The 72,089-nt window shown below is 34.1% G+C and overlaps 1 protein-coding gene across 1 annotated transcript; it reads right to left on the minus strand.

Moving 5' to 3' along the window:
• Nucleotides 1-30,498: 30,498 nt before the first annotated feature.
• LOC149569353 (serpin-ZXA-like) lies at nt 30,499-32,526 on the minus strand. Its single transcript, XM_089817733.1, has 3 exons — nt 32,130-32,526; nt 30,995-31,536; nt 30,499-30,736 (listed from the first exon to the last, which is right to left on the minus strand). The coding sequence occupies exons 1-3, from the start codon at nt 32,514-32,516 to the stop codon at nt 30,499-30,501; spliced, it is 1,167 nt and encodes a 388-aa protein (XP_089673859.1). The 5' UTR covers nt 32,517-32,526.
• Between the last annotated feature and the right edge of the window lie 39,563 nt (nt 32,527-72,089).

Consider the following 72,089-nt stretch of genomic DNA (forward strand, 5'->3'; position numbering starts at 1 on the left):
ACAAACCCTCAGGCTGGCAAGATCATGGCTCTGATACCAATGAAATGTCCCTTTTCTAATTTTATATGATATTCCCAACCTCTAATCAGATTTTCAAGACAACTAATATCACAAAGATCCACCAAATTTCTTAAGAAACTCCAAATCGGGTATGCTGAAAATAGTGCTAAAAGCTTCACAACTTCACAAATTATTAATAAATCTGAAAATAGAAATTTTTACAGAACTTTCAGCAGCATAACAGCCTACGAATTGACATTTCCAGATCCGTATAGCCTTTACACAACAGCTCAAAAATGTAGGACCAAAACTATGCTCATCGAGCTCCCGAAATAGCACAAAATATGCTCGAAAACACCACAAAAACACTAATAATCTATCTCAGAATTTTAATCATGTCCCAATATATATATTCAGCTCTATTTTAACATTTAAAAGTCTGATATACAGTAGCAAACCAAACTGATATGAAATACTCAACTGTAAACACCAAACTCATACAAAAAACACACCCGAAAACCCACAAATCTGCACTGTTCAGCACAAAGACAAACTCTGTATGAGCATGCACATGGAATGGCTTCAAACTCCCATCCTTAGCCTTCCTAGAAACCTACAAACTCCCGTTCTTGGGTCTCCCTGGAAACCTGCAAACTCCCGTTCTTGGGTCTCCTTCTCCACAGGTTTGGCAGCCTCTGAAGAATAACAAAGAATGAGCAAAAATCAAGTTCTGGAATGAGCCCAAAATGCCTCCAAACCCCTTAAAAGAGGGTATAACTGTAACTCACGTCCAAGAGAGGTTAATGAAACTTATTTTAATAATAATTTTCATTTATTAGTCCAACGGTTTCCAAAGATTAACCCCCTTTTTCCGAAACTTCACATTCTTGGGCCTGCCTGCCTTAGCAAAGGTTTTCTTTTTTAATTATTTGAAAAGGGGACATGACAGCAACCAACTTCTGGATTCTTCCACTCATCATTTAATCCTTATCATCAAGTTAGTTATGATATAAGAAATATTTGCAAATAAACATCCATCAAACTAAATTCAAGCATAAGAACGCACATTTGGATATTTATATGAAATACTGCATATTAGATATAATTTAGGCAAAGGATGGCATAGTTTTTCTACCCCATAAATCATCAAAGTTTTATCAAACATAGGCTTATAAGTGTTAAAACAAGGATAAACGGAGTATCATAAAGTATCTTAAACATAACAAAATAAAGGCATTTTTTTAGACTCATCACATACCATAACTAAACCTTTTCTCTAGGTTCTTTTGTTATCTCATTTGATCAAATCCTCCTCATCAATCAAAGAAATGATAGTACTCGAATCAACTAAGTAATTGTCTTACCAGCAAGTAGTAGGTTTGACATTAGTGCAAAATAATGATTGAAACACATTCGCATACTTTTATCAATTTATTTTCATTAGTTTACTCTAATTGTACCTTGTAGGAGTGAATTCATACTAGTCCTTACTTATTGTGTTTCCTCTTAAGTGTAAGTTGAAGATGAGCTTTGGCACTAAAGATTATGTATGGAGTTTGGAGATAAGAAGTAATCATCATAATTTACAAGCTACGATACTTATGATCTTTTATATCAGTTTATTCACCATTTACTTAGATATCTTCTTGATTATTTCGTGATCTCAACCATCTGTGCCTAAATTATTATTTTTACCACCACTATGCAATGCTAGCTAGTTGAAAACATTACTAGTTGGACAATATATATGTGATTCAAAACCCACCCGTATACTTCATTGAAGCATGTTTACCAATGGATAATATATCTATCACTCAAAACCCACTAATATATGTCATTGAAGCACCATGGGAGAAAATTTGGTTGGTATGTCCCTATGCTATGTGGTTCGCATTTGGAAATAGTATCGCACCAGGACCTAAATGTTTCCACTACCATTTTATCATTAGTTTGACTTCACATGATGATTCTATTTTGTAATCTTATTCCTTTTAGAATTTATTGACATAAAACTTCCCCATGTTGTGTTAAATTAGCATTCTCTTTTATACTCAATGATAGTTGTGAAGTAGTCAACCTTTGTTCAAACAATGAACATCCACATTATGACTTAATTCCTTCATGTATGCCACATTTATGTTTCTAAGCATTCTATAGAAGAATTATTATGCTTCCATCACAAATAATTCTTGAATGTATGAACCAATATTACTTTCATTGTTTTAGTGTATTCTGATTTTAATAAAAATATTATAAGTTTGTCTTTGTTGTGTCCTTTACCCCAATGAATCTTGATTATGAAAATTAAATTTGCAAACTCACCTTTAGAACCCATAGTGTGATAACTTGGAAAGTTTATTGTAGATTGCCAAGACAAAAGGGTAATTGAATGAAGCTAGTGTAATCTTGTAGTAGCATTGTATCTATCTAGAATAGTTACTCCTTTTACCAGTGGCATGGACATAATTGTCATGTGAGGTGATAGTGTTGGAAGAAGTTGCAATTCTGATTATGGTGGGGAGGGAGGGGGGGTGTGAATCATAATTGTGTCTTTAATAAGTTTAAGCTCTTCTTACATATAAAATGGACAAGTAATATTTCATTCATATCATCTTTTAAGAAAAAGGAACTTTGCAAGATATCAGAATAGAAAAGATGCAACTCACAAAAAATAGAGATATGAGATTTGTGCCGAGTGGAAAATCCTCAAAAATCCTTTCTACCACTCCATTTGAATCAGCTATTTTAGTGAGTTACAACTACTTTTATAGTCATAGCTACAACTACTTTAGGGCTACAACCCTTCTTTCCCTTACGAAAAATATGGTTCCAATATTACATACATATATAATTGTATGCTTTCAATTTCATACACCTATACATGTAGATAATCTTATAGATGGACTTTTAGATTCATCTCAAAAGTTCTAACTTCTTTATAAAAAATAAAGTATTCAACATGTTTGAACACACATCAATATTCTCTTAAATAGGGAAACATTTGTAGTTAAAAATAACTCTCATAATTTGTTAAACAATCGTAACTATTTAAATATGCAAAAAAAATCTTTGTATAGTGAACCACTTTGCTGAATCAACAAGGAATTTGGCATATCAAATTCTTAAAAGGAAATTGAAAGTAACTATCACCAATATTTGAAGAACTATCAATGATGAAAGAGAAAGTTCTATATCAAACACACTATAACTTTTACGCTTGACTAGAGATGAAAAAAAATCTTTGCTGAGAAATGCAAGCATCAATCATCCTCTATTTTGATTGAGTCACATAAGACTGAACACATAGCCAATACCATATATGAAGAATGAGACATTATTTACAACCAAGAAAGAAACCTAGAATATCTAATCTCTTTTCAAACTAAAATAGTGAAGAAGAGAGAAACCCAAAATCATAATTTCTTTTAGGTAGTTTTAAGAACCATTTCAATTCTCAAACATTATGAAAATGTTATTTTTACCAGTCTTTCATTGATAATAAAATCTAAGGTTTTCCTAAAAACTTATTTTGGTATGTGCAAGATCATGTTGTGCCAAAAAGTGGCAATGTGAAAAAAATAGAGTTTGAAAATGTCTAAAAGCATCTCAAAATCCACTCTAACTTTTTTCCACCCATCCTTATACCAAAGCTAAAAAGTTAGGATGAATTATTTTTGCAAAACTGATTTCATATTAGATACCCAGAACCTATAACATTGATTTTAAAAAAAAAATCCCAAGAGCTCTTTTCACATTGTGTTGTTTCTTGTTTGAGTGTTGACCTCTATTCGGGTATCAGATTTCAGAACAGGTATACAATAAGGGTAAGCTTTTATTTTTAATTTTTTAATTTTTTGAATGAATATTATTAGAAATTAGTTATTTTTAATTGAATTGGTTAAAATCTAGGTTTTTTTAATAAAAATTGTTGAAATTTAGGTTTATTTTTAATAGAAATTATGTTTTGAAAATTAATAGGTATGGCTGACCCAAATGATGATACCGGGGCAAGAAACAATGTTCCTTGTAGCCCTCCACCAAATGATCATGTGAACCCTTGTAATCGTACACCAAACGATCCCTTACCCCCTCAAAACACTCCTCGAATTAAAGATTTGATATTTAAAAATCTCATCGAATTGAGGGTTTTCCGAACCACATATAATACTATACCCACATTGTCTCGCATGTTATTCATGTTAAACACCATTATGGATAATATTGAAATAGTTACCAATGAACAAAATGTTTCTCTTTGCTGGCATCATCAAATGCATGCTACGTTTGACGATGGGTTAGACTATGATGAGGTTGCAGCCCTAAATATAACTAAAGATGATATGGTTAGCCTTTTTGTGGACCCAAAAACTAGTAAACAAGTAGAACACACAAAGCCCAAACTATCAATTAAATGGTGCATAAACGAGGCTATGCATGCAAACTTTTGGGATCATTGGTGGACGGTTTTTGACATCCCTCCACATAGCAATTTAGAGGTGCCATTTTATTTCATTAGAAAATTGTATGCTAAATTTGTGTTGGGCCTCAAGGTGAACTATTGGAGCATGAAGCCCAACATGGGTGTAGAAGGAGGAGCTCCTCAGGATAGAACATTTTCCCAGTAGAAGAAAGCTAGCACTTTTGTCCCCCCTACGATAGTCTCCCCCCTCCTTGAGTATAACATCCTAATATCATTGTAGAGGCTAGCTCTCAAACTATTAGAGTCATCCATAGATTGAGTAGCCTATTGATATCTTAGGCTAGGTTAGTGTTGCCTCCCCATGTTGATGATACTGGCACAAATTCATCATCAGTGAGCTCATCACATGTTTGTGTGCCCCATACTTACATAATGTATAATAACATTTGTTTGGGTCCCATAGGTGATTTTTCTAAGTATCAATTTGTATTTGAGGAGGATACACCAGATGCGTGTATAGAGGCTACACACCATAATGTGAGAGAGGAGGGGCATGTAGAGACATGGAGTCCTTCTGTGTCAGTATGTGTGTATACATTTTCTTGTTACAACATATGTGATTTAAAGTTAATCTTTATAATAGAGTAATTTTAATTTTAAACCCATATTGACTTATACATGTATGCGATCTTCATTCATGTTTAGTTGATGACAGAGGAGGAGCTCAAAGAGTTTGATAATGTCATGCTCTTGGATATTTCATTTCATCTTGAGACATCTACGGTACATTATGTTGTGTTCTCATTATTGTTTTCTATTTGATATTGGGGCATATATGGTTTCTAATGTTTCTTTTCTCTTGCAGGTATCACCTATTAGTGGGGGGCAAAGTGCAAGGGATGAGGCACAACCCATTGAAAAGGGAAAGGTAATTAGGTGCTTTTGAAGTGATTAAATATAGATGCATTCTTGTAAAATAATTGTGGTAATGAAATTTAATTACATTCTTTATTGTATAGGGCATGGCTATTAGTGATGAGTCTAGGTAGAATCCACGCAAAAGACATTTAGGCATTTCCATTCATAGTGAGAGCTCCATCATATGTATAAGTATCATTTATTTTTAATTTTTCTTATTTTCATAAATAAATTAAAAACTAATTTTTGTGATATTAATAACTAGTATTTTGTATCTCATAGGAAACACCTAGAGCACAGTAGGTTGGATGCCAAAGTTTTGTATCTTTGCTGATGCAGCCATTATATCCAGAGGAGGAGTTGACATAGGTAAGCTATGGTTTTAATTCTTGATTATATGTTACAAATTTAGTATGCTATAAATTATAATGTTATAGTTTAAGTTGTAGATTCATTTGAAAAACATACTTGAACATACACAAGCCATAATCAATGAGGTTCAAACATTGCCAAGGACATATGTGAGGACTCTTGACCAGTGTAGGAATTCAACAAGACATGTATTTATCATGAAAGTATAATACTATAAATCTTCATTTAAAAAAATATCATTATGCATTTAAGTAATTCAATGTTAGATACATAGAATCATATAAATTTAATTGTCTAACTTTGGGTTTTCCTTTTTTGTTTATGTAGAAGACATCCAATCCACTTAGTGCGGTGAAGAGGCAACATTTCGATCATCCAACAGCAGCCTAGGATAGTATAGTTGTCATAGAATGTGTTATGAGACATTTTGAGATGGCATATGCCACATTGTATACAAAAACATTGATATGATACACCTTCTTATGGCATGATCAGCCACATTTTGTATACGGATCTATGTATTTTGATATATATTTTTGTTATTTATGTGCACAATGATATACATATTAATTTAGTATAGTATTGTTCAATTTATCATGGATCATGTCTATTGTTCATGTTTATGGAAGATCATTCATTTTGATCATGTTTTCTATATTTGATTCAAATGCAATAATTTGTGAATAATATTTTAACAACTTTTATTATCAAATTTTGATGCAATATTTAATTTGAAATGCTATCATATATGTTTAATTTGAAATAATCTCTACAATCTATTAAGATGTCACTATGGTTCACCTGCCCAAACATACTTAGAGAACCTTGGAAATGAGATAGATTATTGTAGGCCTTGGCATGAACATCCTATAGCATTTGATGTTTCATTGATAGCCCCCATGAGCTCTGAGTTAAAACCCTTGGAAGATTGACCTTGAGACATACTTAAAGCACCTTAGAGACTCTTCGATATAGGGTGGCCGCAAATGATGGAGGCTCTCCATGGCTAGAAAAATGGTGTTGCTAGGGTTCACTTTCCCATCAAGAGCTAATGGCACTAACGATTTGATACCAAGATCGATGGTTTCAAATTTATGTAATGAAAGATTATAATCATAGCTTTTTAATAGGTAGCTCCAACATTTTTTAAAAATGGCATAATGTCCAAAAAATGGTTGTTCATGCACATGTCAAGGAATTCTTTCTTGGTCTTCAAATGCTATTTTAATCTAATTATATCCCAAGAAACTATCCATGAGAGTGAATTTCATAACTCATAGTCATATCCACTATCATGTGTATGTTTGGAAGTTGAAAGTCATCATTTGGGAAAGCTTTGTGAAGGTTTAAAAAATATGTGTGGATACAAATGGATTTTTAATTTTTAGATACTCAGGCAATGTTTGAGATCTATTCAACATAGTTTATAGGTCATATAAATTCAACACTCAAGATTTTCTCTATTTTAGCTTTGACCAAGAGAGCTATGTAGATGCATCTTTCTTAATTTCTATCTGACTAGATTAACACTTGGAGCTATAGATAAATGATGCATGATTGTACTAATGTCAATCCCTGCCATGTCTGCATAGGTCCAAAAAAATTGATTTCCTTAAAGTAACTAGGTAGGCTACCAAGTACCTCATCCTTAGGTGCCTTAAAGAGGTTTTCAAACTTGGATATATATATCTCTTGTTTTTACATTTTTAGGTTGTCACATTGCCACAAAGTGGTTTTTCCCATCATTTCACCTATTCTTTTTCATTTTATTTATATTTTGTGACTAAGGTACTTGATATCTATCTTAGTCATGTTTGTTTCTAGTTCACTAGTGGAAGAAGCTACATGCTTGATAGAATTGAGGTAGTAGCCTATTTCATATAGTCATTTTAGAAGGAGAGTAATTTAGGCTTTTGATTCCATTGTGAGCAATCAATGAGGTTAGGGTATTTGAGAGAGAGGGAAGTGGAAGGTTATAGATTGTTAATACATGAGAATTTATCTCCAATAACAAGATATTCAGTGTATAAGGTTCCTATCAAATGTATCTAAATCCATCTAAATCCTAGCATGGTCAAATTTATTAATAAAAGGAACATGAAAGTTTGAATCATCATATCCTATAGGTGACTCATCTACCAATTTGATTTGGATTCCTTAAGTATGGAAAATATTTACCACCACTTATGTTGATTCTATTGAGAGAGAATCCTAGTTATATTTACATGAGTCAATATTTTCTTCTCTTTGTAGAAAATGTGCCATAATTTTGTGAATATGTTCTCTGTAAGGATTTTTTATATTTGACACTTCACTTTGTTTAGATGTAGAAGATCCATCATCCTACTCTAGTGGCAACCCTTCTGCATTCCAAAGGATGGTAGTAGACGAAATAAAGTTTTCTTCATCTTTCAAAAAAGTGTTGGTAGGTACAATCTTTTCTTCATATTCACTAGACATATCAAGAGATCAATTAAAAATAGGTTTTGCATCAACATTAGAGTATTTTAATTCATTATTATCCTTATATTTTCCTCCATTCATGTGATTGAAGGGTTTAGCAAGAAATATTTTCTTGTTACTCAAAGGAAAATGACCTAGATATCCTATTTTGGCTAAAAATTCACATCCTTTTCCATATCATTAAGAAGAAACTGCAATAGTAAGTGTATCTTCCTCAGGTTCTTCTTCCCTATAGATCCACTCCCTAATGGATTGTTATTATTTTTCATTTTCTAGAGACATTGAGGATTGGACAAGGGTCCCATAAACTATCATAGCTTTTGCAGGTTTACCATAGGAACAGAAAGAAATAGGGAGTGTAGCAATAGAGGCTAGCACATGTTTTGACTCATCTTTCTCTAGACACCTAAGAAGTGTCTCATGTAGATCCCTCCTAAACATATCACCCGAGATGAGGATATAGTAGGAAGTGTTAAAAATGGGTTGATATTTCTCCTTGTAGGTTAGACCATCAAGGATGATTTGTGTTGACAATATAACCAATCAATCAAACAAGGTGGGATATGTGGTTATCATTTATGACAACATTTGTTTTACAGTTTAGTCATGTTAATTTGTGAAAGAAAATTGTCTAAGTATTAGACAGTGTTATAGAAAAATGACAAGATTTGTTGAAAGCAGAATATTCCCTTGGAATATTTTCTTGCATAGTTAACTAGAGATGCATGATGTCATCTTGATGATGCATATGAATGTGCATGTCTATACAATCAATCAAGTTCAAGCTATGGAAGAAATAGTGCTGCAAATAGCTCATAGTACAAAACATAGCATGTTAGCAAATTGACTTGTACGACTTGCAAAATTGTTTTGACTATTAAATCTTGTTGAGCTGACTCTAAGGATGATATGTGAGCCAAAAAAGGAAGAAATTATTAATGTGCTTGGTATATGTAAAGAAATTTAATTGCAAAATTATTATGCAATATGTATGACAAAAAATGATATGTGAAGTAATGTTATGTGAAGTGAGATATGAATCAATTTGATATATTCACAATTACCTCTGGTATGAAGAACTGACAATTAGAAGAACTGTGAAGTACAACAAGTAATTTAGTTATACATAATTACTGACAATCAGAAGATTTGCAAAGATCAACAAGTGGTCCAGTTTTCTATGTATATCTATTATCTTGAAGAACCCAATTGTATAGTTGCATGTTAGGGTAGTAGGTTCTTCTTGAAAACATTTTTATATGATCTACCAATGTCTAATAGGGTTGAAGCAACTCATAATAGGGTAGAGGCTTCTAACAAGGCCTAGTCTCCTAACAGGGACTCAAGACACTATACATTTTTCATAGACTACTAAGAGGGTCAATATACTCAATCAAATTATTTATATAGTGAATCATCTCGTGGGTTCCATCCCCATCGAGGTTTTCCCTTGGCCATGGTTTCCCTAGTTTAAAAAGAAATGGTGCCATGAGTTTTCTTTTTGTATGTATGTTTATTTTGTTTAGCACTATTGGTTCTCTTTCTTATGCTTGTGAAAAAGTAATTAATAATATTTAGTTGTGCGTAAAGAGATTGAAAATATTGATTCACCCCTTCGTCTCAATATTATCTATTTCTAAAAATTGGTATCATAGCCTACTTATTCAGAAGAGGCTTAATAGCTTGAATAAGATCCCTATGGATATGGAACAATTGAAAGAGAATCTTGAAGAAGCTTTTGAACAAATTGATCTCCTTATTGATAAAAGAAATGGCCTAAAATATAGATGTAAAGATACAAAAGCTTACATTGGTGAACTTAAGGACAAGATAGATGACCTGAAGAAAAAAGGACCTAGTAAGCAAACAAGTAATGATGATATTAAGGATCTAAATAAAGAAAATGAGTTCTTGAAATATGAGTTGAGAATAGTTGAACTCAAGATAAGTCTTAAGAAATATGGAGGAAAGAATGACTCATAAATAAAAATTTAAAAATGTAGATCTAAGATTCCAATTAAGTAAGGTAACATATGAATTGGAATCTATTAAGTTAGAGCATGCAGAATTAGAAAAATACATCACTTTTTTGAAAGGTGAGCTGCACAAACCAAAAAACAACTTGAGAAATTATATACTAGTAGTGAGAAGCTTGATGAACAAATATCTATACAAAGATGTAGTTATGAAAAAAATGGACTTGGATTTTTCCTTGGACAATACACCAAGAAATCTATTGAGAGAAAAGAACCTGATACTCCTAAAGTCAAAAAGGATCTAAGAAAAATAGATGATACATCTAAAGACAAAGGCAATGTTACTCACTCTGAGAAATCTAAATAATTTGATCAAGATGAGGGCAATGTAAGAAAGGAATCTCATGACTGTTGTGATGAACTTGAACATACTGGAATGATTGCAAAGGTAAGTCTTCCAAACCTATTTCAAATTTTTATTGTCATAATTGTCATGGATATGGGCATTATGTAGTAGATTGTAAGAAACCTAAATTTGATAGTAATAATGCAAATAGTAGAATGTTTAGGAACACTAACCATTGTAGGAAATAGAAGAAGATCTCACAACAATGAAATTGGAGAAAGAAAAAAAATTGTTTGTTACAGATGCAACAATCTTGGACACATTGCAAGGAATTGCAGAGCACCTGACGATCAGCAAAATGAACAAAGAAGAAATGTAGTTGTATGCTAGTTATGTAATAACTTTGGACACACAACAATGTTTTGTAGAATGGATAGAAGAGACCTAAAAAGGAATCAGAATTACAGAAGGAACAATAAAAGAAGTGATGATAGTTTGAATGAAGAACTAAAGGAGTAGACAGAACAATTCAAGGAAACATTTGTAAAGGAAAAGGAACCTAAAAGCTCTCATACAACTTTGGAAGATATACCTAACAAGACAATAAAGTAACTTATTATCTATGACTCATCCTACCAGAATTAAGCATTCTCAGTGAAATAGTGTGTCAGCTATTAATAATTGATGTTAGAGAGAATATCATAGGTTGTGCGGTTAACAAAATGCACTAGACATTGAAAGAAGTCTACAGTAAAGTGTGCACTATTTAATATGATTAGGATAAGGATATATAGGAAGAATAACCTCATTGTTATATAGAGACAGTATACAAAACTAGTGGCAGATATGCATTTAATTGAAAGTATAGATTGTGAAAGATTTAAAGGATGCAAATTGATTTGCAAGCATCATTTGCTTGTGCAAAGTCTTAAGAGCAAGATTGAAGCACGATTTGGAGTGGTAAAAGAAGTTTGTAGATAGGCGAATTTTCCCAAACCCTAAAACACAAAATTGAGGTATTTTATGAATTATTGAGTATATTTTTCAGAAATGGAAAGAAGAGAAGTGTTTAATATAAGCAATAGACCTAGATATAATTTCAAGAAACACCTATTTGTCTCTCTGTTGATGACCCTATTGGAGCATTTTTGCAAGTTCTAGAAAACCTTCTTCATGTCGAGGATATAAGAGCTTATATTCACTACAAAATTGAAAGCTTAGGAGATATAGAGATTCATAAGGAATTGGAGAAAGTGTGCAAAAATGATTTGTCACTAAAACCAAAACATAGATACCTAGAACAACTTAACCTAGTTAAGCATATGTTCTACATGGAATTTGATAATCATGAATGGACAAGAATAATTATAGAGTTCATGATGACCTTCTATGGTTGGGAGATTCTATTATATGTATTGATAATGACCTAATTCACAAGTTCATAGGTTTGAGTAATGAATGATTCAATCTAGTAGACATAAAGAATGTGTTCAAGTTAGTTGAAACAAATCTTAACACATGTTTTGATGGCAGAAACATGAAATTCAACACCATTCAATATAATGGAGTAAGACTCAATAGTAAAATTTTGGGATACAAATTCAACCATGGATCTAGGATAGATTTAGTCCCTGGAATATTTATTCATACAACTTAAATGGCAATAGAGGGTGAAGATGTTAAAATGTATGTGACATTATTAGAACATGGTTGTTGGATAATATCAAGAATTAAGAAGTCTAGGAGTGCAATCTATAGGTTAAAATCCCTACTAACACATATATTCTTCTATGCAACAAAGAAGTTTCCTGGTATCACAAATTGGGATGAGAGTGAATGCACGATGTAGATTGTCACTCATGCATACAAAACCAAACCAAAAATAGTCAAAGACAATGATATTGACAAAATGATGAAGTCTTTCCAATCTTAAATGAAGCAAAGTTATTGGATACATCTTGCACTACTATAAAAATATAAGGATGAACTATGCTTCATGGTAGAAATAGATTTCACACGTATGGAGGCAGTAGTTCCTCAAGTTAAGTTCATTCAACCTATGGGCTATAAAATGAGTGAGGAATTGATTAAAGGATATGCATAGATAATCCTACACTCAGAAGTTGATTCTAAATGTCCTAGATGGGGGACATATACTAAGAAGATGAGGGAAGTTAAAACAAGTTAGATAATCAAGGACTCCAAGAAGAAGGTAGAAAAAGTGATTGATTTTATCTTGAAGGAATTGGGAATGACAAGAAAAATATTTGAAGAGGTAAAAGGGATAGCGATGGAAATGAAAGCTAGTGGCCAATCTGAACTATTGACCCCCACACCTATTGAAGTGGCTGGACCTACTAAAGAGGTTATAGTTTCCCAGAGAAGTGTGCAAGCACCTACAATGCCTTATGCAACAGTTGCACAGTAGCAACATCAAAGGCACCCAAAGAAGAAAGAAGAAGCATTAGTACCAAGGAAGTCTACAAGGCTTGAAAAGACCCAACCCCCTCATGTGAAGATAGTCAAATGAACTACAAGTGGTCCAAGCAAGAGGAGAAGAACCTTACAAATTAGTTCCTTTGAATCTAAAGAAGAAACTAGTGATAGACCAGTGGAACTAGCAAACTAGGAAGCGAAGACTCCAGTAGGAAGAAAATCATGAAAACCTAAGGTAGAGTATCTTAACACGCAAATCATTAATGACAACAATTTTGTGCAATTAAATAAGTACTATGACTTGTATAATAATATGAATAGGAGATAGCTAGAGAATGTTGTAGTTAGGAATATGATACCTAACGATAGCATAAGAGGTCAAATACCTAACGATTTATAATGGAATATTAAATAGAAAAAGTAGAGTAATTGAGGAAGATAAGAAAATAAGAATTAATATGGTGAAGAAGCTATGCATTATAAATAATGAAGAAGAGATAACTGAAATTTTGAAGGGAATAGCACCATTATTGAGGAATAAAAAGAGATCCATTCTCCTCATGGGAGGAAATTATGAAGAAGTAAACGTGGAAACACAAAAGGCAATAGTCACATACATGTCTATGATGCCAAAGAAGAGTTTGTAGCCAAAGAAGGCAAGCTCTATGCCTAAGGAGTCTAAGGAGTGTGCATAGAAAAAGGAAACAAGTCCTACTACACTTAGTCCACCTCACAATTTTGAGCAACCATTTGAAACACCTGTTCCAAGTGATTCACCACATATTACCATTAGTAGTGAATCTATGCAAGTGGATGACACTAATGTGACAATCGATAAAATTGAGGACCCTTTTAAAGATTTTGGTTTCAACATTGTTGACAATAATGTTGATTACAGCAACTCGTCTGATGAAGAAAAAGTTTAGGAGCCTAAGGAAGAAGATGCACCTTCTGAGAAAATTGAATCTAGCATTGAAGTAGCTACTTCAAATGTTCTCTTAGCAACATCAGCAATAACACCTTCTATGCCACCTTCACAAGTAGTAGTGGGTACGACAACAACAGTTCAGTTAGTAGAAGAAGATGAGGCTCAAAATCTCATATCTTCTTTAAGTAAATTTCTTGAAAAGAAGAAATATGTCAAGTCTATTGAGAAGACTCTGACTTCAGTTTTGGATAGAATGAAAAAGATAGTATGTCTTGTTGACACACCTATAAATATTCAATAGAGAGCAGTAATTTTGTGCAAAACTTTTGATAATGAGTTTACAACTCTTACCAATGTGGCTACAATTCAAGCACAAACTAAGCATGATGGAAAACTTCTGAATACCATGTGTACAAAAATAAGGAATGATATAGAAAATTTGAATGTATGCATTAAAGGATTGAGATAAAGTATGGAAGAAGGGAAATAGATATATGTTAAGTAAAACTTGGCATGCCTTCACCATCAAGGTTTTCATGATCAAATTAAAGGGAAGATAACTGAGCTTCAAATGCTCACTAATAACTTTCTAAAATGGAATTACAATTAACATCATAAGATTTCCACAATCCATTTATAAAAATGAAATTTTTTGAATTTGATTGTGTATGTTTTTTTACCATCAACTTTTCAGATCATACTACATGATCCATCATCAGGATGTGAAAGAGTAGGATACTAGAGATATGATCTTTCATATCTCTTTTATCATTCTCTTTCACATCCTAATGATAGATCATGTAGTATGATCCAAAACATTGATTGTACAAAAGCATACACAATCAAATCCAATTTTTTTTGTTTTTATAGAATTTGAGGTTAGAAACCATTGATCATACTATGCAAGCACTTCATGATAGCATGAGGGATACTCAAGCAGAAAAGGAGAAAGAACTAAAAAGATTCACTCTTTAGAGAGATCACTTATCCCCATAGATTACATTGCTAGAAAATCAAATGGAGGAATGCTTAGCAGCCAAGTCCTCATATGAAAATTTTGTGGCTATAGATTTGAATGCAACCGAGTTAGCCACATATGCTCTATGTGCATTAATCAGTGTGTCTGATGCACTGAAAGATAGTTGGAAGAAACACCTTGCACTATTAAAGACTAACTTCAGTGATTACTATTCCAAGTTTTGATGCAAGTACCAGATTTTGCCAAATTTTTCCTTTTATTGGCACCTTTTTCATTGATGTCAAAGGGGGAGAATAAGGAAAATTGTAATTGCAAATTATATAGTTATATTTTGAAGTATAGTAGTAAGCTTTTCTTTAGGAAAACTTTGTAATTAGAGTTATAAGGGATGCAATCCTTTCAAAACATGAATACAATATTTTACTATGTCATGGTTATTTATGTTGATTGGTATGACAACATGTTTAGGACTTAGCCAATTTTCCCACAGTTGACTAGAGATGCATGACATCATCCTGATGATGCATAATAGTGCACATGTTTGTATGATCAACTGAGCTCAAGCTATGGAAGAAATACTAATGCAGATACCTCATAGTATAGAATAGAGCATGTCAGCAATTTGACTTGTACGACTTGCACAATTGTTTTGACTGTTAAATCTTGTTGAGTTTCCTCTATCGATGATATGTGAACTAACTAAGAAAGAAATTATTAATGTGTTTGTTATATGTAAAGAACTTTAATTTTGAATTTAGTATGCAATATGTATGATGGAAAATGCTATTCAAAATAATGTTATGTGAAATGAGATATGATGCAATTTGATATATGTGCAATTACCCCTTGTATGAAGAACTAGCAGTTAGAAGAATTGTGAAGTACAAAAAGTAATTCAATTATGGATGGTTACTAACAATTAGAAGATTTTTGAAGATCAGCAAGTGACCTATTTTTGTATGTATATCTATTTTCTTGAAGAACTCAATTATATAGTTGCATGTTAGGGAAGTGGGCTCTTCTTGCACACATTTGTATATGATCTACCAACTCCTAATAGGGTTGAAGAAACTCCTAACAAGGTTGAGGCTTCTAACAAGGCCTAGTTTCCGAACACAGACTCAAGACACTATACATTTTTCATAGACTCCTAACAGGGTCAATATCCTTAACCATATTCTTTATATAGTGAATAATCTCATGGGTTCCATCCCCACCGAGGTTTACCATTTGATAGGGTTTCCCTAGTTAACAAAATATGGTCATATGAGCTCTCTCTGTGTATGGTTGTTTATTTTGTTTAGCACTATTGGTTCTCTTTCTTATGCTAGTGGAAAAGTAATTAACGCTATTCAGTTGTGGGTAAAAAGATTGAAAATATTGATTCACCAACCCAACCCCCTCTCAATATTATCTATTTCTAACAATTTGGTCTTGTAGGAAAGAGTAAATGATAGCATATTGATAGGAATCATGATGAACCATAGTACAAATGACATAGTTATCATGAGAATCATAGGGAGGGTAACATACTTCTTCCACCAAGAACTCAAATATGAACTCATGCTCCTATAATGTTAAATGAAAGCCAAAGTAGCAATGGAATCAACCACCTTGTTTTGAACTCTAGGGATTTGGTGGAATGTAACAAAAGTTAAGTAATTCTTAAAATTGTTAATCATTTTCTTGTAAGGAATCTATTTCTCATATTTTCTTTGATATTGATTATTAGACTTATTAATGATAAGATGAGAGTCTCCAAAGGTATGTAGTTTGGTGATCCTCTATTCAATATCTAGTTTAATCCCATTTTTCAAAGCCTCATATTTTACTATGTTGTTTGTGCAAAGAAACGGAAACTTATATGATTTTGGAATAATGTATCCATGAGGTGTGACAAAAAAAGAGCAGCACCAAAACTGCTTTGAGTGTGAGGTCCATCAAGTATCATCTTCCATGGTTGCTCAGTCACATACATAATAGATGAATTAGGAAAGTTAATTTGGATATGAGCATTATCATGGAGTGCAAAATCAGCCAGTTGATCTTCTAAAGATTGTTCTTTGATAACCTTATGATTGATATATTGAATGTAAAATATTGATAGAATCACCATCCACTTTGCTAATTGATCAGTGCAAGTACCCTTACTTAAGAGATACTTTAATGGGCCAATCTTAGCTACCAAATGTGTAGTATGTGCAAGTATGTAGTGTCAAAGTTTTTGATATGCAAACACCACAATGAGAAAATATTTTTCAATTTTATTTTAGTTGAGCTTATAGGTACTAATGTTTCCTATTATATTATATAGCCATTTCCTTTATTTGTTAATCTTTTTCTACTAATAATTTCTCCCATGGATGTAGTCGTAGATGAGATGTATAGAATAAGTGGTTTCCTTGGAATAGGAGGCATTAACATTGGAGGTTTAGCTAAATATTCTCTAATCTAATTTAGAATTTCTCACATTTCTCATTCCATGTACATATATCTCCTTTATGTATATTCTTATTAAAAGTTTGAGCTCTATCAATGAGTTAGGATATGAACCTCCTAATTTACTGAATACATCCTTGATGACTCCTCAACTTACTTATGTTTTTGGGAGGTGGCATTTCTATTATATCTTGGAATTTTTAAGGGTAAACCTCAATTTCTTTAATTAAAATGATGTATCCAAGTATTTTTCATGGGGTGACACAAAAGGAACATTCCTTAGGGTTCAATCTAAGCATGAATTATTCTATCTGATCTAAGATTAAGCTAAAATCTTCGAGACATGTGCTCCTTTTCTTAGATACTGCCAAGATATCATCCATATAAGCTTTCATATTCTTATGCATCATGTCATGAAAGATGGTAGTCATAGATATTTGATAGGTAGCTCCAAAGTATTTCAATTTAAATGGCATGATGTCCCAACAAAATCTTCCCCTTGCACATGTGAAGGCAATCTTTATTTGGTCTTCAAAAGTTATTTTAATTTGATTATATCTTGATAAATCATCCATAAGAAAGTAAATTTCATAACCCACAATCATATCCACTATCATGTCTATGTTTGGAAGTGGAAAGTTATCCTTTGTTAAAGATTTGGTAACATCTCAAAAATATGTGTATGCACAAATGGATTTGTCATGTTTAGATGGGGCAAGGTTTGAAATCCATTTAGCATAGTTGATAACTTATATAAACCCAAAACTTAAGAGTTTTTATACATATAGATTGGTGCCAAGCCTGGGAACGTCTTCATAGGTCTATACAAACTTGATTTTCTTATCTCTAAAGAACTCAATGTATTTTTTTTTTTCATTCTTCTAAGGAAGACCAAGCTAAATGCATGATATGAGGTGCTTGTTACTCAAAGCACCATGACATGGATACCCTATTTTGGCTAAAACTCATAGCCTTTTCCATACCATTTAGGAGAAACTATAGTAATAAGTGTAACTTCCTTAGGTTCTTCCTATATATAGATCCACTCCCTAATAACTTGTCCTTTTTCATGTTCTAGAGGTACTAAAGATGGGAAAAAGGTCCCATAAACTATGATAGAAGAAGATGAAAGTTACATAGCTTCTGAGGGTTTATCATAAGCACATGGAAATAATGAGAATGTAGCAATGGAGTCTAGTTGATACTCCCCATTCCAATATTTAGCATCTCCCATTTTTTTCCCAGTCAACAAGATTGATTTTAGCTTCATCAACAACTCTATTATGCATAGCTAACAAATCATCCATAAGAGTTTGATATACATGGAATTATCCCCTAGAATATAAATTTTAGTACCATTGAAGGGGAGTTTTATGTACTCATGGTAGGTTAAGGAAACCACTTGTATGTCATGTATCCATGTCCTCCCTAGAAACATATTGTAAGTAGGAGGCATATCAAGAACTTGAAAGATAACAATTTTTTCCACTGGGCCCACTTAGACAAGAAACACAACCAAGCCCTTAGAATACCTATAAACTTCATTATAAGCCTAAATGGTAATATTTCTCCTTAGATCAATAGGGAACTTAGATAATCTTAACTATTTAACCACATTGAAATAAAAAAAGTTTAATCTGTAGACACCTAAAAACCTTTAGAAAATAAAGTATTTTTTATTTTTTGAAAAAATCCTAATGACATCATCATTTATTTAATTTATTTATTTATTTTTATGCCATTAAATCCCTTTATCTTAATTAAAAATATTTAATTAAGGAATCCCTCCCAAAAATGTTTAAATCTTATTTAAACATTATTTCCTTATTTATTAATTATTTAATTAATAAATTGACCAAAAAACCCAAAATAAATAAAAATTTTATTTTTTGCCCAAAACTTGGCCAATTTCCTTAAGACCACTAACCTCTTCCAAAATCTTCTAATCCTTCTTTAATTTTGATTAAAGGCTAATCCCATCATTTCCTACCCCTAATCCCAACTAAAAATATTTAATTAAGATTAAATATTAATCCTCATGTTTATTAAAAAAAATTTAATAAATATCTCCTCAACCCAAACCCTTGAAATAAATAAAACTTTATTTATTTCCTAAAAATCTAATTTATCCTCATCCTAAGAAGTTCTAGACTCTTCTAGAAAGTCTTCATCCTCATCCTAGGAAATTCTAGACTATTCTAGAAAGTCTTTATCCTCATCCAAAGTCTAGACTCTTCTAGAATATGTCTTTAAAACTAATCCTAATCCCCTCCTAACCTTGTCACATTCCCTAAACATGGGTTAAGACTTACTAACCCAAGCCAAAGTTAACAAATATCTCCTCCTTCACCCACCCTCATTAAATGCCATCCACTTGCCTATCCCTAAGCTAATCCTAAACCATCCTAATCCATCCTCTAATCATTTGTACAAGCCTAAGCAAGCTTAAAACCTTCCTAATCAAGTCCAAGTCGAAATTGCTCTCATCTCCCTCAAAATATCTCAACCATAAAACTTTATGAAGTCCACTAGGCTATAAATGACTCTTCCAAGCCATTTTATTTCTCTTACAAGCCATTATGAGGGTCTTTATGAAGATTTTATCCCTTGAGCCTCCTTTGTTGACTCATCCTTCCCCTTTCCTCCATCCTCTCACCATGTGACATGTGTCACTCCTTGATTGGCTGTAAGGAAGCACAATCCATGTGCTCTCTTCTCATGCAATCTGAGCCCTCCATGAGCTTTTTTCCATCCTTCCATCTTAGCCCTCAATCCCTCAAGCCTCTTGCCTATAAATTGGATCCTTCCGCTTTGCAAAAAAACACAATCCATGAAGTAAACTCGTAATGCCATTTTAAGAAGCCATTTTACATCAAAACCATACACTCACACCCAAATTCCAACTCCATTTGAAGCCCTTTTTGAAGCATAAGCTTGAGCATACATCCTATCTATTTAGAAAAAGCCACTCAACAAGAGAGCTTCTTATTGAGAGAGTCCATTAATGGCTCATATTCTCAATTGAGAGCTCATCTTAGTCTATCTTGAAGTTTATGAATTTTGTTTAGTTTGTAGAAGCTTTATTTAAATTTGGCTTCTATTAGCATACTAACATTGCTCATATACATAATCTAGTGCCATTATCTATAAACATGAGTTTGACCTGGGTTTGATAGCTTTGGACTTCAATATGTAAGGCAAGGTTATGAAGATGGCTTAACACTTGCTATCTTCCTCAAAAAATGATAGGTAATGTGGAGAAACAATGTAATTAACCATAGTCTAAAATTGATCAGTATCAATGTATTTAGGAACATTAGCTTCTTGTAAGTATTTTTTTAAAATCTCCTTATGTGTAGGTGATAACTCGAGAAACTCAAATGAAATCAGATATGGGGTACATTGAAGTTAATTTAGTAGGTTACAGATCCATTTTCTAGAGGTAGAAACTGTTTAGGAAGAGGATCCCACCTTCTTAGGATTATCTTATTTTGAAGAATTTGATCCCTTCAGGATGATCTTAGGTTAGCTCTTAGTGACAACATTTATAGTTTTAGCATGTGAAGGAGAGTTTACACCTCTGTGCATGATCATGGGTTTACACTCATTGCAAGATTGGGGTCACATTAAAGAATCAAAACCTACCAAGATAACTCTAAGTGTCTCATCAATATATGATTCATATTTGGGTCCATCATTTTTAGGTCCCACCATGTTAAATCCCTCACTCATAGGTTCAAGCATATGAATGACATTGTCATTGTCTGTATAGGTATAGTTGATCTTAGCATCCCCATTCTTCTTTGAACTTGAGGCTTCCCCTTTGTCATATTTAGGGACTGGTTCCTTAAAAGCCTTATGATCAATTTTTTTGACAAGACTATCTAGTCCAACCTTCTCACCATCAATAAGATCTTGGGTGACATGCTTAAACCTTATGCAATTATCCTTTTTGTGTCCTTTATTTCTAGGATAATCACACTTTGTTTCTAAGATAGTCACAATAATGGTTGTCATTCCACCACTTAAGTTTCACCTTAGGTTCATAAGGTCTTGAGTTATCTAAAAGGGTAATGATCTTATTTGAAACTAAAGTCTTGAGTATCATATCATAAGAATATTCCACAAGGTGTAAAATCATGCTTAGGATTAATTTCCCATGATTTAGTCTTATTATAATCTTTAGAATTTGAAGCAACTCATTATTTGGTTTCTTGGATAACACTAGTCAAATTGAAAATAGGCTCTTTAGACTTAGATATATCAACAACACCATCATTGATAACATGCTTTTTCTTGTTCCAAGGCTTGTTCTTATCTTTGTTATAGTCATTGCCATTGTTGGATTTGTCCTTGTTCAATGTAATCTCTCCCTTTTTTATTGCAAAATCCTCTCTATGAAAGGCAATTTCAATCATTTCATCAAAGGTGAGAAATAATTCCTTTCTAAGATCATAATGAAACTTAAGTCTAAGGTTATTGATGAAGATGCCAATTTTGTCATTTTTGGGAACTTGTCATGGATATATGGAATGCAACTTCCTCCACCTTTGCAGAAATGTAACAAAGGGTTCATTCGCTATTTGTTTGATATTGCACACGTCAAAAATTATCACAAGATATTGAGTATTGTAAGAGTATTCTTGGGAAAATCTTTGAACAAGCTCATCAAAAGACTTAAGTGGAGGTGTAATTTTTGTAAACCACTCCATAGCTTGACCAATTAGACTCTTACAAAAGTGTCCCATAAAAACTTCAAGGGGCTAATTAGAGAAAATTGAATCTTCATAGAAATAAATATTAATAACTTATGAAACCCTATGTTTATGACATAGAATCCCCCTCTCAATTATCATGAACTTTCAAATTAATGTTGAATAGTGTGTCAAGAGAAGGAATTATACAATTTTTACTATATATTGCATCTAGAATCTCATATATTCTTGAGAAGGTTACCCTTTTTTTAAGTTGTCATATAAAAATGAACCCAATGTCCCATGATTGAAAAAAGGTTAGGGGATGGCATGGGATTTTTGATCTGTGGCTAGGGTCTACATGCCCTAGCTCAACCTACGACTAGTTTTTCACCCTACTACATGCCATTTTTTTGTTTTCAAAGACTAGTGCTTGCTTTGGCTTGGGTGGGCACTTCTGGTTTGGGTAGCTTGGTCCTCCTTTGGCCGTGGGTGGGCATCTACATCTCATCCTTTGCCACTGCCACATCCTTGGTGGGGGGCCTACAATGGGTGTGGTTGAGGGGCTTCTGCCTTCTTTCTCTCTTTAGTTTGCTAAGTCCGAGTTCTAGGTGAATGGGGGAACTTGGTATCACCTCCATGCCTTCTGCTAGAGACTTGGAGATGGATGATATGACTTCAATAGTGCATGCCAATAGTAAGGTTCAGGATGGTAAACCCCAATCGGGGGAAGGAGAATCCTCTTCAAATGGGAAGATATGATTACAAAAAATTAATGCATGTTTGCAGAAAGTCAAGGTCCAACCAATTTTGGTTATTCAACCTGAACAAGTTTTGGAGGATGTTGAGTACTAGAGAAATCATGCTCTTATTTGCAAATTTTTGGCCTTTGGCTTTTATTGCCTATGTTGGATTCTTGGGCCCATTGGGTGTGGAACCCAAAAGGAGATATGGAGATTCTGGTAATAGCTAACAATTATTTCATGGTTATCTTCTCAAGCATGTCAGTCAAGAATAAGGTTTTTGAAGGTGACCCTTATTTTTATAACCAGGTGGGGCTTTTTATCAAGCCTTGGCACATGAGCTTTAACTCTACTAAGGAAATCTCCTCTTGAGTTTCAGTGTGGGTTTGCTTACCGAGACTTCCTTTGGAAGATATTCTTCACTAAATCTTGATGCTTATAAGAAAACCTGTGGGACTTGCTACACAGACTCAAGATCATAAGGTAATCTCTTTTGCTCATATTTTTGTAGAAGTTGATTTAAATAATCTATTTCCAGACTCTATGGAGATTTGTATGGACTCAGTTTCTTGGATTTAGTAGTTGGATTATGAGACCCTACCATTTAGATGCAGAATCTTCCATGAGTATAGGCATTTACTTTGTAGATATCCCAAGAATAAGAACCCCACCTTGGATGCTCTTGAACCCCCTAGAGAGGACAAGGGGAAGGCTAAATTATCTAATGGACCTATTGATAGTGAGGGATTTACTCAGGTTAAATCTCATAACAAAGGTAAAGTTAAGAAGAGAAGCTGGATGGATAGGCAGACTGACAACATCTTTAACAAGTTTGATGTTCTTGGAGACATGGTCCAAGAGGAAGGTATCCCAGTTGAGCTCTCTCCTAAGGCCAAAGGTCAACATGAGATTTTAGTTGGGGATATGCAGAGAGAGGATCAGTTTCTAGTTATAGGGGACCTACAGGCTAGGCAACTAGATATTGATTTGCCTCCTCTTGTTCAGGATATTGGAGATCTTCGTGGGTCACAGGGTTCGAAGGGCCCAATCTTGGTAGCTCCTAACCCCCTTATGCCCAAGGGGACCTCTAATTCTGCAAAGAGTAATAAGGCTCCTCTTGTTTTAGGCATACAGTAGAAATCCTTTAAAAAGGAGCCTTTAGATAAACCATCAAAGAGTGGTAGGAAGACTGACTAGGAGAAGGTGAAGATTATGGGTGGAAATTTGGTTGAGTCTAGGTCTATGAAACCCATTGATTCTCATTTCTCCCACCCCCATAAATGATTTTTTTGTCATGGAATGTAAGGGGGTTGAACAACATTCCTAGAAAAAAGGTTGTTCATAGATTAATTGAGTCTCAGTCTCTTGATATGGTCTTTATTTAGTAAATTAAACTTTCATTGGATGGATTGGCTAATTGTGCTACGTGTATCTGCCCCCAAGGCTCTTGGTAGGGGGTGGGTGCCTTTAACTTTTTAGGTGGGGTGGCTTGCTTCTGGGACCCAAGGAAAGTCTCCCCCTTATGGTGGATCTCTAGTTGGTCCTGCATTTCTTTGGTTGCTACTAGATTTGAGACTGGAGAAAGGTGCCTTTTTTCTAATATTTATGCTCCTACTAATTTTATAAGTAAATCCTAGTTATGGGCTCATATTAGATTCATCCAGTCCCTAGACCCCTTTCTCCCATGGATTATGGCTAGAGATTTTAATGCAGTTAATAATTTGGAGGAAAAATGAGGTGGGCTAGCTAGGCTAGACCCATCTTCAAATCTGCTTAGAGATATGATTGGCTAATTGATTCTCATTGATGTGAATCCAACCAACAATGTCTTTACATGGACTAATCAGAGATGTGGTGGTGATTCTATCTCGGAAAGGCTTGACAGATTTTTTGGTTTCTTGCTATTGGTTGGACAATAAGTGGATCACCAATTCTGAAATTCTTGATTGTAGGGGCTTGGATTACTCGCCCATTAAGCTTTCCATCACTTCATACAGAGTCACCAAGAATCCCTCTTTTAAATTCTAGCTAATGTGGCTCAAAGACTTATCTTTACCTAATCTTATGGTGGATTGGTAGTATGAGGGGAGAACTGCTCATGGTACGGCCATGTACACTTTTAGTAAGAGGCTTCAACATGTGAAGTACATGCTTAAGAGATGGAATAAATAGTGCTTCAGGTATCTACATGTTCAGAAGACTAATGCTCAAAGCAAGTTGGATGATATTACTCGCCAGATTCATGACCAGGGGTTGAACTCTGAGTTGAGTAAAGCTGAGTCCTCAGCTCTTAAGGATCTGGAAGAATGGGAGCTTCAGGGGGAGATTTTCTGGAAGTAGAAATCTCATGTTGATTGGCTTTAGGAGGGGGATAGGAACATTGATTTCTTTCACAACTCTGTTAAGGCACGAAGCCATGGGAACTCTCTCTCCTCTCTTGTCTTAATTGATGGAGCACAGATCTTTTCTTGTGAAGATATTTCTAGGGAAGTAGTCAATTACTTCTCTATTCTCTTCTCTAGGGAGGATCTTTCTATTGGACCCGAGGAGCTGGACATCTTGGATTGTATCCCTCACCTTGTCTCTACTAAGATGAATGGCACCCTCTTAAGCCCTATCTTTCTTTTTTAATTGGAGAAAGTTGTGTTTAATATGAAGAAAGATAATGCCCCTAGCCCAGATGGTTTTTCGATTGAGCTTTTCCAAGAATTATGGGAGATAATAAAGTATGATCTCCAAGAGGTGGTCTAGGAGTCACATAGGAATAAATAGATGTTGAAGTCTTTGAATTCTACCTTGTTGGCTCTCATACCCAAGAAGGAAGGGGCAAATCAGTTGGACCAATTTAGGCCTATAGTATTATGTAATGTTGTCTACAAGATCATCACCAAATTGATTGCTGAGAGGCTCAAGCCACTCCTTGGTTCTTTGATCTTTGCTAAATAGGGTGGCTTTGTTGACGGAAGACAAATTTTGGATGGGGTTGTGATAGTAATGGAGGTTGTACACTCTATGGCTACTTCTAAGGAGAAAGCTATGTTTATTAAATTGGACATGGCCAAAGCTTATGATTGGGTGAGTTAGGAGTTCTTACAAAAAATTCTTTTGACTTTCAGGTTTGCTAAGGATTGGGTGGATTGGGTTCTTAGCTATGTGACCTCGTCCTCCTTCTCAGTTCTTCTTAATGGAGATCCTTCAGAGTTGTTTGGTGCCTCTTGGGGACTTTGAAAAGGGGACCCTCTATCTCCCTACTTGTTCATTATCATGGCGGAGGGTCTTGGTAGATTTCTAAAAACTCAAGTGCGGTAGGGACTTATCAAAGGCTACAGCTGGAAAAATTACCACCCTTCATACTCTCATCTTCAATTTGTGGATGATACCGGATTGATGGGCATGGATAGAATCAGTGAGGCAGTAAATATTAGGAAAGCTTTGGATACCTATTTGAAAGCCTTAGGTAAGAGAATTAATGATGATAAGTCTTCCATTTATTTCTTTAATACTCCTCGACTTATTTAGAATAGGATTGTTAGAATTCTTAGGTTCCAAATTAGTTCCCTTCCTTTGATGTACCTTGGGGCCCCTTTGTCCTTGGGTGCTCAGTGGAGGGACTATTGCTAGGGGATTTTGGATAAATTCAAGAGTAAGGTTAGTCACTAGACTTATAGTTGGTTATCTTCTACTGGGAGAGTAGTTTTGCTAAAGACTGTGGTGTAGTCTTTCCCCATTTACAGGTGTTGTGTTTAGGTTCCACCCTCTAATTTTGTGAGGAATTTTGATGCTTTATCTCGGAAATTCCTTTGGTTTGGTAGCCTTCTTTCCTCAAAGTGGACCCTACTCAAGTGGGAGTCTATGTGTAGGCCGAAACATGCTAGAGGCATTGGACTTATTTCGATGGCTCTTGTTGTCACAACCTTGGCTACCAAGTTGTACTAGTGATGGTGTAACAATCAAGACAATATTGGGCAAAGATTCTTTCCCATAAGTACTTTTCTAGTGTAGATTTCTTTGAGGTGCCACAACTTCCTTTGGTGGGTAAAGGCTCTTGTATTTGGGATACTCTTAAGAAGGGAGCCCAACTAGTTAAGGATGGTCTCTTTGGATTTGTAACAGAGGCTTAGATACTCTATTTTGGAAATACTCTTGGGATGTCCACCCTCCCATTTCTTCTAGCTTTCCCCAACTTCTACCCCTTTCGCATACTTTTACTAATGTTGGCTGGTTTATGGTGGAGCATTTTAAGACTATCAAAGGCTTCGGTCAGGTTGAGGTGACTTGTTGGAAGGATATTCAAGGGTGGCTGGTTGGTGGCTCTGATGAGGATTGTGCCCTTCTTTTTAAAGTTTTGGAGGATAGGTTTTGCAGTTCCCTTAATGGTAGGGACGTCTTGTCTTTGAGTCCTAGTCCAAAGGGTAAATTTACAATGGCTCAAGGCTATGCTATACTTGACAGGAACTTACAGAGTCTGGCTGAAGTGCACAAGTGGAAGAAGGTTTGGAGAAATTTTTCTTGGCCCAAATGTAATTTTTTCTTATGGTTGTTGGCTCAGAAGAAGTGCCTCACTTGGGAGACTCTTCACAAACGAGGTTTTCAGGGACCTTCAGTTTGCTTTCTTTGTTTGCATAATGAGGAGTGTGCCTCCCACTTGTTTTTCCTTTGCCCTTTTTCGAGATAAATATGGCATAGATGGTGGGAGGCCTAGTGTCATGGTTGTATTCATGTCACTTCTCTTATTGATTTCTGGGAAAGTTTGGGTAGACCTCTAGCGAAGACTTCTTTCTTACAGGTTGCCTAGACGGTTGGCCCGATTTTCATTCTCTGGAATCTTTGGTTGGAAAGGAATCGCAGAATTTTTTGTGATTCCAAATTAGGAAGCTACCAATTATGGAAGATGATTCTAAATAGGCTCCAAGAAACAATTTATGCAAAGTGTGATATGTCTGATATTATAACTCCTGGGGATCATGTTGTTGTGAAGAATCTAAACCCAAGAGATAACAGCCAGGGATGCACTCTTGGAAAAAGACCTAGCCATGTTAAGCAATGGGTTTTTTGGGATGGGAGGTGGTCTTCTCCCCTAACTGGGATTTTGAAGATCAATATAGATGGCTGTTCTCTAGGGAACCTTGGTCATGTCAGTATCGGGCCTATTGGTAGAGCCAGCGATGGTGGTGTGATTTTTCTCCTCTCTATTTACAAGGGTCAATATTCTAATAATCTTATGGGGGCCTTGGCTATTAAGGTTGTTATTGAACATGGTTGTGCTTTAGGGTGGTGGAAGATCATTTGTGAGTCTGACTCTCAGATCGTTGTGGATATGCTGAATAACCAGAGGTTAGAAGATGTTAGTTGGCAACTTGCCTCTTTGGCCAGACAAATTCTATCTTTGTAGTTCCTTGGACTCTATCTCCTTTCATCATATCCCTCACGAATGGAACAGAGTGGCAGACTGTCTAGTAAAGTGGGCTTCAAAGAATGTGGGTAGATGGGATATTAATGGTAGGGATGAGTTACCTTCTGAGTATTGTGAGATTATTGAATAGTTGTTACTAGAGGACATGAGTATGTAGTGTTGTTTTGGGCCTTTGGCCTTTGCTCTGTATCTTGGATTTTATTGAATAAATTTTTACCCCTGTTTTTTCAAACAAAAAATAATAATAATAATAATAATGTCCCACCCTTCAATGTCCAAAACTAAAACTCTAATTGTCAACTATGGGTTTTTTATGTGCAAAACCTGCAATGACATTAATGTTCAAAACCACTAGTTCCCAAAACTTCTATTTGTTGGTTTTTGTCCTCTATACTTGTAACTAGGTTCCTTTATATCCTCTCGAAAGAACTCCCCAATGTTAGAACTATGTTGTTAATAGTTAAAGTTTGATCACTTTTCTATATCGAAGATTAAATTAAAGCTTTGTTGAAGTAAATTCAGTGATTGTCTCAACTATTATAGTATTGCTATTTGAATTTATCTATATAATTTTTTAGTCAAACTCATGTGTCATGAATAGTAATCCTTTTATAATCCTCTTAATAGTTCTACTATTATATTCATTATAAGACTCACATGTCCCTTACCCTACCGTTAAAAACAAAGACATCGGTTTTGTATGAACAATATTTGTTTCATCTCTATTTGTTAGAGATAGCGAAGCAAAAGGTGACAAAGTCAAAAGAGAAGTCACAATGAAGGCTTGGGGAAGAGGTAAACATATACACATTAGTAAAAGACGAACTCCTTTATGTAGTGTTGCCTCGTTAAAAATATTGAAAACGTCTGACAAGTTGGAATGTTCAGTAGTCTTATTTATAATGGATAATATCATCGAAAAAATCAATACGATTAGCTTTATTCTTCGCGTGGTTTGGCTGCTGGGTTTGCTTTGCTTTGGTCTAACACAATCATAACTGCATTCACACCCTCCGCTTTAAGAAAAACTAATTTTAGATAAATATTTATAAATCGATTTCAAGATGAGATCCTCAATACATTTGGGTAGTCCCTTCTTTAATCCCCCGGCTCCTTTTTTGAATATGTAAATTTTTTTTTTTTGCTTTCTATATAGTGAGGAAAACGAGAGCTGGTAAGCTCGTGTTGGGGTAAACTATGCCTACAGAAATCTTTGTTTTCCACGGCCAGTTCATTGATCTAAGGACTCATGGATATGCAGCATTTAGTTCAAACTAGTCAAATAGCGTTCTCAATTGATTTTTTAAATGAAGCACTACATGTACGTGCAGATAATGAAAGCAAGGGAGGGAAGATAGAGGAGTTCCTTTCACCTGATTCTGGTAGATGTAGATGGAGCTAAAAATTGGAGTGAAGATGGATAGATTGGTTGAATGCTTTTCTTAGTTTGCAGAGAACTTTGTAAATATCTTTTTCCTTCCCTGTTACCTTGGCTAAAGTAGCTATCCTCTCATTTGAATTTCCTATTTCATTTGATCTGAATATTTATGATTGACTCTTTAACTTTGTTATGAATTTTCTTATGATTGTGAGGAATTCTTGGTACCCTTCATGTATTCATGTTGATAGTAGCATAGAATATTGTTGTCAAATTAGAAACTGTTATTACAGAGACAAAGAAGGGGAAAAGTATTAGTGGGAGATTGACAGAGATGAAATAAGAAAGAAAGGTAGGGCAGAAGAGATAGAGATAAGATAAATGCAAAGGTAGAATTTCTTTCCATTAATTGACCATTCCTTCTAACAATATCAATTTCACATTAAACTGTACTTACCGGTAGATCAATAAAAGATTGAAACACTTTCATAAATACTTATATCTTAACTAGATTCAAATTGAACTTATTTTTATTATTTAAACGACTTATAAATCAATAACTTTCTGCCACTCTTTTTAAATAGATTACATATAAAAATTTCAAACTATTTCTGTGCTGTAAACGTCAAACTGAACTTAAAATATGAGCTTTCTGTTTTTATCCAAAGATGAGTTGAGGAAAAACGTGATCCCAAATGTGACAAGCAAAATACATACTTTAACGACAAGCCCTAGTTTCAGTGAAAGACAACATACATCGGTGACAACAATAAACCTGATTTCAAAATAGCAAAGCAATAAATAATCTATTTCTTTATACTCATGAAATCTTTAAAAGGTTTGTGAAAATGCCATTAATTCTAAACAGTGGATATTCTATGCTTCAAGAAGTGCCAAACATTCTATCCTGCTTGTTTTACAATAGCCGATAATTATTCCTGTTCCTAATTATATCTTCAGTGGGCTGACTTCAAACATTACAGGTTATTCACATTAGCTTTCTGATGGATTGAGCACATGCCCAACAAAGAGGATAATTCCACTTTGGTCTTCCTTGATCACAAACATGAATGGATGGTCAGCTACAAAGTCCTCAATTGGGTATGTGATTGCGTATACCTTCTCTTTCTCCAATGCAGTGAGAGCCGCTGCTTCAGTACCCTCCTCATTAACCTCCACATATGAATTGTGATAAACCTCTGAAATGCACAGACTCCCACCCACACATTTGAAAGGATTTAAACAAAGAAATTAAATGCCGCAATAAGAAGAAATATACAACACCGAATTTATCCTGGTTCATCACAATAGTGGCTACGTCCAGACTGCAGAGTATTGAATTAATAAGAAAAAGTTGTTTACAAAATGAGCAGGAGCAGCATATAAATGGGCTCCAATAATATTACAAATAAAGAGTCTTTGGAAATCAAGAGACTCGATTATTGGAGGGAACAATGATGACTGTTGGCCTTCACAATATCAACAACATTCAGCCATGTCATTGAAATTGGCACCATCAGTGAAGGGCAGGACAAGTCCCATCTTTTTCAGTATCTCAGTTGCATTAACACTAGATGATATCTTGAAGCGAGGTAGCTGAAAAGAACGTACCTCCACCTTGTTTCCCAGGTAAAGATGGTGCTCAAGAAAATTAAGATCAACTTTTCTCTCCAATTCAGGAAGACCATTGATATCATTGGGTAGTATAATGTACATGGAGAAGCATTGCCTGTCCTGTCCCTGAAAATAGGGAAGGTATAGTATTTTGCAGTCATCAAGAATTGCAATATATTGCTCCTTTTTAGTAGTCATAATGGGTACTTGTACACTTTCTCCATCCAATAAATTGAAAGTACCTTCTTTTGTTGCAGATGGGTCAAATTTTTTCTGCCATGCGCCCTTCAAATACAGGGCATTTGCCAAAATCAGCCTTGTATCTTGGGATACAGAATCGGGTGGAAGGAAGTCTTGTATCTTTCCCTTGCTCTCTTCTGCTGTCCATTCATTCACCACCAATCGAGCTTCATTTGCCTGATAACAGTCAGCAAAATGGTAGGAAATTAGTTCCTAAATGTAGTCTTGCTGATTAATTCAGGGGAGAAATGTCTAAGTCTCTGTTATAAAAGTAGTTGTCTGAAATTTTCCTGGTTTGTTTTGGACTAATGGATGAAAGAGGAGAGTGGAAAAAAGATGATTTCAATGGGGAATTGTGGATAAAATAAGAATAACCAACGCAAGATCTTTCAAAAAATTACGAAACGGCAGCATATTTTATTGTGGCCTATAGTTGATGGTAGATTTGTTATTGCCAACAGCATACCCAGGATGAGTTTTTCTATCAAATATTTATTGCAGATTAAGCAAAGCATTACATTCTCATACCTTAAAAAGTGATTACCTCACACCCATTTAAATAGAGGCACTCAACAAGATTTATTACTCTCGAGCAACTTCACAGAAACATAACTTTTCATTGAGTTGAGGATTCAAAAACATGAAATTGCAAAGTATACTAAAATCATCTGAATCTACTTTTCATGTTAATCAATATATTCAATGTTCTATATACCAAAGTTAAAGGAAGAGGCATGCACAAAATCAAAGATAAAGGAAAAAACATATACCTTATTGATAAAATCCACCGTATTAATTTCAGTATTATGGTGATTTTTCACAAGATCTCTGTAATTGGGCTTCAAGGTCATGGACTGATCCACCCATAATCCATTTACAAATGATAGCGGAGGACCCTCATTGACACTTCCATCTGCCAAGACTACATTGATAAGATGAGAAGAAAATTGATGCAATTTATTGACATCACTGAAGTTGAGACTTGTGTAGAACTGTTCCAGTGTTGCGCCCCTTGTTCCACCTGCAGCCAAGCTCGATGCCATAAATACGCTCAAAGGAGAAAACCCGCAATTTTTCCCAATACTTTGATCTAATGCTTCTTTTAAAAATAGAAGTGAGAAATCTGTTTGACTATGAATTGAAGACTGAATATCCATAGCTCCTCAATTCAACGTATGCAGAGTACAATAATTTTACAAAATAGAATTTTGCTTTACCTCACAATGGATAGAAGGCAGCAGGCATTGAGGATATCTTGCTTTTCCAATTTAGCTTTAACATGTACCAGAATGTCCAAAGTTTCTTGTGCCCACCCAAATTCCTTCGCTGAAAACTACGGGCAATCCAACGCGTGAACAGCTAAATCCCAGGGTAAATATTATTTTTTGCAGATAATTTGTTTTAAACAATGCACATTGGATACGATTTCTCCGTATCGGTTTGATGTTTTTAATAAATATAACTGGCGGATAGTCCATTTACTTTGACATTTTGAATATGTTTGATTATCTTTTACGAGATGGTTTTTGTGAAGAAAATAAGATGCCTTGCCAATTAAAATAAAATTAGGATTGGAAGGGTGTAAGGGTTAAGTCGACATTTTTGTATATTTTTTATTATGTTTTTGAATAGTTATTCATAAACTCTCCTTGACTACTTTCTTACTCCCATCTTTATATCTTTGATATTCACGTACATGGACACTCTTTTACTCTGTCTATTTCTATTTTATTTTACCCCTCTTTACATTTTGTTCTCATGTATCTAAATCTCATTTCCTCCATTTCCCTTTGATCTATTCCATGTATGCACTTGATCTATTTATCTATCTATTTATCTATGCATTATCCATCTAGCACCACATATATCTTTATTATTCTCTCCCTTTATCCCTATCCTCTCTTCTTCCCATCTTTCTCTTTCTCTCTCTGAACTATCATCCTTTTGAATATTCGATCCTGATCCATCTATCTATACACACACACTCTCTCTCCCTCCCTATTTTTCACTTGCTAATTTTATCTTTATCAATCTTTTCACTTCACCTCTTTTTCCTTTTCTCTATAATGTTCACCTTATTCACTCTTCCCCCATGCCCCCTTATTCTCTCATTATCTTTCATTATAAGGATAGTGGGGCTAGCTCCCCTATCCTTTGGTTGCTTTCTAATACTTATAAAAAATGTCTTTATCATTCTATCTATTCATCTCATAACTCTCCTCTATGCTTTCTTATTTCTATCCCTCCTACTTCCTTCTTCTTTGCCTTTTCCTCTCTCGATATTTTTCTATAATATACCCCATCTTTTAGACCCTCAATGGAGTTCTTAGTTTTTCATTCTTTGAAGACTAAGTGGAGAAATGAATTAAATTAAAGTCAATAAATAAAAAAATCTATATGTGAATTTACATTTAATTAATTTAATTTTCTAGAAGCACAGCTAATTATTGTATTCGAAAGGGGGAAGCTTCTAGAGAGTGCAATTAAATAATATTTTATTTCCCTCTAAAGGGTGAAGGGAAAGAATAAATAGAGGCAAAAGCTAAATTATTAGGGATCTGACTATTGTCAATTTCATTTGATATAAACTTGGGAGAAGAAACTAAGGGTTTCTAATTTCAGTTAGCCATTGGAGAACATCAATTCTTGAGTGTCGCAACCATTTGCAATGGTGAGATATCCATTGAATTTGGTATTTAGGAGAGCTTCATTCTGGAGTTCTATTTGTGCTTAAATTGGAGAATACATTTATTGTTGGCTGCTACAGTGTCATGAACAATGACGTGAACAATACTCGTGCTATAGTACTTGGCTTAATTATGATTGCAATTTCATCTCCTTCATTGGGCAATTTATATATTAGGCTCCACAATCAATTTGCATCATTTAAATTGTTCATTTGGCATTGTAAAGGTGGCTATCATAAGTAACTACAGATGGAAATTTTATATCAAATTTAAAATGTCATTTCTACTCAATTTTTTGGGGTTGCAAAGCCAAGAGCCTTGGAATATTATATTAAGCATTGAATTAGAAAATATCTCACTATAGGACTAATAAGTTGTAGGTCTATATATTTGATTCAATGTGTATATTTATATCTTCCATGGTTAACATAATAGTATGCATGCCACGTGTTTGACAAAATAGCAATTGGTTGTAAGTGCATATTTTTCATTTACAATTCATCTATATGCATTTGAAAAGCCAAAAGAGAATTGTATATGCATTTAGTTCTTTTCTTAGATATAGTAGTTATCAATTACAGGCTTTTAAATTCCCTTTGATATTATTTCAAGCAAGCATAATCAGTTTGAAACTTAGAAACAATAAGCATAGAGATCATATTGGAAGTGTTAGACAATATTCCTTCAGCTACAAATCAACAAGTTAAGGTTCAAATTGACAAGGGGTATTACATTGGTATCAAAGTTTGCTTGCAAAGTGTTTGACCAAATGTCAAATAGTTGAATTAGAGAAGAATTTGGTGTTCCATGAAGTTATAACTAGTTGGAGTTATTACAGTGGTATTAGAATGATTTCCTTCCATCTTGAGGGGTAGGAAAATAATTATTATTATCAAATTTGTTATTACATTTGGAGTGACAACACTCTAGCATTTTCTAGTCATAGATAGACATAGGAGAATTGACAGTTCAGGAAGTCAATGGAGCAATGAGGAAGTTAGTGTAAAGATGAAGGCTTTATAGGAGAGTATGGAGAAAATTAAGCTTCATCAATAGAGATTGACAGAGAGCTTGTCAGATCCAAAGATAATTGAAAGGGCAACAAGGTATATGGTTTCTACCTTAAGAAGGCCAACATCAAGATTGCAAGGAAGGAAGCTTGAGTTTTCCCTGACAAGTGTCCCTGATGCAGATGTACCTATATTTAGTATGGCACCTACAAGTCCTATATGTTGTGTTGATGATGAACTTATTTCATAGGGACATGTGTTTGTGTCAATGGCAGTAGAGGATAGCGGCACTAAGCTTCATCCGGTTAAGGCTCCTAGAGTTTTTGCTATAGTTAGTGCAAAGATAGTTGATGCAGTTGTGACCAATGATACTTTTGACTCTCTCAAGGACAAGATTATTATTGGAGATTTGTATGTGAAATCTCATGGTGTTTATATAGTGTAGGAGGCTGTTGTTTCATCAGGTGGGACTAAGACATGTATAGAGTCACCTAGCTTTGATGTTGGTGATGTGGGTGTTTTAGTGGAGTTAGTAGATATGGGTTTATGCTCTTCTATTTTTGATTTGCAGCCTAGCATTGAGTCACGTGTGTAGAGTCAAGAGTCCATAGTTGAGGCTTATTCAGGAGATGTCGATGCAGATAGTACGAACACATCTGATGATGCTATGAGATGTACTGGGTATGACACCTCTTGTCAGATATTGGCTGATGACTCCGAGGAGGTTTTGGATGGCTTCTACGATCGATGCTTATAAGATCTTACTATTGATGTGGAACCTGAGACATGTGAGGAGATTTATATGGCAAGGGCTTTCATTTCTTTGGATGAGGAGTTGGTTGAGGTACATGGTAGTTGTATGTTAGATGCAAAATTGTGTGAGAAAGATAGCACATGTATGAGCAATCCTGTAGTGGAGAGTTCTAATTCAATTTCCTATCTCAGTGCAATTAGTGAGATATAGAGGTCCATGTGCTTCAAGAGGCTGTTAGGATCTTGAAGCATAGTTACTCTCAGTTAGAATACCTTTTGGACTATGGTAGCTCACCTACTATGAGATGTTTTTAGGGAAAGAGAAGGAGGTGGCTAAGCTCACCTGTGAGCTTGAGGTGACTATGGACACTCTTCAATATACTCAATTGACTCTTTAGGAGTCATAGACATAGTTGGATAAGGTTACCATGAAGTTAGAATGGGTATATTCAACACCAGCCCTAGACCCTATTTAGTTACATATTGTGGTTGATGTAGTTTTCTTCTACAGTTGAGGATGAAGGATGTGATGATGTGGTGAGAACATTTGTCCATGATATGAGTGTAGTATGTACAAAGGATCTGAGAGAATTAGTGGAGATAAGCTCTCATGGTGATTTGCTTCCTTCTATTGGAAGTGAATCTATTTCATATTTTCATATGACTGGTAGCATTGGGCAATTGGTATTGTCACATTTTTAGAGAGATCAACTATGGATTGTGGGGGAGTAGATTGATGCTTCCACATATAATTTTTACTGTAATTTATCATTCATTTTCTTGAGAGCTCAGATTTGTGGGAGCTTTCATATAGTATATTTGAGGGTATGATGATTGGTGAGGAAGATTGTAGAGACCTTGGCTATAATGCTTCCCAATAGGGAGTATTTTGGGTTTGTTGAGAGGGCTTGCTAGGATCCTAATTGACCAATAGTTTGGAGTCAAATATTGGAGACATCTTTTGATTCCCAGTTTGATGATGATGGGCCCTTAATAGAGATTGAAACTTTTTATTGACATTACATTGTGAGGACTGCTCATAACTTTTCTTTTGACCCACCGGTAGGGGATTTGGTTTTCAGCATTATGAATGGTGATAGAAGGTTTGGTATTCATTATACCCGCAAAGGTCATACTTCTCTACTAGAGGATGGAGATTTTGAGATACACAATTTTCTAAAGAAGTTGGATATGCTAGTGAATGAGATGAATAAAAATCACAAACAATTAACACAACTAATTTTGAATCTAAGATTTGAGCAGAGCATCATATTGCTTTATTGAAGAGTAAAATGTGATGATATACTTGCAACTTTAGATTTTTTGGACATTTCTTATGAGACACTACATGAGTTGGGAACAATTGAGGTAGAATGTGATGACAATTCATGTTAGGTTAAGTCAGATGATGCAGTTGTTGGCATAAGTTCCTTGGATCATGTAGTTGATGGTTGTTAGAATTTGAAAAGATTAATAACCCAAAAAACTAGTGCAAAGAGTAAATATCTAAACTATGAATGCGAATGATACAAAATCAAAATAGCATCATAGAGTTAGTCTCCAAGAGAGTAATGCAAATGCTAGAAGCAAAATAGCATTAAGAGGATGCAAAAACAAGAGATGCAAATACAAGCCAGGTAGCATGCTTATATAGGCTAGGATGAGGGAGGAGGTGGCAACACCAACCAATGAGGAGCAACCATCTATCGGACTAAAGATAGCAAAGTATCTTCCCAAGATAGCTAATGGATGCTCACATGTAGGAAGGTGACACCTCACAACCATTCACCTAATAAGACATGCTTTATTAACCTAAGCGAGATTAAATTAAAAGTGTAGGAAAAACCTAGCAAAATAGGAAAAATAAAAAACTACACTAACACCCCCCCATAAGCGAAGCTTAGGTGGATGTAGAAATGGGTCCCGGCAAGTCAAGCTTGATGAGGTACCCATGTACATAAAATTCCCCCAAAAGAGAGAGAAAAGAGACTCCCCAAAGAAAATTAGGACTCCAAGTGAGAGGAAGAGGCCCCCACAAGAGATGAAGCATCCCACACCCCCAACAAAGCTTGCAAATTTTGTCTGATAGATCCACTTACATTGAAACAAGTTTTCTTCCCTTAGGAAAACAGACAACGTCCCAAGTGTGGTTCCTCATCAAGGAACTATACTCTTCCTGCATAGCTATATCCCACTCAAAAATACCAGAAGCCTCATGAAAGGATTGTGGATTTGAGGCAATAGCAATGAAGATATGTAGAGCATCCTTGAATTGTGAACGAGTCTGCTTGGTGTCTGATGGATCCCCAACCCAATCACCTGCAAACTGCAAGGTCTATCTAGCCCAAAGTGGACTAGAAGATGGAGAATCTAGAGGAGAATCATCAACCTGTAAATGATGACTAGGAGCGGAAGGAGGCGAGTCCTCTGAATCACTCTCTGCATCAGAAGTGGAGGTAGAAGACTGCTCAAGTGAATCTGACCCATCAGAAGATCTATCATGTATTCCAAGTGACTCTAATGTCAAAGTAGAAGGCAACCCTGTGACCATGCTCTGCTGGTTAAGCTAATGCAAGTAGTGGAAGTTAAGATGGCCAAACCGCTCATGCCATAATCTGCTCACATCATTAAAGTGCGTGAGTGAAATAGTCAAAGGAGGATTAGGAACAAAGTGAGAAAATATATAGAGTCATGACTGATGATTTGCTCTCCCAACTGCAATTGTAGAATCATTGTGCAACTCACATATCTCCACTGAACTAGGAGTGAACTCAACACACTTGCCTAAACCTGTGTGAGTGATCTGGTGTACCGATTGGAGATTAGTTGATAATGAGGATACATAAGGAACATCATGGAATGTACCATCCCCCACATCAACAGACCCTCTCCCACACACCTCAACAAGAGTGTTATCACCCATCAAAATAGAAGGCATAGTACACGGCTCCAAGGATGCAAGTTCTTACTTAGATGAAGCCATTTGGTGTGAAGCACCCGAATCAAGAACCCAAGTGGATGGTGAGGAAGCAACTACAAAAAGGGCCTTGCCCTTTCCTTTCCCCTTGTTGTTTTCTTTTTCCTTGTTAGACCCTTCATTAGAACTTTGTTTGATAGACTCAGGAACACTGATATTACTCTTCTCAAGAATGTATGTCAAGTGTTCAAATTGTTTCTGCAAACATTTATGTTCATCGTGACCAGGTCTTTTATAATAAGCACATTTGACCTTTTCTTTCTTAGGCTTATCGCCCTTGGAAGATGGTGTATCAATAGTTGCTTTTGAAGAAACCGACATCTGATCCTTCTTCTCCTCGCTATTCTTTTGTTTCTTTTCCTTACTATTGTTGTTACTACTTTGTCCTTGTTGTTCTTTTGTGCCTTGGTTGGCAGTCAAGGCATGTGACTTAGAGGACTTAAGAATGCCCATCTAGATTAGCTTGTCTTGTTTTCGAGTGAGATTGACAACAAAATCATCTAAAGATGGCATGGTGAATTGAGTACCAAGTGCACCCTTAGTAGCATAGAAGGTAGAGACAAACACAGAATATTTTGAACTTAGCTTAGAGAGAACACTAAGAATCAGTTGTTCATCTTTCTTTTCAATTCTACATTGTTTTAACTACAGCCTTAGTGATTTCAATTTGGTGAAGAAATCTTGGATTGTGTTGAAATTGCCTGGACTCAAACTAATTAATTTATTTTCCAACATATGACCCCTCATTGAATCTTGTGTGCCAAATAGTGTTTCTAGCTTTGTCCATACTTCATTTGGTGTATCTAAAGACTCAATGTGAAATAGCAAGTCAGGAGAAACAGACAAACACAATGTTCCAAATGCCTCATCACATTTGTTAAACCACTTAGGCTTATCTTCATCTTTAGCAGGTTCAGTTTCAAGTCCCATAGTTATCTTATTTAATCCAGCTTTCCTTAAGTGAATTATCATGTGTGATTTCCACTCAAAGTAATTGTATGGAGTTAGGATGGGCATATTTTTTTGATCCATGATGAAAAAATGCAAAGAAATGCTAAAAAGAAGAGAACCCAGCCACGACAATGCCCCCCCCCCCCTCCCCTTTTTACTCAATCAAAAAAACCCCTCCCAAAGAAATATGATTTGGCACTTTATTTTAGTGCATTTACAACTACCACTAGAAAGAGATACTTAGTGGTCTTGATTTCAATGCATTACAAACCCTCATGAAGAGCATATGCTAAAAGTGAAACTTGGGCACAATAATCAAGGAAAAAAATAGCACCACTATGATCTACTCGAAAAATCATGCACTTTCAAAAAAAGAATTGCCTCGATACGAGGTCGTATGAGAAAGTTATGATCCTTCGAAGTTTCCAAAATGAGAACTGTGCACAGTCACGGCTGAGAATCTACAATTTCTGAAGAATTCATGCATGAAAATCAAAAAACAACTCCACTAGTGGATAGAGCACAAAAAAATAGCCAAGTTCATAACAACAATCATCAAAATCGGAGTCCGTATGAGCAAGAACGAGACATTTGAATATTGCATTCAAATTTGTGACTGCCAACGGAGAGGGGTATGGCTGTAGCTTTGCATGCTCGATTTTGGAAAATATATAGCTTGCATGCAAAATCTAAAAGATACCCAGATGGTTTTTTGGGGTTGTGAACAAAACCTAGAAAGCGTTTTTCATGCTGATGTACAGAAGATGTTGTTGTAGTGTAAATCAGACGCCTTTAACAGTAAAAAATGGCTCCAAAAATCAAAAAATGACCCCAGCAACCAAAATATGACATGCAAATGCTGGATCAGCTTCTTAAGTCCATCAATGGCATGTTGGAACCTGCAAAACTGATTGAAAACTCCAAATATGCAAGTTGGTTGTCAGATTTGAGATTGAAACCCCAAAGAAAAAGTGTTTTTGTCAAAACTTTTCTGATTCTTAGGATCATCCAAAGATACAAGAGAAGAGCATACTTTGTTTTTCAAAAAAACTACAATAAAGTTTATTTGCCCCCCCCAAATCTCTCAAATAAGGAAACTAAAATCTACTCTTGCACATAGAAAAGCTCTGATACCATGTTAAAATCTTAAAAGATTAATAACCCAAAAAACCAGTGCAAAGATTAAATATCTAAACTATGAATGCAAATGATACAAAATCAAAATAGCATCATAGAGTTAGTCTCCAAGAGAGTAATGCAAATGCTAGAAGCAAAATAGCATTAAGAGGATGCAGAAACAAGAGATGCAAATACAAGCCAGGTAGCATGCTTATATAGGCTAGGAAGAGGGAGGAGGTGGCAACACCAACCAATGAGGAGCAACCATCTATCGGACTAAAGATAGCAAAGTATCTTCCCAAGATAGCTAATGGATGCTCACATGTAGGAAGGTGACACCTCACAACCATTCACCTAATAAGACATGCTTTATTAACCTAAGTGAGATTATTAAAAGTATAGGAAAAACTTAGCAAAATAGGAAAAATAAAAAACTACACTAACAATGGTATTGCAACAATAGTGAGAGTAGGAGCATGCAAGGATACCATCACATTAGCAACCACTTCTATGTTGGTTGAGCCATCCAATGAGGATTTTAGTAGTATGCATGTAGTTGTTGATGTGTGTTTTGATGATAGTACACTTGTTATTGTTAATGAGGTGAGTGATATAGTGACTGAGTCATGTTATACTATTGATCAACAGAGTGTTGATGTTCACTTCATGGATAATCCTATGTTTGACATAGATGCAACATTGTCTTATGAAAATATGCTATTTGAGGTTGTTATTGATCACTCACATGAGTGGACTTGGGCTCAAATTTCACCATCTATAAAGATTTAGTTGTGTTGTGGTAGTGAGAAATTTTCTTGTTTCCAAATATTTTGACATAGCTACACCTATTGTTGATACAATTGGCATGAGTACATATGGTTCTCTTGTAGCTACATATCTTCAAGGGATTGTTGATCAGGATCCTAGTCCAGTATATATTATATGGGTGGGGACCAGGATGAAGATATTTCTTTTGGGGTTTTATTTTGGTCATATTCTAACTCCTACATCATTAGCACATGTTTTGAATGTTATACTACAAGTCATGTTGTTGGTCCTGATGATGTTAGTGGTATGCAAATGGTTCTATGTTAACAAAGATGCCACATAGTACTTCATTTGGGATCCAGGTAGAGGTTGGAGTTCATTGTGTTGTTAGATTGCTTGAGGACAAGCAATTTTAGGGAGGGCAGATTGTAATGTCCCCCATCTTTTATATCCTGAATGAAGTTCTTAGCTTTCCATTCTCCGAAGGCTAAGTGAAGAAATAAATTAAATTAGAGTCAATAAATAAATAAATCTAAATATGACTTTACATTTAATTAATTTAATTTTCTATAAGCACAACTAATTATTGTATTGGAAAGGGGGAAGCTTCTAGATAGTGATATTAAATAATATTTTATTTCCTTCTAGAAGGGTGAAGGAAAAGAATAAATAGAGGTAAAAGCTTCATTGTTAGGCATCCAATTATTGTCAATTGCATTTGATATAAACTTGGGAGAAGAAACTAAGCGTTTCTGATTTCAGTTAGCTATTAGAAAGCATCAATTCTTCAGTGTTGTAATCATTTGAAGTGGTGAAATATGTACAAAATTTGGCATTTAGGAGAGCTTAATTCTCAAGTTCTATTTGTGCTTAAATTGGATAATACATTTATTGTTGGGCCCTTCTAAAGTACCATCAACAGTACCTACACTATAATGCTTGGCTTGATTATTATTACAATTTCATCTCCTTCATTGGGAAATTTTTATATTAGGTTCTACAATTAATTTGCATCATTTAAATTGGTCATTTGGCATTATAAATTTGGTTTTTATAAGTAGTTGTACATGCACATTTTATAATAGATTTATAATGTCATTTCTACTCAATTGTTTTGGGGTTGTAAATCCAAGAGCCTTGGAATATTATGTTAAGCATTGAATTAGAAAATATCTTAGTACAAGAGTGATAAGTTGCAGGTCTATATATTTGATATAATGTGCATATTTATAGATCTTCCATGATTGACATAATAGTGTGCATGCCAAGTGTTTGATAAAATACCAATTGGCTGTAAGTGCATATTTTTCATCTAGAATTCATCTATATGCATTTGAAAAGACAAAAGAGAACTACATATACATTAAGTTCTTTTCTTAGATATAGTAGGTATCAATTATAGGCTTTTAGATTCTCTTTGATATCATTTCGAGCAAGCATAATTAGTTTGAAACTTAGAAACATCAAGCATAGAGATTGTATTGGAACTGTTTGACAATATTCCTTGACCTTGAAATCAACAAGTTGAGGTTCAAATTGACAAGGGATATTACATTGGTATTAGAGCTTACTTGCAAAGTGTTAATGAAATGTCAAACAACTAAATTAGAGAAGAATTTTGTATTTGAAGAAGTTATAACCAATTGGGGTTATTACATTTTCCCTCCTTATCTAATATGCTTGAGTCATCCTTATATCTACTTCCTTATATAATTTCTCCTTCATTATTATTTTCTTGGAATGTGGGTCATCCTTATCTATTCTCTTCAAGTTATTTATTGAAACATAAGATTCACAAATAATAATTTCATTCTTACAGTGATGACTCTCTCTCTCTCTCTCTCTCTCTCTCTCTCTCTATTTTTTAATCCATATCAATATTTTCACCTCTCTATCTCTCTTAATATGATTAATCTTGTTGAGTCCCCCTCCCATCTATCTCATTATCCCTCATATATCCTACTTCTAATTATCATTTATTACCTAAATTGGGAAAACCTAGCCTTTTGAAATGTAACTGATTCATCATTGTACTGTAAACTTTTAATTTCTTTTACATCTATGGGTCTATTGATTAAAATAAGCTAGGCAAATTGACAAATGCATTGAATATTCACTTTATAAAAATGTTTCACCTTATTCTTTGATCATATTAAGGGTTGGTTAGTTTATATTCAAAAGTTTTACAATATGTTGACTACAATTTGTAAATGTACAATTATAATATTGATTATTGTGACCTTAAAACTTAGCTCATCCAATGTTGAAATATAAAAATATGCTCAAAATTCTAATACTCTCAATCTAATTCTCTATATGAAATTAAAAACTCTTCCATTTGGAAGAACAAAGCTTGCCAAGTAACATATATAAAGAGCTTTCAATTTGTCACAAGGCTTTAAATTAAATGCATCACCAATTGTAGTCAAGAAATATAATATTTGTATATAACATGTAATATTTTAAAAATTATCTATTATCACAATATTGTTATATTGAAATCATAATATTGTTAAATTTTACATGTACATATATTTATATTAAATATGATACATTTTTGTTTGACTAAGACATTATGAATAGAAGTAACATGCTCATTATTTACAATGCAATTTAACCTTTGCATAGAGGAAATCTAAAAAAAATCTTTGTGGAATGATTTGTGTAAGAACTATATTGCTTTATTTTTTGTATTTTTCCAATAAAATACCCATCTCATATGGACTTTGGGGGTGGGGGCATTGTAGGTTATGACTTCCCACTAACAATATTTTGCAATGACCCACCCATTAATTATGACTTTCCACTAACAATATTTTTTGTGTGCTCAATTGTTGATGATTTTTCACTCTAAATGTAAGAACTTACTACTCTAATTTACCTATTTTAATACATTATCTGAAAAACTTAAACAAGGTCTCCAAAGTGTGTTCTACATGACAAAATGTCAAACAAAAAATACAACTATGTTTGCCAAATGTTTTATTACTTTCACATAGTCAATAATTTGTAGTCATTCAAAATTCATCAATATCAACATAATGAATGAATGAATGAAAATTAATTATTAGTCTAGTTCAAAAATTTGACAATTGTCATGCATAAATCACTTGAAGAACAATTCGAAACAAAACTATTATTCAAAATTTTAATATATTTAATATCATTTTTACAACATAAAAGTTGCCAAAATAACCTACACTAATCTAATTTTTTCATTAAAAAAATTATTGATGAAAGTTTTTCTTTTACCAAGACAATATATGTTAAGTATTGTGATTTAGAAAAATAGACTAACAAACAATCATTTTATTTAATTTAAAAAAATCTAGCTAATAATATATTATATCTTTATATTGCATTATATAATTCAATAGTAAAATGTTTAGAAAATATAAGTTTAAAATATTTTTAAAGCAATTTTTGAAATAATCAATATTATTCTATTAATTTTTAATAGTTTTATTTTTTTATTTTCACTATGTTATATATATATATATATATATATATATATATATATATATATATATATATATATATATATATATATATATATATATATATATATATATATATATATATATATATATATATATATAAAAGTATAATTAAAAAATTGAAAGTTTCTTTTATGAAAAATATTTAACATAATTAAACCACATATATTATCAAATGTCTAGAATTATGATTTTAAAAGTAATAATAATTATAGGTCGTGCTTGTTAATTTCTAGATCATATATGATTTTTTTGCACGAAAGATCTATCTCTCACAAATAGTAGTTGCCTCTCAAACTATTTCTAAAGACTTGGTGGAGGAGCACCCACATAAAATATTTTGGAGGTGATTTCTAAATAAAGAATTTATCCTGATTTTGTCATTATGATAAGATCATTTCTTGGGATTCGTACAGATCATTGTGGGATCATTCTTCCCCATTCTATAGCAATCTAGTGTATTTTGTAGGTTATTTTTTCCCTATTTTGTAATAATCTAGAATTTTTCGTAGATTGTCTTAGCAAGTATAAATAGAGTTTTAGGTTTAGCTTTAGGTTTAGGGAAAGTTTTTGGATATGAAATTATAGGAAGAAGAAGAAATCTATAAGAGGGAAAGTGTATGTACTGCTCATTGGATGAATTAATTAAGAAGAATTTTACTATATATATCTTACTGGTGCTAGTTCCTTTTGATTTTTGCTTCCGTTGAATTTATCTCTGCATCATTTTTGGTATTAGAGCTTGGGAAAAGTTCCTAAGGCAATTAGATTTTATGTTTGGATTAAAGTCAAAAGTTGAAACATCAAACATGGTCACCAATGCTAAACTTACAAAGAAGATGCAAGAACATGAGAAAATCAATAAGTGGTTATTATATGAATTTGAGAAGATGAAGGGCCAGATGGAAAAGACAACAAAGATTTACTTAGAGTAAGAGAAAGAAGGGGAAGAAGGGGATACCCCTGAGCAAGAGGTGGTTAACTTACTTGTAGAATAGAGATACTTCATAGAAGCCCTTGAAAGAGTTGGTAAGAAGGATGCCAAAGGTGACCTACCCATCTTCTCAGGAAAGATGGATGTTGATGCTATTGTGGATTGGATAGAAGCCTTGAACAACCATTTTGAATGTGAAAATATAGTAGAAAAGGATAAGGTAAAAATTGCCAAGTCAAAGTTAAAGGGACCAGCCCTCGCTTGGTGGAATTTCACTCAAGGAGAAAGGGTCAAAGAAGTTGATAACATGATAACTTTATGGGAAAGGATGTGTGCCAAGGTGAGAGAAACATACTTACCTGATGATTATGAAATCCAACTTCATCAAAGGAGATAAAGCTTAAGACAAAAGGAGCTAGATGTCACAACCTATATAGAAGAATTCCAAAAATTAAGCCTGAGGGCAAAGTAGACTGAATGTGAAAGTGTAAAAGTTGCTAGATATCTCAATCGATTGAGGTTGAACATTCAAGAAGAACTTAATTTATTGTGTCCTGATATAGTATAGAAATGTTATTAATTGGCATTGAAGGTGGAAGCCAAATTGAAAAGAAGGCAAGAACAAATAGCAAAGGAAGAGGAAGAAATCAAAGGGGAAGGGGAAATTTCCAAGGAAGAGGACAAAACCATGAAGATCATAAAGAGATAAAGCAAGAAACTAGTCAAAGAAAAGGAAATTTTAGAGGTAACTTTAGAGGTAGAAGAAACAATTCAAGTGGTGGATTTGGTGGTAGAAGGACAAGTCTGATTGTTTGTTTTGATTGCACTAAGGAGGGACATTATTCATCTAGGTGTCTGGATAGAGCAAGTTCAAGTTCAAAAGGTTAAAGAAGAACACATTTGGTACAAGATGATGAATACCAAGAGAAGGAGATGGTTGACTCAAATAGTGTTCCTAAAAGAGGAAAAAGTTTAATGATGAGAAGAACACTTTTGAAAGTGCCTACTACCATGGAACCACCATAAAGGAAAACCATATTTAGGATTGCTTGGAAATCCAGAGGTAATGTATGCAAAGTCATTATTGACTCAGGATCTACTAAGATTTTAGTTTCTCTTGAGATGGTTCAGAAGATAAAACTTAGGAGAATACCTCATCCTTTTCCTTATAAGGTTTCATGGCTTACAAAGGGTCAACAAACTCTTGTAAATAACCAAGCATGGGTTGAGTTTCAGATTGGAAAGTAGAAGGACAGAATTTTGTGTGATATAGTTGACATGGATGCATGCAACCTACTATTTGGTAGGCCCTAGCAGTATGATTTATAGGCACAACATGATGGAAAACTCAATATATACACCATCAAGAAGGATGGAAAAGTGATTAGATTAATTCCATTTGTTGATCATGAAGAAGTGGAAGAAAATAAAGAGAGGGAGGCCAAAATTATGATGGTTGATAAAAAGAAATTCTTATGGGACATGAAGGATGAACCTAACCTTGTTTTCTTTTGATGCCTAACCCACAACCACAAGAACCCATTGGAAATGACAAAAAGGAGGTTGAAACAAAGAAGGAAATTCCTAATGAAGTGAATGAAGTTTTGGATAAATATGAGGATTTAATTTCAGAAGGTATGCCAAAGTCTTTACCACCTATATGAGACATTAGTCATTGTATTGATTTCATTCTTGGATCTACTTTACCCAATAAGGCTGCATACGAGATGACACCACAACAAAATGAAGATATTGCTAGACAAGTAAAGGAATTACTTGATTCTAGCTTGATTATGAAAAGCTTAAGCCCATGTGTTGTATCTGTTGTTTTGGCACCCAAGAAGGAAGGAACATGGAGGTTGTGCATTGATTCTAGAGCCATTAATAAGATTACAATTAGATATAGGTTTCCAATGCCAAGAATTAAAGATTTGCTTGATTGTTTGGGAGGTGCAAAGTATATCTCCAAGATTGACTTAAAAAGTGGGTACCATCAAATAAGGATAAGAAATGGAGATGAGTGGAAGACAATATTGAAAAAAAATGATGGATTATATGAATGGAAGGTAATGCCATTTTGACTCTCTAATACTCCTAGTACCTTCATGAGACTTATGAATGAAATACTCAAAGACTTCAATGGCAAGTTCATCATAGTATATTTAGGTAAAATATTAATTTTCAGCAAGACAAAGGAAGAACACCTAGATCACATTGACATGGTTTTGAGAAGACTTCATGAGGAGAAATTGGTAATAAATTTGGAAAAGTGTTTGTTCATGCAAGAGGAGATGACATATCTTGGTTTTGTCATCTCCCAAGGTAGCTTGAAGATGGATAAAGATAAGGTAAGTGCTATACTATCCTGGCCACCCCCAAGAATAGTTGGAGATGCTAGAAGCTTTCATGGTATTGCTACATTTTATAGGAAATTCATAAGAAATTTCAGTCATATATGTGCTCCTATGTTGGAAACTATTAAAGGAGGAAGGAAGTGTAAGTTTGCATGGAGTCAATCAGAAAATGAAGCTTTTGAATTGCTTAAGAAAAAGGTTAGTGGGCAACCAATTCTTTCTTTACCTGATTTTAACAAAGTTTTTCAAGTAGAATGTGATGCTAGCAAGGTTGCTATAGGGGTAGTTCTTAGTCAAGAAGGAAAACCAATGGCTTTCTCAAGTGAAAAGCTCAATGAAGCCAAGTAGAAATACTCTTCATATGACCTAGATATGTATGCATTGGTTCAAGCTCACAAAAGGTGGAGACACTACTTGTTGCCAAAGGAGTTTGTTGTATATACTGATAACCAAGCACTTAGTTTTTTGAATAGCCAAGACAATAGTTTTCTGAATAGCCAAGACAAATTAGGTCATAGGCACATAAAATCGGTGGAGTATTTATAGGCCTATACCTTCATGATCAAGCATAAGAAGGGCATATCAAACAAGGTTGTTGATGTGCTTAGTATAAGGAATTTGGCTATCTCCTAGATATAGCTATAAAGTATGGGAATCAAAGAACTCAAGTACATGTATGTAGTAGATCCAGATTTTGGTGACATCTACAAGGTATGTATGGAGTTTGGTGAAAGATACCATGCTAATTTCCCTGATTTTTTGATACAAGAAAAACTTCTTTTCAAAGGAGGAAAACTATGTGTACCCAGGTGCTCTATGAGGACAAACATTATCAAAGAGAAGCATAGTGGAACAATGGGTGGACATTTTGGTTTGGATAAAACCTTAGAATTGGTTAGAAGGTACTACTATTGGCCTAAACTTCAGACTGATGTTAGAAACTTTGTGGAAACATGTATGATTTTTCAAAGGACCAAAGGAAGGACTACAAATGGAGGGCTTTATCAACCTTTCCCAATACCATCTAGACCCTGGGAAAGCATAACAATGGATTTTGTAATGGGGTTTCCACGAACACAAAAGGGGCATGATAGTGTATTTTTTGTAGCAGATAGGTTCAACAAAATGGCTCACTTCTTACCATTTAAGTCGACCAATGATGCTTCTCATATAGCAGATCTCTTTTTCAAGGAAGTCATAAGGATTCATGAGCTACCTCTCAACATAGTTTCTGACAGGGATGTGAAGTTTTTAGGACAATTTTGGATAACTTTATGGAGGAAACTTGGAACCAATTTATCATTCTCATTAGCCTACCACCCTCAAATTGATGGCCAAACATAGGTAGTTAATAGAACTTTGGGCAATTTGTTAAGAACACTCACAAGACAACATGTAGGAAAATGGGATGTAATCCTACCCCAAGCTGAATTTGCATATAATGACTCCATCAATAGAAGTATAGAAAATTCACCATTTTAAGTGGTTTATGGAATTCATCCTAGAGGGATTTTTGAGTTAAAAGATATGAGTTCACAGCAACAAGTTAGTGCCCAAGGAGAAGAATTTTCTATAGCCATAAAACAAATCCATGATGAAGTTAAAGAACAACTCTGACAAACCTCTGACAAGTATAAGAAGCATGCAGATCAGAAATGGAGACACTTGGAATTTGAAATGGGATATTTAGTATGGGAAAATCTTAAGAAAGAGAGGCTACCAAAAGGTAAATCTACCAAGCTTATGTTGAGAAAACTAGGTCCTTGTCAAATATTGAAGAAGTTTGGAACCAATGCTTATGATATTCGATTGCCACCTGAGATTGGCATTTCTTGCATCTTCAACATAGTAGACCTCGCACCATTCAAAGAACCCACAAAATAAATTGATATAGGACAAATTGCTGATACAGAAAACATTCGACATCTACCATTTATGCAGACACCAAAACTAGAAAGGATACTTGACAACAAAGTCATAACACTGACAAGAGGAAAGGAGTCCAAGTAGTGTTTGGTAAAACTCAAAGGTTATTCGGATGCAAATGCTGTGTGGATGATTGAACAAGATATCAAGAAGCAAGGTACCACTCTACAAGCACTCATCTCAAGTGGGCTTGAGATAAAATTTCCTAGGGAGTATGGTGCAGGAGCACCCACATAAAATATTTTGGAGGTGATTTCTAAATGAAGAATTTATCCCGATTTTGTCATTACGATAAGATCTTTTCTTGGGATTCCTATAGATCATTGTGGGGTCATTCTTCCCTATTCTATATCAATCTAGAGTATTCCATAGGCTTTTTTTTAATATTTTGTAATAATCTAGAATTTATCGTCGACTGTCTTAGCAAGTATAAATAGAGTTTTAGGTTTAGGTTTAGGTTTAGGGCAAGTTTTTGAATATGTAATTACAGGAAGAAGAAGAAATGTGTAAGAGGGCAAGTGTATGTACTGTTCATTGGATGAATTAATTAAGAAGAATTTTTTTATATATCTCTTGTTGGTGCTGGTTCCTTTTGATTTTTTCTTCCGTTGAATTTATCTCTACATTACTTCTTCTCTTGGTTTAATATTTACTAGTAGGCACATTTCTTTTGGATAAGTTTATAGGACCTACATAATGATGATTTCACCATCTATGTCCATATTTATAACTATTACTTAAATTACTATTTAGTTGTCATTCTATTGCACCAAATTATATTGACATGGATTAATTATATTCCTATGTACACTGAACATTGTTTAGTCCTTTCATTTACATATGCAAAGAGAGATAAATAAATCAATACTAAAAATAATCCACAATTTCAAGAGAAAAAGAGCTAATGGTCAAATTGATATAATGAATTCCTCACTTTGACAAAACCAGCATGACACAACTCTCCTTTGCACACACTCTTCCAAACATCATTGCAGATCTCTTCTTCTCCACCAAATCTACAAAGAACATGAAATACTCATTATTTTTTGGAACCACTTACAATGTTGAATACAATTTCTAAAATCATACATAAATGCTCTTCTAATGTTTGCTATGCATAGCTCTCCTTGAAAGGAATTTCCATAATTTTTGTGAAGTATACAGGAGGGAGGTTTAGATGCTCACACTGATCAATTGCGATACCAATTTTGATTGGCAATGAGTTGGCCAAAGCTTGGGAACAAACAAAAATTTTTCAAATATGCTTAGAAACTACCTCCATCTTTATTATGAGTTTCCCAACATAAAGTTTTCCTCAAGTTTGGCTCACCATTGTTGGTAGATATTTAACTCTATGAACCACAGGTCAACAACTATATTTAAAATTGAACTTGGTGTATAGTCCATAACCACCCATTGTTGTATTTTAGTCATTTCATATTTATGATTACTTTATTGTATGGGCTTCTAGATGGAATCATAGGTATCACATGCTTTGGCTACTTCATTTCCATTTTGAACATGTAAAATGAAAGGGTTCTAGATTTTTCTAAATCCTATATAAAAAAGGAATTTGTAATCAAATTTTCACAAGGAAATATAAGTTGAGTTTGTTGTGTATCAATATAAGTGTGAGTTTTTTTATGTTTTATCTTATTCCTTGTATTTTTATACCAACATTGTGGTATCAAAGCCATTTTAAGGAGACTCTTGTTATTCTCAGAATGGTTTTGACATTTGAGTGCCAAAACACTTAACCATTTTCTACATTGGAGCCAAGCACACTATGTATGCCAAGCCACAACATGAGCTGAGTTAGGAAATCCAATAGGTTCCGAGTGAAGATCAGGTGCCAAATGACTTTAGGTGTTGAGCATTATACAAGTACTGAGTGATATTTGAGTGCCGAGTCACAGACGATGCCGAGCAATACAAAAATGCAACAAAAGCCGAGTAAGCTAGTTTGTTACATGTGTCGAGAATCAAGAATCAGTAAGTGTTGAGTAACACAGAATGTACATATGAGTTTGTAACATTACTAATTCAGATGTAAACCATTTTCATGGTCGACATATGATGAATCTTGAAGGATTAAATAATTAGATTGAATCTTTTGTATTTCCTATGCAATCTACATGTAGCCAATAAGAAAAATGGAGAAGGCATGCAACCGATAATAAAAAGTGCAAGGAATGAGCGGGAAATAGAGATTCAATATGGATCGTAGATCCACATCTAACCCTAAGTCTTCAAATGTCTTTATAAGGAAGGCCTAATCTCATTGTATATGAGAATGGATGAAGGTGTATAAGGGAAACTATTTTCATAGTGAAGAATATCATATCTTAGAGGATCAAGATCAGAGAAAGTAGATCAAGTGCTTATATTCAGCAATCAAAGGATTGTAAGCTATTAGGTTTATTATACCTAATACTCTCTAGCAAATATATTAGAAAGGAAACCCTATGGTGATAGGTTAGCTTAACAACTATTTTGTAGATCCTTTAAATAGGTGATTAAATCCTTTAACAGGGTAACACTTCATATAAAGTGTTTGTAAATCCTTTTACTAGGTCACTATTGATACAGTGTAAAGCCTTTAACAGGTTAGACCATTAGAAGTGGTTAAATGTTATTACTGCAGTGATTTTGTGGGTATCATCCCCACCCTAGTTTTACCTTCTTATTCTTGGAGGGTTTCTCGGTGCCCAAAATTTCAAGTGTTATGTGGTGATGCACATGTATTTTTCATAATTACTTAATGTTGATATGCATGCATGTACATTTCAATATTATGTTATTAAGGATTTGTGAAAAATAGGCCAAAGCTAGTACTTCTGATTCACCCCCCCCTCTTAGAAGCATTCTTTCCATCAAGACATTTCAACAATTGGTATTAGAGCATCAAGGTTCTCACAAGGAGAAGTCTAATAGCTTGGCAAAAAAGGTCTAAATATGGAAGTCTTCAAACTTGGGAAGATTATTGACAATCAAGTGATTGATGTGCAACTAGCTCTACACAAAGTAGAGGAAGCTAGGGAGGAACTAAGAAAATCCTTGAAAAGAAGGAAGGATATAGCCATAGCTAAAAATGATATAAACTACAAGGAAATTGACACCACAAAATTGCTTGCCAATGGAGACACTAAAGAGTTTGATGCAACTATAGCAGAACTGATGGAGAAAAACAAAGTTCAAGCAGATGAGATAAGATCTCTCTAGATGGAACATGAATCACATGCCATAATGTTATGTGAAATCACTAAACAAAAGAAAAGAGTAGTTGAGGATAGAGTCATGATGGAAGATGACAAAAGAAATATTGCAAACAGACTTGAAGAAAAATGTACTGAACTAACAAGGATCTCAAACATGCAGATGGATACACTTGCCCAAATGATGAACCTTCATCATGAACTCAATATGAAAGATATTGAGATCTCTACTTTGAAGATGCAGAATGAACAACTATAGAATGAATTGAACAGAGAAAAGGAGGTAGCAAAGAATCTCAACAAGTCAAGTGAAGTCATCAAGTACTTTGAACAGTTGATGAAATTTTGAAGATCTGCCCATGATGCATTAGGACTTGGATACAATAGCACAAAAGTAGGAGAATCATCAAAGAGTGTTGAACAAAGAAGTGAAAAAGGTAAGGATTCTAAACCCATTTGTCATTACTGTAATAAAAAGGGGCATACTGCTAATATTTGCACGAGTAGAAGATTCAATCAGCAAAACACACCCAAGAGCAAGAGTTACTATCACAAGTTGAACATACAAGGACATATGACACAAGATTGCAAATCTAAAGTCACAAGGACACAAAGATTTGATGGACATTGTCATAATTGTAAGAAGTATGGACATAGAGCATTTGAATGTAGATCAAAGCCTATGTGGACATCAAATCAACTAGCAAAAATAAAAGGAAATGAAAGTCACTACCATTGGAATTACAACACCAGGCATAGCTATCATTATTGTCAAGAATATGGACATATACCCCAGAACTGCATAAGAACACATTCCAAAGGGAGCTATAAAATATGGTTAAACCAAACCACATGTTTTAGTTGCTTGAAAACTGGTCATATCAGCAAAAATTGTCCTACAACATCAAAGGTACCAAAGATTGAAGTAAACAAGGGCAAAGAAAAGATTGATGTGGAACACATAAGAACAGACGTGAAGAAAACATGGTAGAAAAAGAATGAATCAAGTTCATCCAATGAAAGGGTCACTTCACCCACAAGGTCAAGTGATCATTTCTCATTTAATTAAACACAAGAAAGAGCCTACAGGGCTGATACATATAAGGAAGTATCATACATCAACCTTAAACCATGAAGAAGCAATGCAAAGTATAAATTTGCATGAAACAAGATGCCAAGACAAAAACTTTAAATGAAGATGCCGAGCTATCTTTGGATGCCAAGTAAAACTGCAATGCATGTCGAGTTCCTAAAAGTGATCGAGTTGATAGCTAATGCCAAGTTGAGTAACTCCTATGGAAGCTGAGTAAAGTGGAAATGTAGTGCAAGCCGAGTAAGGTTAAAAATCCTTCAAAAGCCAAGTTGGTAGTTGAGCATTTAATGCGATGGAAATAGAGTATATTATCACGATTTCAATCATTTTTCCTCATCATGATCAAGAAGCAAAGAAGATAAAGAGAGCAGAGCGACTTCATAGCAGAGAATCTAGCATTCCAAGTAGACTGCAACCTCTTACAACGTGTTTTCATCGATCTTGAGGTATTCTCATTTGTGCCGAGCTATGCAATTTCATATTTCTGTGTAAAGGAAACCCTAGTTTGCATAAATGGCTTCGAGTTCTAAGAAAACCCAGGATAAAGAATCATTTGAAGTCCAACTAGTATCTAATGAGGTTAGGCAACTTGATTTTTGTCCCATCCTTGAAGTTGCATACAAGAACGATCTCGTCGGAGCCCTTTCTTGCATACCCCCAAATGTTGTTATGGTTTAGGATGTAAGGAGATGCTATAATTTCAAGATAGGAGCCATAGGAGACATGGAAATAAGAGAAGCCTTTGCGAAGCTGTGTGTCGATGGAATCTTGAAAGATGAATACAAAATTGTTGAAAGGAAGGGTTTAACACGAGTTTTGAGTTTTCTCACCATATTTAAAACAAAATGGATCAGACTTGTGTTGAGCAAGATTCATGATGGTAGTTTATGGTTAGAAGATGTCCCTGTCAAAATCAAAAAAAGAATCATTCATAGGGTAACTGGATATCCTACCCTAAATCGGTTCAAGACCTCGAGAAGTGAATCCAAGGAGGTTATTGAAAAGAACACAAGTGATCAGTGGAACAAAAGAGGAATGATAATTCACACCATTCAGGATCCTCTCGTTGAGTTTGTTGTTAGAGTTATTGCACATAAATTCTATCAATCCAGTAGACTCAACAGTGTGCCATGTATTGCACTAGATGTAGGCTACAAACTAGTGAAAAAGGATCATACTTATGATCTTGTAGAACTGCAACTACAATATATTAATGAAAACCTAGCTACCATAAGAAGGACAAAGGGTGATCAATGCAAATTTGAAGCAATTCTGGTTTGTGTATTCTTTTATGTTCAGAATGAATTTCCCTCTTTTGGCAAAGTTACATGGAGAAATGATAAAAATATCATATGCCAAATTAATGAATATATAGAGCCAATGGGAGACAATTTTGATACCCTGATGACGAGCTATTTTGAGGATTTCAAGAAATCCATGAAGCTATGGGTGAGAATACCAGTTTCCTTAGTGGAAAAACATATTAATGATATATGCTTCTCAGTTGATATTGACTTCACCTATTTCCAAGCAGAAATTCCAAGGGTGAGATGGCTAAGACCATTTGGTTATGAGATTAACATAGATGAAGCATCTGCAACCATAACTACATTATTGGCAGAAGAGACAGATAAGAGTGCCCCACACTTTGGCACTTATGATGTGGTAAGGTCAAAGATAAATATGGAATTAAAGATTGCCTCCACATTGAAGAAGAAAGATAAATTGATGAAGAAAATTAAGAAGAAATTTGGTGAAGGAATAGAGGCTGAAGTAGAAGAATATGATGATGATGACAATGATCATGATGAGGATGAACAAGAGCAAGGCCCAATGAAATTAACTCAAGGCCTAGGTGAAGACAAGAAGGAAGGTGCTGAGGAAGAAGAAGTTGATGAAGCACCAACCCAAGCCAAGCCAAAGAAGAGAAAGGCATCAGAACAACCTCCAGCTTAGCCCAAACCAAAGAAAACTACCATGCCATCACCACAAAAGCCAACAACCAGAGTTACAATGAGGACCTCCACACAAAAAGCTAAAGAAGATGCTACAAAGAAGGAAACAATCAAGGAGACATAGGAAGAGCCAAGGAAAAGAATAAAATATGTGGCTCAACCTGATACTGATGAAGAAGATCAATCTAAAAAGGTAAGCTATTTTTCAGTTGATACATTATGTAGAAAGAATGGAAATGGAGACTTAAGAAACATAAATAAAGTTGATTTCAATAAGTTCAGTAAAGATGAACAAAATAAAATTGAAGAATCAGTTTATGAAATGATGGAACAGTTCAAGTATACTCCTCTTGAACTAGATGGAAAATTGCCAAATGAACTGTCTAAAATTGTAGAAGACAAATGGCATTTTTGTTTGAAAATGGAGAAGGAGATGAGAGAATCAACCCTAGCAAGAATAATACCTAATTTAACTAAGGAGAAAATAGAGAAAGTAGTCAAAAGGCATAATACTAGGTTTACACCTAAGTATAGGGCATTTCTCATTCTCCAAAACAAAATGGAAGAAATTGTACAAAGAGAAACAAAATCATGGAAGAATTTGTACAAAAGGGTTGAAGATTTTCTTGAAGAAGAGTACAAGGAAGAAGCTACTGCTCCACCAAAGGAAAGAAGAAAAAGGAGAGAAGAGAAGATAGAAGTAGAGCAAGGAAAAGAAGAAAATAAGGAAGAAGAAAAGAAACAAGAAGAAGAGAAGAAGGAAGAAGAAAAGAAAGAAACAGAGGAGGAGACACAAAAGCAAGATGAAATGGCAATAGCTGAGCAAGAGCAACATAAAGACCAGAGTGTGCAAGACACACAATTGCCACCTTCTATCCCTCCTCATGTACCCATCACACCTGCAAAAATTGTAATAGTACAAGATGTTTCTAACACTTCTGCTCAGAACATCAATCCATTAACTGTAGAGGATCTCAAAAGAATCCTTGACCAATCCATGCAACAAGCAAGATTATGTGAAAATCTAGTATTGGTCAGTGTGGATGAATTACAAAAACTAGTAGAAAATATAGTTAGAGATAAGGTGAATCCACAAGAACCACCTTCCATCATCTCTATAGCTACTAGTGGTCAACTTCAAATGCCAACAGTTGTTTCATCAGGCATAGTTGACACCACTGTACAGAAGCCGAGTGCAGCAGGAGACAAAGGAATAGAACAAATAGTACAGACTATTACATCTGATCCTACAACACAAACACAAGGTGCACTTCCTAAAATTACTATAATTGATCAAGGTAGACGATAGAAGGAGAAAATAGAGGAAACCCCTAAAGAGCAGGAGGCAATACAAACATTGATAAATTTGCCTACCTCGGGGATTCCTTCACAATAGCCATTGCAAATATCAGCACCAAGATCAAGTTCTACAAAAGTTGCAAGGGTACTTCACTATGGAGACCCTAACTAGATGAGGAGATAGTCATACCGAGTTATGACTCAAAAATAATAAGCATTGATCAAATCAATGAGGTGTAGGAAGCATTAAATAGAAGAAAAAGGCAAGAGATACTCAGGGAGTATAAACAAAAACAAACACTGCATGAGATTAAAGACATCTTTATGGATGCCTTCAATATTCAATCACCAGATGAGTCCAAGCATATAATGGAACAATTGATAGATATTGTTGACCGGGTGACAAATGCAGATCAAGAGACAGATGCAAAACTTATGGAATGGTCTGAAAGAAAATTTCAAGGGAATGTTAATGAGAATAAATCTAGTGAAATTGCACTTTCATAGATTGAATTGGAAAAGGCCATAGACAAAGTGAAAAAGGTACTTGAGAATATATTCTCATTATACAAAAAGTTGTGTGACTTTTCATACTTCACATAGGAGACAAGCCAAAAGATAATGAGCATGGAAAGGAATTTAAATATTTCAAGCATGCAACTACCCAAAGATCCAGCTCAAAGTGAGAAGCATTTTGCTCAAACGCCTCACATTCAGAAAGAAATAGCCGTATTAACAGTAGAAGAGGCCACCATCAAGGCAATACTGATACATCTCCAATCCTTCATTACCCCACATTTAGAAGTACTCCATAAAGAATAGGTCTATGTTGAAGTTGTTCTCAAGAAAGATCCTAATGTTTTAACTTCAAAAGGACTTATTCACCTTGCTGCAGAGACTACCATCCATCACAAGTCATTGGAAATTGCTTTGCATAATTGGGATGCAGCTCTTAGGATGATTATGGAGGTAAATAGCACATTTTTGGTGAAATATGGTCTTAACCCTTAAAACCCTTTGACATAAGTGTCAAAAAGGGGGAGACAAGATGAATGGGGAAGACAAGATGAATGAGGGAGAAAAAGAGACAAGTTAACAAGGAGAGACAAGATAAAAAGGGGAGCATGATATTCAACATAAAATTTTGGTTACTAAGATAGCGCAGCTAATGGCACAATCAACTCAGAGGGAGTTACAATAATTTTGAGGTATACATTGTAAATTACAAAATTTTGATCAAGCTTTTAGAACCTCTATATATACCGAGTAGATTAGTAAATGTACTCATAAGGTCAGTTAAGTGTTTTTTCACTCATGTCAAAGGGGGAGATTGTTAGTCTCAGAATGGTTTTCACATTTGACTGCCAACACACTTAACCATTTTCTACATTGGAGCCAAGCCCTTATGTATGCCAAGCCACAACATGAGCTAAGTTAGGAAATCCAATAGGTGCCAAGTGATCTTCAAGTGCCGAGTAGCCTTCAGGTACCGAGTGAAGATCAAGTGTCGAGTGAAGATCAAGTGCTGAATGACTTTAGGTGCTGAGCATTATACAAGTACCGAGTGATATTTGAGTGCTGAGTAACAAATGATGCCAAGCAATACAGAAATGCAATAGAAGCCGAGTAAGCCAGTTTGTTACATGTGCTAAGCATCAGGAATCAGTAAGTGTCGAGTAACATAGAATGTACATATGAGTTTGTAATGTTACTAATTCAGATGCAAACCATTTTCATGGCTGACATATGATGAATCTCGAAGGATTAAATAATTAGATTGAATCTTTTGTATTTCCTATGCAATCTACATGCGGCCAATAAGAAAAATGGAGAAGGCATGCAACCAATAATAAAAGTACAAGGAATGAGTGGGAAACAGAGATTCAATATGGATTGTAGATCTACATCTAACCCTAAGTCTTCGAATGTCTTTATGAGGAAGACTAAATCTCATTGTATATGAGAATGGATGAAGGTGTGTAAGGGAAACTATTTTCAGAGTGAAGAATATCATATCTCAGAGGATCAAGATTAGAGAAAGAAGATCAAGTGCCTGTATTCAGCAATCAAAGGATTGTAAGCTATTAGGTTTATTATACCTAATACTCTCTAGCAATTGTATTAGAATGGAAACCCTATGGTGATAGGTTAGCTTAATAGCTATTTTGTAGATCCTTTAAATAGGTGATTAAATCCTTTAACAGGGTAACACTTCATGTAAAGTGTTTGTAAATCCTTTAACTAGGTCACTATTGATACAGTGTAAAGCCTTTAATAGGGAAGGCCTTTAACAGGGTGGACGATCAGAAGTGGTTAAACATTATTACTACACTGATTTTGTGGGTATCATCCCTAACCGAGTTTTACCTTCTTATTCCTAGAGGGTTTTTGGGTTGCCAAAATTTCAAGTGTTATGTGGTGATGCACATGTGTTTTTCATAATTACTTAATGTTGATATGCATGCATGTACATTTCAATATTATGTTATTAAGGATTTGTGAAAAATAGGTTAAAAGCTAGTACTTTTGATTCACGCCCCCCCCCCCCCCCCCCCCCCCCCTCCCCTCTCAGAAGCATTCTTTCCTTTAAGACATTTCAAGAACTCTTGGAGATTTCTTAAGAGGAGAAGCCTCAACTTTAAAGAGAGATCTAGATTGCATAGTCTAAGTTGCCATTCTGCTACTTGAGGAAGGTATTCAATATATGTGGTTTTAAGAAGGTTATTCTGTTTGAGCATCAAAGAGAAATGATTTTAATATTAATATATTTGAATCATTTGAATGGGAAGAAAACAATATATTTTGTCTGTAATTGGTTTTAAAGAAGTTGTGAGAAGTGTGGAATAAAAGATTTTAAATTATTTTGGCAAAGTGAATTATAAATCTAAGTGAAAATATGGCTTCTAATGTGTCTTATGTGCAACCTCAATTTCCACTTCTCACTAGTAAAAATTATTATACTTGGACAATTAAAATGAAAAAATTGTTTAGATCTTAAGAGCTAACTCATATTGTTGAGAAAGGTTTTGAAGAACTAGTGGGTGAATTTGATCTAAATGATCAATAGAGAGGGGAATTGTAGAAAAATAGAGAAAAAGTTGGGAAAGCTATGATGTTCATATAAACAGGTATGGAAGAATTAATTTTTCAAAGAATTAGAAATGTAAGTTCAACTAAACAAGTTTGGGAGATTTTGTAAAGTACATGTTGTCAAGCTACACCTAAGGTTAAGATAACCAAATTGCAATCACTTAGGAGAAGCTTTGAAAATCTACAAATGAAAGAATCAAAGTCAGTAGATCATTTTTCAGCTAATGTTATGAATATTCTCAATCAAATTATATTAAATGGTGAGTATTTATCTAATCAAAAAATTATAGAAATTTTTTTAAGGAGTTTGTCAAGAAGTTTTGCTATTGTTGTGGTGATGATTGAACAAATGAAAGATCTATCATTTTTGTCTTGAGATTATTTGTTTAGATCATTGATTGCACATAAATCTAGGATGAATAGGAATACTAACACAACTTTGGAAAATGTTTTCAAGTCATAGATGACATTTGGCAGAGGAAGAAACAACTATCAAAGATAAGAACAAAATTGTCTAGATCTTGGAGGATGGAGAAATCAAAATTCAAGGGGACACAATAAAAATTGAGCATCACAAAGGTATGAAGAATAATATGTTCAATGTTATTATTGCAAGAAGTTTGGACATTTTTCAAATGAATGTAGAAAGAAAAAAGCATATATAGGGAAGAAGAATTCTAATTTTTCAAAGAGTAGTTTTGAGACATTATTCATTACATGCCATGTTGCTCAAGAGAGTTCAACTGATGTTTGGTTTCTAGACAATGGTTATAGTAATCATATGATAGGAAATAGAGATATATTTGAAAGCTTGGATAGTTGAGCCAGATCATAAATCAAATTGGGTAATGCTAACATAATAGAAGTCAAAGGAAAAGGTAAAATTAATGTGGTGACAATGGTAAGAAATTTATTCTTGATGTGTATTTTGTACCTAATTTGAAGCATAATCTTATAAGTGTGGGACAACTTACACACAAAGTTTTTAAAGTAGTTTTTGAGAGTAATGTGTGTACTATATTTTATATTTCTCCAAGTAACATGGTGATTGCAAAGGTTGAAATGATAGATAATATAATGTTTCCACTTCACATGAAAAGTGGAGTGATGGAGGAGAGTGGTGTGAGTTTCAAAGTAACATGTTGAGATCAATCATGGAAAAGGCATTTGAGGTATGGTCATCTAAATTTTGAGGGGTTATGTTTGTTTCAAAGGAAAAGCATGGTAAGAGGTTTACCCCCTATTAATTCACCATTGAGCTCATGTGAAAGTTGTATTTTTGCTAACAAGATAGACAAAGTTTTCCAAAAGAAATGTCATATAGAGCTTGGCCACCTTTAGAAATCGTGCATATAGACTTGTGTGGTCCAATGCAAGAACCATCATTAGGGGGGATCATATATTTTCTAACATTAATTAATGATTATTGAAGGAAGACATGGGTTTACTTTCTCAAATATAAATCTAAGACATTTGGAAAATTCAAGGAGTTTAAAGCATTGGTTGAAAAACAAAGTGGCCTATTCATTAAGGTATCAAGGTTAGATAGAGGAGGAGAGTATATGTAAAATGATTTTCTAGATTATTTCAGGTATCATGGAATAAATAAGAAATTCACTACAAGTTATACACCTCAGGAGAATGGTGTTGTGGATAGGAAGAATCAAACAATAATGGAGATGGCAAGGAGCATGTTGAAAGGTAAAAATCTAGGGCAAAAGCACCTATTTATTGGATGTCTCATGGATAACTTCATATTTTTAATTGTATTTAATATGATTTCAATGTTATTTAAGGACCCATATACTACTTGGAGTTCACTCAAATTATTTTGTAAGGCTATAAAAGCCATTAAAAACATAGTGACCTATAAGGTCCTAAAAAATGTTAAGTGTGATAAAATCACTCAGATGTATCAAAATAGAGTGAAAATATATTAATTGAAGTCTTAAAGTCATATCTATCATATTTTAAGGGTTTATGAAAATTTTGAACTCATTTAGATTATAATTGTAAAAGTTTTTCAAAAGTTGACAAAATTGTAATGACAACTTTTACAACTTGGTGACAACTTTTTAAACATTGGTTTAAAGATGTTAATAGGTAGTTGTAGGTTGGTTGGAGAGTTTAATGTGATTCTAAATTATATATATTTAGTCTTCAAAAAATTAAATTTTAATTGGGAGAAGTTATAGAATTTGGAGGAAGGATTTGGAATGGAGGAAAACTTATTTTGATGTTATATATTTCAATTTTCTAATTATTTTTCCTGAAATTGCTCTGATGTTTTGGTTGATTTGAAATCATTGTGAAATGATGTAGACCTATAACTTATATTTTCAAAAAACAAATCAGTTATCTTTGATTTTATTTTGGTTTGGATGATTTTCATTACATTTGGAGGAAGTTATGGCCGTTTTAGTGAAGACTAGTCAGATTCTGTCATAATATGAACAATTTTGAGAAAATTGCAATAACTTGGAGAAAATTTTTATAACTCACTCTTATTTAATCTTAGAAAGATGGTTGTTTTAATTATTTTATTTATGGAAGTTATTAATGACTAATTGAGAATTTTAAATTATGCCCTCGTTGAGAAAATTGTTCTTAAAAGTTGCAACATTCTTGTGCATTCATTTGAATGGTTGGAAAAGATTATAAATGTGAATTTATACCTAATAATTGACTGAAATAATATATTTTAATTTTTTATTGATTCTATGTACCCATTACTTGGGACTTTCTTTGTAATCCAAGCCTCATTTGGCCTATTAGGTCTGTGAACATAGTAAGGATTAATGAGTGCAGGAGTAGAGTTCATTCTACAAGTTTGAAATTTTATGGAAGGCTCATAAAACACACTTTTTTTGTGCACTATGTATCAAGTGGTATTTGATCCTGAAAAGGTTTGGGGAAAAGGTATTTTATGGTCGTATGTTTGTCTTTTATAGGTTGAAGAGGAGACCTGGATACCATGAGACTAGGCCAAGAGAGAAAAGAGGAGAAAGCCCTAAGGAGAAGTATCAAAGAAAAGATGAAGAAAGGTAAATAAAACTTTCTTGAAAATGGATTTATTTATGAAATTAATACATGGTAATTTTTAGTGTATGGATTCACAAGAAAAGAAGAAGGAAGAAAAAAAGAAAAGAGAAGAGAAGATAGAAAGATTGGAAAAAGAAGCAAAGAGAATACAAAGAAGTTTGAGGCACTTCTTAAAATCCTAGAGAAAAGAATACCAAATGGTGAATGACATGAAGAATTTAATTTTTAGAGGATCAATAAGTTGAAAAATATCTAGAAAAAAAGAATGAACTTGAGAAAGAACAAAGAGAAACAAGGACAGAAGAAACAAAAGAGGAAGAGTTGATTGAATATAATAATAAATTTGAACCAATCAAAGATTCCATGAAGATGGACAATGTTGAAAATGACTATGTTGAAGTATTTTCAGATATAAGGATAATAATGAACAAATACTAGAGAGTGATCATATTTATGATGATAATTATGGTAAAAGGGAAGAGTTTCCAAGAAGATTTGAGAAGAAAGATGCAATTTTTGTGATTGATTTTGATAATAATCAATTGATTTTTGTGAATGAATTTATTACTATGCTAATTTAAATACAGGTGATGAGGAAATTAGATTGGAGAGGACATAAATTTTTTCTTAACAAGCTCATATTATCAAGAAAAATGATTGAAAGATCAAAAGTGAAGATGAAGAGATCTTTGAAATCCCATTTCCAAGAAGACTTGGAAAATTTCAAAGTTGGAGAGTATGGTGCAAGAGAACCTATTCATTGGATGTCTCATGGATAAATTCATATTTTACATTGTATTTAATATGATTTGATTTTTATTTAAGGACCTAAATAATATTTTGAGTTCAATCATATTATTCTGTAAGGCTATAAAAGCCATTAAAACCATAGTGACCTATAATGTCCTGAAAAAATTTCAAGTGTGATAGAATCACTCAAGTGTATGAAAATATAGTGAAAATATATCAATTGGAGTCTTAAAGTCATATCTATCATATTTTAAGGGTTTATGGAAATTTTGAAGTCATTTAGATAATAATTGTAAAAGTTGTTCAAAAGGTACCAAAAGTGTAATAACAACTTTTACAACTTGGTGACAACTTTTTAAAAGTTAGTTTAAAGATGTTAATGGGAAATTGTAGGTTGATTGAAGAGTTTAATGTGATTCCAAATTATATATATTTGGTCTCCAAAATATGAAATTGTAAGTGGGAGAAGTTGGAGAATTTGGAGGAAGGATTTGGAATTAAGGAAAGCTTATTTTGATGTTGTATATTTCAGCTTTTTGGTTATTTTTTCCTGCACTTTTTCTGATTTTTTGGTTGTTGTGAACTCATTGTGAATGATATATACCTGAAACTTATGTTTTCAAAATGGTCTATGAGTTATCTTTGATCTTGTTTTGGTTTGGATGATTTTCATTACATTTGGAATAAGTTATGATCATTTTAGTGAAGACTAGTCAGATTATGTCATAATATGAACAATTTTGAAGAAATTGCAATATATTTTATTTCCTTAATTGGATTTGGTTATAACTGGAAGAATTTTTTTATAACTCACTCTTATTCAATCTCACAAAAAGGATTGTTTTAATTCTTTTATTTATTGAAGCTATTAATGACTAATTGGGGGTTTTGAATTATACCCTTGTTGAGAAATTGTTCTCAAAAGTTACAACATTCTTGTGCATTCATTTGAATGGTTAAAAAATATTATAAATGTGAATCTCTACCTATAAATTGAGTGGATTAATATATTTTGAGTTTTAGATTGATTCTATGCACCCATTACTTGGTACTTTCTTTGTAATCCAAGCCTAATTTGGCCTATTAGGTTTGTGAACATAGTTATGATTAAGGAGTGTAGGAGTAGAGTTGGTTATATAGCTTTAAAATTTTGTTGAAGGCCCATAAAGAAAACTTTTGTTATGCACTTTGCATCAAAATCTTGCTAATGTATATTGGGCTGAAGTAGTAGCTTATTCTATTTATATCTTGAAGAAAATTCCAACCAAGATTGCAAGGACCATGATTCCACAAAAAGCATGGAGTGGTAAGCATCATTGTTTCTCTCATTTAATAGTATTTGGTTGTATTGCATATGCACATATTCCTAAATAATTAGGAAGTAAATTAGATGATAAAAGTGAAAAGTGCATATTTTTTGGTTATGATGAACATTCTAATACTCACAAATCGTGTAACTAAGAAAGGAATCGTAAGCCTTGATGTTATATTCAAAAAAGAAGAATCTTGGGATGTAAGCATAGATAAGAAAATTTCATGTACTATGATAATATTGTGTGATGAACAAGGAAAAGATCAAGAAAATCAAGTAGATCAAACAAATGAGCAAAAAGGAAGTCCATCAAGAAGCCCACAAGGAGATAACACACAAATGGGAGTTGAGAAAGGAGGATTTTCAATTCCACAAGTAAGTAATAAATCAAATCCTAAAAGTGCACAATGAGATCAAGATATAAAAATTATAAGACTAGAAGTTTGAAAGATATATATAATTAAGAGGATAGGATAAACTCACAATCAAATTTTGCTCTATTTTCTCAAGATCCTATATATTTTGAAGATGTAAATAAGGAAGAACAATGGACTAATGCAATGAATAATTAAGTGAAATCTATTGATAAAAATGATACATGACAACTAGTTGATTTGCCTAAAGATAGAGACTGCATAGGTGCAAAATGGCCTTATCAAACTAAGTACAAGGCAAATGGATAAATTGACAAATATAAGGAAAGACTAGTGGCTAAAGGGTTTGCAAAAGAATATGGAATTGATTATAATGAAATTTTTGCACCTATAGCAAGAATCTATATTATTATAATAACTCTAGCTATTTTAGGTCAAAATAAATGCATGCTTTATCAAATGGATATAAAATAGGCTTTCTTAAATGGATATTTTGAAGAAGAAGTTTATGTGCAACAACCACTAGGTTATGAAATAAAAGGACACAAAGGCAAGGTTTACAAATTTCAGAAGGCACTCTATGAATTGAAGCAGGCACTAAGGGCTTGGTATAGTAGAACTGACTCATACATGATTGAGATGGATTCAATAGAAGCACTAGTGAGCTAATTCTATACACAAAATTCAATAAGCAAGGTCAAATTTTGATTGTTTTCTTGTATGTTCATGATTTGATCTTTAGAAATGAAGAAGGAATTTGACATGACAAAATTGGAGGTTTGATAAAATATTTTCTTAGCATTGAAGTAACACAAACTGATAAGGGTATTTTCATTTGTCAGTATAAATATGAAAAAGATATTTTGAGAATGTTTAGAATGGTAAATTCTAGCTCAGTTTCTTTGAAGATCAAGGCCACAAGTATTTGAAGATAAAACTTATTAAAAAATTGGATAAAAGATCATTTTAATGATAAAAAAGAAGTTTCTTCAAAGGCACAACTATAGTTTGAAAATGATAATTATCAAGATTCGAAACAATTTTGATATTCGGGCAATAGATGGCTCTACATGTGGACAAAGACTAACAAGGACGAAGCTTAAATCTAAAGAAATAAAAATAATGCCTTATCAATTGGGCTGTAGAGTCACACAAGGAACCACTTTGCAAAAGGAGAAACAAACACAAAAAATGGGACAACTAAAAGAAAAAAAGAAGATACATAAAAACTAATGGGAGCACACCAAAACTGGATAAACTATATACAAAAAGGTGTCAAGCCACACCTTCTAGTGATGATAATGCTTCAAGTGTTTCCCATTATAAGGTAAGGGCAATTGGATACCACTTAGGTGTCAAAATAATTTTTTTTTCCCACACACCTCTTTGATCTAGAATGGGCCTTTCCATAAAGAATCAAACTTTCTATGCAAACCCTTTGGTTCTATGCATTTGTCCCACAATAGGACAAGATCACCTTCTTAAAACACCCTTTGTTTAGATTTCTTATCAAACAACTTCTTTACTCAGGATTGATGTTCTTGTATCTTGTCTACAACCACTTTTCTTTCTTCTTCCAATTTAGTCAAATATAATTTATCTTTTCAAGAGCATCTTTGCATTCATGATTCTCAATAGCATTATGCAACTTAAAAGAAGATAAATCAAGAGGAAGATGAAAAGCTACTTCAATATAATCTCAAAAGGATACAACCATGTCTCTCTCTTAGTATTTGTATGATCCACCCTCAATGCATCATAAAAAGGTTTATGCGAAGACCTGTTATTGACATCTATCAATTTCTATACAATAGACATATTATTTTTACTGGTTGACTCCACTTGACCATTTCCTTGTGCACAATAATCCAAGAAATGTGACAATATGATTCCATTTTGATAACAAAAGATCTACATTTCTCGGGATGAGAAGTTTGTAGCATTGTTAGAAACAATCTTGCTAGGAACCCCAAACCTAACCAACATATTTTTCTTAATGAAACTCTCCACCACTTCTAAAGATGTTTTCTTGACTAGGATGGCTTCTGCCCACTTGCTAAAGTAATCAGTTGCCATCAAAATGTGAGTATGCTCAATAGTGGATTAAGGATGAATAGAACCAATAAAGTGTAGACCTCATTGTTGAAAGTTTTCTTCAATCACAACTAGTTTTAATGGGAGTGTGGCTAACTAAATTCTTCCTTTGAAATATTGACAAGATTAACATTTCTTGATGAATTCTTCTCCATCTTTGAACATTCTAGGCTAGTAGAAACAATTTCTCAAAATCTTATAGGTTTTCACTGATGCTAAGTGATCTCCTCCACATGCTTCATTATGGAACAATTAAAGCAACTCCTTTATTTGGTTAGAATCCACACATATCAATAATGTTCCATCTATTCCCTTCTTGTAAAACATATCACTCTAGATAATATATCTTGTGGATTTTAGTTTTAGGGTTCTTTTTTCTTTAAGCAATAAATGACGTGGGCACTATTCATATGTCAAGAAATAAGAAATTTTAGAAAACCAATCATCAACATTATTGACAAATAGGACTAATGACATTTATCTCTCTTTATCTTCTTCATGTCCTAGGAATCTTTCTGTGATAGCTTTACATAAACCTCTTCCTCTGACAAGATTCATAGATTTGATATCAAGATCATATTCTTGTAGTTTAGCTAACTAGGAAGCTATTTTTTTGTACACCAATCTCCTTTTGTGTTACTTTTACTATAGGAGTAATGGTATTTCTCCCTCTTTATCTTCTTCATGTACTGGGAATCTTTTTGTGATAGCTTTGCACAAACCTCTTCCTCTGACGAGATTCATAGGTTTGATATCAAGATCATATTCTTGTACTTAATTATCTAGGAAGCTCTTTTTTTACACCAATCTCCTTCTATTTTCGTATAGTTTTCACCACCAAATCAAGAAAAAATACCTTGGAATGAGAGTGTAGGATGTAAGATATAAAAATTTTCATCACTCTTAACACAACATATGCATTCTTTTCAATGAAAGAGTATTTCAATTCATGCTTCTTAAGAGGGACACTCATGAACCCTATTGAGGCCTTAGCATTATCTTCCTCAAGTTGAGTTAATATAGAAAGTAAATTTTTTTTAGATGCATAACAATACAAATGATTTTTTTAAAGAAAAATATGGATATAAAAAGGTATTAGCATTAGCGATCATGGCTTTAATTTGTTAAAAAATGACCTTACCTTATTTGGTCCATTTAAAATTATGTTTCCTTTCATCACATATACAATTGACTTCATAATCTTGGAAAATTATGACATGAATCTTCTTATGAATTTTACCTACCCAAAGAATAACCTGACCCCTGGCTTACTCATTGGAAGCAATAACTATTGGATAACCTTTACCCTCTTAGGATCTATCAAAATACCCTCCTTTGAAAAAAAAATTCCAAGAATTTCTCCTTCTGTCACTCCAAAAATAGACTTCTTAGGATTTGGTGACATACCCTGAGTTTGACATCAATACAAGATAGATTCTAGATGGTGTACATGCTCTCTTCTCTATTTATTAAACACTATAAGGTCATCAAGGTACATGACAGTGATATTATTCCTCAAGTTCAAAAATGAATGATCTGGATTTCTTGTTGAAAGATGGATCTAGCATTTATCAAAATGAAAGGCATACGATTCTACAAAAATGTACTCCACGAAGTAGTAAAGGTCATTTTCTATTGATCTTCCAAAGCAACATTGACTTGGTTATAACCGGAGAAGCCATCTAGCATAGACATGAGTTTAGAACCTGACACCAATTTCAAAATATGATCCATGATAGGGAGTCTATATTTATAATTGAATGAATCTTAATTCAAATTTTGAAAGTCAACACATATTCTTATCTCACCATTCTACTTCCTAACTATGACAATATTAGATACCCATGTGGAGTAATCGATAGGATATATAATATTTTTATTCAATAATTTTATGAACTTCATTGAATCTAGCATCTAGAACCTTTAGATTCAATTATCTCTGTTTCTATTGAAAGGTGTTAGAATCTAAAAAGATTAATAACCCAGAAAACTAGTGCAAAGAGTAAATATCGAAACTATGAATGAAAATGATACAAAATCAAAATAGCATCATAGAGTTAGTCTCCAGGAGAGTAATGCAAATGCTGGAAGCAAAATAACATTAAGAGGATGCAAAAATAAGAGATGCAAATACAAGCCAGGTAGCATGCTTATATAGGCTAGGAAGAGGGAGGAGGTGTCAACACCAACCAATGAGGAGCAACCATCTATTGGACTAAAGATAGCAAAGTATCTTCTCAAGATAGCTAATGGATGCTCACATGTAAGAAGGTGACACCTCAGAACCATTCACCTAATAAGACATGCTTTATTAACCTAAGTGAGATTATTAAAAAGTGTAGGAAAAACCTAGCAAAATAGGAAAAATAAAAAACTACACTAATACCCGCCCATAAGCGAAGCTTAGGTGGATGTAGAAATGGGTCCTGGCAAGTAGCCTGATGAGGTACCCATGTGCATAAGATTTCTCAAAAGAGAGAGAAAAGAGACCCCCCCACAAAAAAATCAGGACTCCGAGTGAGAGGAAGAGGCCCCCCCAAAAGATGAAGCATCCCACACCCCCAGCAAAGCTCGCAAATTAAGGAACTTGCTCTCAGTGAAGGGTTTGGTGAAGATATCAACAACTTGCTTGAAAGTCAGACAATAGCGAAGGTCAATGACATGACCTTGGATGAGCTCCCGGATGTAGTGCATGTGGACCTCTATGTGTTTGGTCCGTTGATGATGAACTGGATTCCGTGAGATCTGAATAGCACTCTGGTTGTCACAAAATATGACTGATGGCTATCTGATCTGGATACCAAACTCAGTGAGAAGATGTTGAATCCAAATGGCCTCAGTGGCAGCATTTATAGCCCCTCGATAATCAGCCTCAGTAGAAGACAAAGCAATAGCAGACTGCTTTTTGCTCGACCAACAAACAGGACCTGACCCAAGTGAGAAGCTATACCTTGAAGTAGACTTGCGATCCTCAGAATCACCTGCCCAATCTGAATCTGTGTAGCCCACCAAATCAAGCTCAATACCTGCTACATAGTGAATCCCACAACAATGAGAACCCTAAATGTAGTGAAGAATCCGCTTGGCTGCTTTCCAGTGTAACTCATGGGGCTCCTGCATGAATTGAGAGACCATGCCTACATCATAGGAGATGTCAGGTCTCGTATGAGTCAGATAAATGAGACTCCCAACAAGTTGGCGATACAAAGTGCCATCAACAAGTGGAAAAGAACATTGAGCCTCAAGTTTGACTCTAGAAAGGAAGGGAGTCGGAGCAGGCTTACAGTCAGCCATATGAAACCTCGAGAGTAAATCTAGAGCATACTTGGATTTTGTGATGGTGATCCCAGAAGGAGACTGAAGGATCTCAATCCCTAGAAAGTAATGCAACAAGCCCAAGTCAGTCATCAAAAAATTGTCCTAAAGGGCCACTTTGACAGCCTTAATGGTGGGTGAAGAACTTCCTGTGATCAGCAAGTCATCAACATACAAAACCAAAAATAGAAGTGAATCACCCTGTTGCAAAATGT

The sequence above is a fragment of the Cupressus sempervirens genome, chromosome 3 (genome assembly GCF_028749045.1).
Source record: "Cupressus sempervirens isolate cs-2001-9-10 chromosome 3, ASM2874904v1, whole genome shotgun sequence".
Lineage (NCBI taxonomy): Eukaryota > Viridiplantae > Streptophyta > Pinopsida > Cupressales > Cupressaceae > Cupressus > Cupressus sempervirens.

Bases quoted from the DNA above. Each gene is read 5' to 3' on its own strand.
- LOC149569353 (XM_089817733.1), bottom strand. From the start codon at position 32,516: ATGGATATTCAGTCTTCAATTCATAGTCAAACAGATTTCTCACTTCTA. The intron at 31,537-32,129 runs GTATATGTTTTT...GACTGTTATCAG, and splicing joins CGGTGGATTTTATCAATAAG to GCAAATGAAGCTCGATTGGT. The intron at 30,737-30,994 runs ATGTTGTTGATA...TTTAAATCCTTT, and splicing joins AATTTCAATGACATGGCTGA to CAAATGTGTGGGTGGGAGTC.